This window comes from Canis lupus, chromosome 22 (genome assembly GCF_011100685.1).
Source record: "Canis lupus familiaris isolate Mischka breed German Shepherd chromosome 22, alternate assembly UU_Cfam_GSD_1.0, whole genome shotgun sequence".
In the NCBI taxonomy this organism is placed as follows: Eukaryota; Metazoa; Chordata; class Mammalia; order Carnivora; family Canidae; genus Canis; species Canis lupus.
In genome coordinates this window covers 38,194,991-38,267,079 of record NC_049243.1, presented here as the reverse complement: position 1 = coordinate 38,267,079, position 72,089 = coordinate 38,194,991, and the positions used below count along the sequence as shown (strand labels likewise).

The 72,089-nt window shown below is 33.9% G+C and overlaps 1 pseudogene; it reads right to left on the bottom strand.

The window, feature by feature from the left end:
• Window positions 1–28,374: 28,374 nt before the first annotated feature.
• LOC119865106 lies at window positions 28,375–32,242 on the bottom strand (annotated as a pseudogene).
• Between the last annotated feature and the right edge of the window lie 39,847 nt (window positions 32,243–72,089).

Here is a 72,089-nt window from a genome sequence, read left to right as displayed (position 1 = left end):
CAACTAATAAATGAGCTTACCAACATTTTGATCAGATTCAGTCAATGATATGAACTGATTCCACTGCATAGTGGCTGATGATTTGAGACACACACACACACACACATATATACACACACACGGACACATTTAAAAATTAGAACTAACAATTTCAAAAAATAATTATAAAACCACTAAATTTAAATGCATAAGGCAAAGTTATAAGTATTTTTAAAGTTTATTTTATTTCTGCACCATTTATAAATGGTATTCTTTTAGAAAGAAACTGGATAATTTAACAAAAAATTATAGGGAACTGCTATTATTATAAAAACCTACACTTGCAAATTGTTTCTGGAAAGAAGTACTGCTTACCAATGTATCTGAAAATAAATTTTTTTGCTCTTTAATCTTTGTTTAACCAAGCATGTCATGATAACATTATTCTTCTCAGATTTTACTTTTTTTTGTTTTATTTATTTTTTAAAGATTATTTATTTATATATTCATAGAGACACAGAGAGAGAGAGAGAGAGAGAGGGGCAGAGACACAGGCAGAGGGAGAAGCAGGCACCATGCAGGGAGCCTGACGTGGGACTCAATCCAGGGTCTCCAGGATCATGCCCTAGGCTGCAGGCGGCGCTAAACCGCTGCGCCACCGGGGCTGCCCACTTTTTTTTTGGTTTTAAATGTGTGGGAGCTTATGAATTTTATTCCATAATATTTGACACACAACTTTCTAGTTAAGTATCATTCATTCTCAGAATTCTGCAGTACAAAGCTTCACCATGCATTAGTATTTAAATGATTTTAATTATGCACAGATGACAAATAAATGTAGCATCTGTCCATCTTTATGGTAGCCATTCAGTGACAGTTTAATTGTTGGCTAGTTTCCTTTTTCATTAAGGATAATTTCTGGAAGATTTTTATAACCAAGATCTTCTCTCCCCATAATAAATAAATAATTTCAGTGTTTTCAAAACCTAAGCATTAATTTATGTATTTCTGAGCTTGAAAAAATTAGCACTTTTCTATCTATCTACCTATCTAGACATAAACATATCAGGAAATATATCTGTAATTTTACACAGACAGAATTATACCGACATTAATATTCTGATTTGTGAAGAGATATTTGTCTTTGCCTTTTCAGACAGCTACAAGAAAATACCACAGACTGGGAGATTTATAAACAACAGAAATTTATTTCTCATAATGTCTGGGAAGTCCAAAATGACTTGTATGATTATCAGATTCTGGTAAAGGCCTTCTTCCCAGTTCATAGCCTACGTCTTCTTCCTGTATCCTCATGCAATGGAAAAGCCAGGGATCTCTGTGGGGCCTCTCTTTTAAGAAAACTAATCTCATTCAGAAGAGCCTGATATTCATGACCAAAATACCTCCTAAGGCTCCACCTCTTAATAGTAACACATTAGGTATTAGAATGTCAACATACTGAGTTAGTAGAAGTGGAGAGGAGAAAGTGGTGAGTGGATAGAAATATTCAAAACATAGCAGATATAAAAACAAGGATTTAGGGGCATCTGGGTACCTCAGTTAAGCATCCAGCTTTGATTTCTGCTTAAATCATGATCTAGGGCCTTGGGATTGAGCCCTGCATCAGGCTCTTGCTCAGGGCAGAATCATCTGAGATTCTCTCTCTCCCGCCTTTCCTCTTCCTACTCATGCTTTCTATCTCTTTAAAATAAATATTTGTTTAAAAAATAGGGATTTAAAGATAAAAAGAAAAATAGACTAGAGAATCAATGTGAAACTTAAGGAAATAATAAAATTTTGTTTGAAAATATAGATTTCATATTCATAAAATCTATGTTATTGTTCACCTGGGAATTCTTCTTGACTTACAATTAATGTGCTTCACTTTTTTGTTTCTTTGCTTCAAAAAAATCTATCAGAATGGAGCAGCCCCGGTGGCTTAGCGGTTTAGTGCCGCCTTCATCCCAGGGCGTGATCCTGGAGCCCAGGAACGAGTCCCACCTCAGCTCTCTGCATGGAGCCTGCTTCTCCCTCTGCCTGTGTCTCTGCCTCTCTCTCTGTGTGTATGTGTCTCCATGAATAAATAAGTAAAATCTTTAAAAGAAATCTATCAGAGGGATCCCTGGGTGGCGCAGCGGTTTGGCGCCCGCCTTTGGCCCAGGGCGCGATCCTGGAGACCCGGGATCGAATCCCACATTGGGCTCCCGGTGCATGGAGCCTGCTTCTCCCTCGGCCTGTGTCTCTGCCTCTCTCTCTCTCTCTCTCTGTGACGATCATAAATAAATAAAAATTGAAAAAAAATATTAAAAAAAAAGAAATCTATCAGAATAAAGTATAAGTATTTCCTAAAAATAATTGCTATAACATTGGTGCAATATCACATAAAAATATGTATGCTGAAAAATGAATATGAATTATGAGAACAGTTGCACCCAAAGAGAAAAAGACAAGAATAATAACTTAGTTTGGTAAATAAAAAAGTATCACCCAGTTATTAAAAGTATTTTATTCTACAAATAAAGTATTTTATTTTAAAAGAAGTATTTTATTTGACAAATAATAAAATAAAATGTAACGTAGATATCTGAATGTCCTTTAGAAACTATCCTGGATACATAGTGTTATCCCACACTGTAAAACAAAACCAAGACAAAAAGAGGGAGAAAAAGAGAATCAGACTAACATGAATAAGGAGGAGGAGGAGAGGAGGAAAAGGAGGAGGAGGAAAAGGAGAAATTGCTCTGTTTAGGAGTAAAGAGAGCTGCATGCCTCAAACTAAAATACATTAGTTATTTATATTTGTGTTCAATATAGATAATAACATTATATTGTGATCAGGAAGCAATTAAAATAAAAACAAATAAAGGGACAAATTCCTAATGTGAAAGAAAATATGAATATTACATGTTAAACCACTGTTGGTTTAAGGCAATAAATGAATAACTCCATTAATTAAATATGGTTTATGATATGGAACAAACAACATAGTAATTTATTTAGAAGCTATGAAGAATAACAAACATAAAGCTTTTAAAATCCAAAGCTAACTAAGTATAAGATAAATTTTCAAGTATAAGAAATAAATACCTCAATGCAAAATACATGAGAAATAACAACAGTTTAAGATATAACTGTTGCTTTTGTAGCCTGACATACTCACTCAAATAGCCTTCAGGAGAGATTCTAAACATTAAAAAATAACAAATCAAATGTATCATCGAGCATCAAGAGAGATCACAGAAAAGCAAAAATAGGCTGAATCTGTGAAACAGGGAAATCCAGTATCATGAAATCAATTAATTAGGCACCAAAACTTTTCAGAAATTGGAAGAATACTAGACAATTATAGTAGGATAAAGGAGAATATCTTGGAAAGGATGATAAAATACTTGAAGTTTCATTATATACCAATGGTTCAGAATCATCATACTTTTGATAGTGAAGCTATACAATAAACAAGACTGAATTAACTTTGTTCTAGACCAAAAGCAGTGAAATGTGAAATAAACAAGATTTCTTTATTAAAAGATATATTGTGGAGTTAAAATCTAATATGTATTTTACTATGACATATTACTATTTTTGTATTATATATACACATATATGTATATATGTTATACACATGTATATATTGTTATGATATCTTTCTATTCAATATATACACATGTATGTGTAGATCTATATGTGTATGTACATATATATAAGTATACATAGGTGTGTATATATATATAGTTATGAATGAAAAATAGAAAAGACACATAAAATGATTTTTCAACTGTAGATCAAGCAATGAAAGATTCTCTCAATGTATTTTATATGAGAAGAGGAACCTAGGTAGTTTCATTGATTGGAAATTTCATGGTTCTTTGATCCAACTTCAGTCAAGGATCTACCTCCACCTGATTGGTCACAGAACAGTTGATAATATTGTTCAGGTTTTTAGGCTATGGAAAGATGCAGATTTCAAGGGAACAGAGATAGATTACAAGTTAAGATACATGGTGACATTGCCCTAAGCATGTGGATAATCACAGGGTAGCAAATCCACATGAACATCATGTTATTTAGTTTTGAGCTGTAGGACCATGTAGCTAGTAGACATTCCATAGATGATGTATTAAGTCTTCCTCATTTGGTTTAAAATGGTGGGTCTAGAATAGTGTATTTACAGCATTCTGAACAACTTTCTATCTCTCTCTCTACAGTACTTTACCTCTGAATGAATTGTTAAACTTGAGTGTGATTACCAAATTTGGAAAAAAAAAATGATGCTGTAATTTTGACAAGTCTACTGTGGATTGTCCAAAATTGTCAAATAGAACTTTCTGTGGTGATGGCTGTATTCTATACCCACACCATCTGATAAGAACACACTTGCCACAGGTGTCTAGTGCAACTGAGGAATCAAATCTGTACTTTAATTTAATTTTCGTTAATTCAGCTTTAAATTTAAATCCACACATTGGCTAATAGCCACCATATCACATAGTGCAGAACTAGAAACTTACATTCAAATTAAGTTGGTAGGTATGCTTTGTAACTTCAATCCAATATACATGATGTTAAAATGTATTTCAAGTCTTCAACTAGATTATATATCATATCAGACAAATCTTTACACTAAGAGAAACCACAAAGGTATAAAAAATACCTGAAACAACTTTTAGAAGTCATTGAAGAATAACTAGCATAGGCAGTTTGAAGATCCAAAATACCTAAGAATGGTACACAAATGGGAGCTGAATATTTATTTCTTCTTCTTCTTCTTTTTCTTTTTTTTCTTTTGTTGCTTTATGGGTAAAGGAAATGTAGAAGGATCCAAATGTAGAAAGAACAACAGGAAGTCAACAATATTCTCTATGAGCTGAGGATACAGAGTAAGGGGTTCCTGGTTTCCATGGAGAATGGGATTTGAAAAGGAGAAAGTGTTTTAGGAAGGGTACCCTAAAAAACTGAATGTTATTTTCTGTAAAGTCTTTTTCCAAATCTTAACCCTAAAAAACTGAATGTTATTTTCTATAAAGTCTTAATCCAAATCTTAAAATATAAAGAGTATAGATCTCCTAGAAATCAATAGATCAATGTCAAACAAAACAAAAGCAAAAAGAAAACTCCTAAGACTCGACATGAAAATGTTCATATATAGTTTATCACTGAAAAAACGATACATATAGCAAGGATATGCAAAACAGCCAAAGTCAGCATTCAACTAAAAAGGTAAGAAAACACCAGATGCAAATTTCAATCTCCCTTTGTACAAACCACGCTGAAAGTTTTCTCTCTTGGATGGAGAACTGATACTGATGGAACAACTTAGAACCAGAGAGTCCAAAATAGAGTCTCATCCAGAATTCCTAATATCCTACTTGTCTAGAAGGCATATTCTTGCTATGTAATGAGCCTTCAATGGCAGAGCCCTATGGAGTTCTCACTGAGGACAGGTGCAAATCATCAATCTCACTGTTGTCCATAAAAATACTGACAAGCTGGTACAAACAACTCCATATATCTTCAGACCCATGGTTACAAAACACCCATTGTTACAAAACAATCAGTAAATTGTATGTCTTCACCAAGTGTCTGTTGCACAGAGATACATATCACATTTCAATAAAACAGCTCAACTTAATTCTAGACCAACTAGAATTAACCCTTACAACACACTGGAAAAATAAGAAGCTGAGCAAAGATCCCAGCAATCTTGGATTCAGGATATGGAAAAATGGCACAACCCTGAAATGCAAGTGTTTCATTTGTAAATGTATAGACTTCTGCTTCTTGCCAAGATGGAGTAGCAGAACCTATATTTACCCTGCCTCCTATAACGATCAAAAATAAGAGAGATCAGTGATCCTAAAAACACAGGAAGCAAACAAGATAAGACTTATCCTCACTCAAATGTACTGCCTTCAGAGGATTTACTGAATGCAGATCAGGGAAGAAAATTCAAGTAAAGTCCAATGGACACCTTGAGTAGAGAAGATGGAGATGATAATCTGGATATAACAAAGCATCTAGAATTTATAGGACAGAATAATGGAGAATAGAGAAATGTGTGGAAAGAGAAATCCAACAACCTTCAGAGAGTTTTCTTTTGTTATTCATTAGAATACCAATCAAAACATACCTGTGAGAAAATTATTTGAGTCTAGAGAAGAACCACACAAAGCAATTAGAAATAACATTTCCAAGCATCCACATAGGTCTGCGTATGCTGCCTGCTTCTACTAGCCAGGCATCAAAATCTCATGACCAATAAATAGATCCAAAAGCCTCAGGAACCCCAAGTACAAGAAATATGAATATAAGTAACACAAAGTCACATTATAATCAAATTACTCAAAACCAGTGATAAAGAGAAAAATCTTAAAAGCAGCCTAGTGAAAACACTCTTTACACACAGAACAAATATAAAGATGATGAACTGGCACTTAGCATCCTTTGGGCTAATTCAGTGTTCCATTATTTCTTCTACTTTAGAATATGTAGTAATTGATGTGCTCTATAGTGGTTATTCTTCATCCCATAGGTGCTAGAGCAATTATATTCATTGGAAAGTGGTGCATATAGAGAAATACCTCTCTCCTGACTTCTGTGATTTTCAAATCTGAGACTGATGATTTTCTTGATTGCAACTACTGGCAGAGAGAGCTAGCCTCCTCCCAGGCATCCTTTGGGATTTGGGCTCCTGGTCTTGATATGACTCAGCTATTAGCTTGCAAATGGAGTCCTTTAAAAATTGGAATGCCAAGCCCTGAGGGGACCTTATGATTCTCTGGCCTAGTATTTAAATTTTTGTGTGAGAAGGCAATGGTTTGCAACAGTTTGTCTTTTTAGCATAGAAATAGGGTATTATCCTAATCATGTTCATTTTGAAAGTAAAGGGTCTGTCCAGCACAAACTGATTAGGTACTGGCATCCTACTTAGAAGTGATGCCTCAGCATGACCAAGACAGTGGACTTGGTCATTGTCCATGAAAATGGACATATGAAAATGTGAGTATGAACATGTGAGTATGTTGAAATTTCTCTGAATATTCATGAAATTTATTTTTACTTCCTGACTTAAATTTATCTTTGTAGATTATCTAAGATATCTGATAGGCATCTGGTAACCAATGAACCTTTTTTTTTAATAAATCCTTTTCAACAGAACAAATTATCAATGTAGAGGTCCAGTATGTTGCTATGTGGTATGTCTAGACAATCAAAATTGCTGTGAAATGTAATATGACAGATAGCAGAATAGTTAAAATAATCTAGAGACTAGACAATGATATGCTACTATCTTTTTTATCCCACTGAAAGATAAACTGCCTTTGATTCTCCCTGCTGAGTATTTAAAAGAATGCATTCATAGGATCAATAGCTGCATATCATGTTCATTGATTTGTTCCAGTGAAGACAACACATCCTGCAGAGTAGAGCAGTAAGGACAAGACCTTGTTGTGTTTACAATAAACACCATCATCTGCCTTGACCCATCTGGCTTTCACAAAGGACAGGTGAAGACATAGGAATGCACTTGTGGGAGAAGAACCAAAGTCAATAAATAGCTCAGTGGTAGCTATCTTTTGTAGAGGAGGGCTGATGAGAAGAGATGCTGTTACAGAATCGGGTTCCCTGACAGTAATAGGCATGGTAAGATCCAAAAAATAATAAAGGCCAGGTTGTGGTACTTAATCAAATGAAACCAGGTGAATCCAATTATTGTAATAAGCTGAGTTCTAAAACTGGCAGTTAGGAGGGCTTGGCCCACAGAGAGCTATGAGGATATTTTATAGCACATGGACCTCTCAGGGGTAAGAGTCATAGGCAGTCAAAAAAGATATTGCTCTATATAAAACACAAAACAAATACAGAATGGATAATCAGGAGGCAGCAGGTAGCATCACTGATAAATTGGCATAACCCCTCAACCTGTTTTCAAACTTGAACCAGCGCTTAGCCAAGAAATGTTTTGACTGAAGGGAAGGCTGACTCTATATAGAGAGATGCTGGAACACTATAGTAAGCATATATAATAATAATTTCTCCATTCTTCCCACAAAGTGGCCTATAGCCATTTATTTAGGTAAACATATACCAGGAAAAAGGAAATACTAAACATAAATACTAAAACATATTTTAAAAATGGTTGAACACAGTTTTCTACTGGACCTTAATACCTAAGGACTCAACATTTACCTTTGCAACATTTTCCTCAATATGTCTCCCAAAGTAAGAGAAACAAAAGCAAGAACAAACTATTTGGACTACTCCAAAATGAAAAGCTTTTGCACAATGAAGAGGACCATTAACAAGATGAAAAGGAAACCTACTGAATAGAGGATATTTGCAAATGACATATCCAAGAAGGAGTTAATATCCAAAATATGTAAAGAACTTATAAAACTCAAAACCAAAAAAAAAAAAAAGATTTAATATGGGCAGAGGACTTGAATAGATATTTTTTCCAAGAAGACATCCAGATGGCCAACATATTCATGAAAAGATACTCAACATCACTCACCATCAAGGAAATACAAATCAATACCATAATCAGATATCACCTCACACCTGTCAGAATGGCTAAAATAAAAAACAGGAAGTAATAAGTGTTGGTAAGAATGTGGAGAAAACAGGACACTTGGGTGCCATTGGTGGGAATGTAAATTGATATAGCCACTGTGGAAAATAGTATGAAAGTTCCCCCCAAAATTGAAAATAGAAATGTCATATGATCCAATAATTCCACTGTTTGGTATTTACACAGAGAAAATGAAAACATTCATTTGAAAAGATACATGAGCCCCTATGTTTACTGCAGCATTATTTATAATAGACAAGATATAGAAGCAATCAGTAGACAGATGGATAAGGACAATGTACATATACACATAAATATGCAATAGAATATTGTGCCACCATAAAAAGGATGAGATCATGACATTTAAGGGTATTATGTCAAATTAAAGAAGTCAGACTGAGACAGACAAATACCAGATAATCCACTCATAAATGGAATCTAAAAAAACCCAAATTAATAAACAAATAAAAGGCAGAATCGGGCCTATAAATACAGAGAACAAATTGGTTGTTTCTAGAAGGGAGGAGTGTGAATGATTGGGTAAAATGAATGATGGGGAGAGGGACATACAGGTTCCCAGTTATGGAATGTGTAAGTCCTGGGAATCAAAGGCACAATTTAAGGAATCCAATCAGTGATATTGTAATGTCTATATAACTGGACAGATGATAACTACACTTCTAGTAAACATAGCATAATGTGTAAACTTATCACTGGGTTGTATACCTGAAATTAATGTAATTTTTTTTGTGTCAACTATACTCAAAAAAAGTCTATATATAAAACCAAAAAAACTGAACTTTTTATTTTTTTAAAGATTTTATTTGTTTATTCATGAGAGACACATAGAGAGGCAGAGACATAGGCAGAGAGAGAAGCATGCTCCCTGGGGGGGACCCTAATGTGGAACTCGATTCCAGGATCCCAGGATCACGACTTGAGCCAAAGGCAGATGCTCAACACTGAGCCACCCAGGTGCCCCCAAACTGAACTTTTTAAAGCTAGAAAAAGGAAGAGTATACTTGAATTGATTAAAAGTTAATTTATACTTGCAAAAAGAGTTTAAGTCTATTAAAATAAAAGGTCCCGCAAAATATTTGAGTCATAGGAGATGCTGAATAAGTCTTTCTTATACAAAACTATCATTATGTTACAGAGCATCTAATATGTCTGGCTTTTGCTCAATAAATGCCAACACACAATTTTTATGTCAACTAAACCACCCCCAAATGCCCTCTTGTTGGGTGTACTACCCATTTGAAAACCTCTTATTTCTCATTTTGTTCTAGGATTGTCCATCTTTTGCCTGGCTCATCCAAAACCTGAAACAGTGTTGAAAGTGTCTTGCTATCACTCTGGTTGTATATCCCCATTACCCTGCATGACACCTAAACCGCGGATGAATCTCAATAAATGTGTATTAAATGATAATAATTTAAGAAAAGCAGTTGTACAACTGCCAGCCAAGATTATCTAAAAGATCAGATACTATTCTGATCTCAGGATTCTTCAGTCCACATTAACTAGATTTGATTCAGAGTCTGTGGGAGTTGGCACCTTTCTCTTTTCTGAGAAGACACCACCTGGTTTTCATGTTGTTTCCTGACTTTTAAGTTAAGGAAATAAACTTATAGCAAAGCCCATTTGCTTTATTAAATATTCTTTAATGAATTTTTTAAGACAATGTCACCAGTAGTACCAGAAAAATGCTTAAGTTGATTGTTCTTTCATTTTCTCCTTCATCACCAAAGACTTCAGAAAAAAAATCACATTTATAATTATCACATTTAATATGAGTTGCATATGGTATACAATTTAAAATTTCTAGTTAAAGATCTTATATACAGAAGAAAATCTTATCATTATAATTCCTTAATTTAATTTTATTTTTTTAATTAATTAATTAATTTATTTATGATAGTCACAGAGAGAGAGAGAGGCAGAGACACAGGCAGAGGGAGAGGGAGAAGCAGGCTCCATGCACCGGGAGCCCAACGTGGGATTCGATCCTGGGTCTCCAGGATCGTGCCCTGGGCCAAAGGCAGGCGCTAAACCGCTGTGCCACCCAGGGACCCCCTATAATTTCTTAATCGTAGTTACAAAAACTTATCTAGCTATGAAAATATTTCAAGGGCACCTAAATCTAATACAGGAAGCAATTACACTTAAGAAAACTATTTTTGTAAAATCTATAATGTGCCAAATGATCGATGGAAAAAATATGGACATTCCACTTCAAATATGTCAAGTGAAATTCACTAGAATTACTAATTCAAATTATACTTTGAAACTTTCTAGAATGAGATCTCTGCTTTATTTCTTTCTGTATTAACAGTGAGCACAATGATACTCTATTCACTTTCCATGATCAATAAGTTGCCGAATAAAATATATTATGATAGATGTGAAGCAAAATGGCCCTAATGTCACAATGAATTTTCTTCTGACAGCTGATAATGGCATAACGAATCCAGCTCAGGAACATTTTGCCACATGTTTTCAAACTATAATGCATATGCTAAAAATTGAAATGAGGTTGTTGTGAAGGTTAATAAAATGTCTTTTAAAGGCAGTTCATCGAACTCTCCCATCTCTGTAACCCAGGTTATTAAAGTTGTAAGTAAACAAAGGTTTCACAGAGGCAATGTCTGCAGCTATACATCATCCTGGAAATTAGGATCAGTTAAGCCTTCACTGTGACAATTCCTGAATGCCAGAGCTGGGTATCGGTGGCAGTATGGGACTGCAAAGCCCTCCCCAGTGCAGCCAGCTCCAGTTGATTCTGGTAGATGTAGATACAGCATATCTCTTTTACGCTGTCTTTGCCTGTCATTGCTACTCTCTTATCTGCTTAATTTCCTATTTTTTATATTTGTGTGTCACAGTGATTGTATCTCCTAGAGAAAAAAAAAGTTTAAAATATAATAAGGGTATGTTCACTGTCTAGGTGAGGTTATACTGGCTACTCTGATGCAAATTTGAACCATTTCAATCTTTGCCAGTGTATTGCCAGTTTGATTACAATTTGTATTATTCACAATAATCAGAAATATATTTTTTACCCATGGGGCAAATGTAGGTAAATGTGGATTTAGTTTAATGTGTAAGATATTTATGTAACAATGTTTATAATATAAATGATTTCTAAAACACTTAAAATGTTTTACAGCATGAAATTTTTCAAAGGCACATATGCCTTTATCTCCTTAATACAGTTTTGAACTATTTGGGCTGATGTAGATTATTTTCTAAAGTATAATGTTTTCTAAAGTATAATATTTTAAATTATCTTTATTCCTCCCCACCCCACCATGAATTCCTTAGTGAAATAATGTGATTCTCCAAAATCAACTTTCAGCCATCAAAGCAAAAACAAATGACATCATTATGGTTTTAGGATGGATGAATCATTAGCATTAAATAGAATATATTAAATATACCATATTTAAAATATTAGGACAATTACATTTTGGTAAAACCATATTTACAAAGTATATTTTGAAACAATGATATTACTTAATATTTAAAGAGTTATTATAATTTTTAGGTGAATAACACTAGGAAATATGAAAAGAATTTGAGAAATACTTCACATTAAGTGACATTATAATTAACAATTTAACATATATCTCACTTGCTTATAATTAAAGAAACATGAATAAAAACAATAATATAAGATGAATTTTTAACCTATCATTTTGACAATGATAAAGTTTTTAAATAAAATAGTTTCACAGAAGTAGAGACTAGACACTTTGAAAGACTCATTGTGAATAGTTGCTATGTCTTTGTCACAGGCCGATACTCTAAATTTATCTAAATTAAAAATGCACATGCACTTGACCAAAAGTTCCATTTTGTATTTTTAATCCTATTGATACACCTCTAGCTATGCTCCCCAGCTCCCTTCAAAAGAAATATTAATATGTGTATTGCAAGATTGCAAGATTGTTCTTACTTTCCAAGTTCAGGCAATAAACTAAAAGTCCATCAATAAGATCTGACTAAAAATTATATTTTATTTAATCTAAGACACTATTGTAAATTGCACTATTATTTTATAATACTATACTAATAATACTATATTATTTTATACTAGTTTAAAATATACTACTATTTTATACTATTTTTACTACTTAAAAATAAAAAAAACACAACTTACCAATTACATATTATATATTCAGAAAGAATATCATTATATTTTTATAAGACACAACTTAGATACAGATGTAGTAAAACAAAGGTTCACCTGCATCCCAATGTTCGTAGCAGCAATGTACAAAATAGTCAAACTGTGGAAGGAGCCAAAATGTCCTTTGACAGATGAATGAATAAAGAAAATGTTGTATATATATATTCAGCCATCAGAAAGGACAAATACCTACCATTTGTTTCAACATGATTGAAACTGGAGGGTATTATGCTGAGTGAAATGAGTCAATTGGAGAAAGACAATCATATGGTTTCACTTATATGTGGAATATAAGAAATAGTGAAAGGACTATAAGGGGAAAGAGGGAAAATGGGTGGGGAAAAATTAGAGAGGAATACAAACCATGAGAGACTCCTAATTGTGGGAAAGAAACAAATGGTTGCAGAAGGAGAAGTGGGTAAGGAAATGGGATAACTGGGTGATGGGCACTGAGGAGGCCATTTGACAGGATGAGCACTGGGTGTTATACTATATGTTGGCAAATCGAATTTAAATTAAATAAAATAAAAAATAATCAATTTTATATTTTAGCTCCATGCCCAGCACGTACTTGTGTATATAAAGCCATACATGAAAGTATGGCAAGTGTGTCAGACTCTAGGTTAACTTGGCTTGCAAAGTTTTATGTTCTTTGAATGATTATCATTTAAAATACAAGTTCTCTTTTGTTATAAACTTCCTCTTATCCTTGTACCAGGTAGTTCTTTTTATCAGCCTTATTCTGTTAATTACTGGTATATTAAAAAGTCAAAAAGTCAAGGGTGCCTAGGTAGCTCAGTAGGTTAAGCATCCAACTCTTATTTCAGCTAAATCATGATCTCAGGGTCATGGGATGGTGACCTGTATTGGGCTCTGTGCTTAAGAGGGAAGTCTACTTGTGATTTTTTCCTTCTGTCCCTACCCCCACTGTTCTCTCTCTCTCTCCCTTTCTCTTTAAAACAAATTAATAAATCTTTGAAAAAAATCAGAAAGTCCGACCATGCCTTAGGCATTTAATTGCGATATGGGAAATATTTGAAATAAAGAAAACTATCAACAAAAGACACAACTTAGCTTCAGAGATGTTTAAAATAAAAGAAGGTATTCTTAAAATCAGTGTAATATGATATACAGTAAAAGGACAAAGGGTAATATAAAAATATTAAAATAGCATAAACCCCACAAAGTGAAAGGATCTTAAAAATGTTTAAATAAAAGAAAAGTGAGTGGAGAATGATGTAGATGATTGTTCTCATATACAAATACATAATTTTTGAAGTAAATGGAAAATCTAATCAGAGCTTACATTTGGAAAAGTCATTCTACTTTTCAGTTGGTGAAAGAATGAAGGAAAATTTATTTTATTAAAACCAAATGCTGCATTGCATATTTTGTTATATCTTCTTTAACATAAAATTGTTTCAAATGACTCATAGAATAAAACAAGTTTTCCCACCTTGTTGAAGATCTCTAATTCTTAACTCTTTTTTTTTCTAATTCTTAACTCTTATACAGATAACCACTTTCGATTACTTTGATAAATTCTTTTGTTTTTTAAATAAACTTCAATGTTTTGAACATATGTGTTGGGAATGTTTGTGGCCCCCAAAATTCTTATATTGAAAACTAATGACCAATGTGATGGTATTAGGAAGCAATGGGGACTTTGGGAAGCAATTAGGTCATGAGGGTGGAGCCTTCTTGAATGAGAAATTCACAACATTAGTGTCAGTGCCTATTAGGGGTTTATTAATATTTAGTCCTTTTATTTTCTAGCTTTGTAAACCTACCAACTCTAATATAAACGTTCCTGAAAGTAAATCCTCACTCTTCTGCTGGAATGGTGTGGGTATTTTTGTGCCTGCCTCTCAAGATGGAAGAAAAATGTGAGAGTTCTAAGTGCTTCTTATGTATAATTTAACCAATAATTTGATTTTATGTATTACTTCTATTTTCTTTGTCAGGGATATCTGACACTGCAATTTTTTTGAGAATTTTGGTATTTGGATAATATAATTTTTCCTTAACAGGGGCACAGTTCTGTTTCTTCTATCAAACTTAATTGGCATTGCTCCCTTTGCTCCCAAGGTTGTGCTTTTGGTGTGAGCTGTCTCTTTTTGCATTTATTTGTATTTTTGCTGTTTATATTATTTCATCATTCCATGCATTTCTGTATTTTCATTTTACTATTTCTTAAAGCTATCAGAGGTAAAGTGTACTTTGATTCTTTCATATTTGACTGAAAACTACACATATCATTTAAATATATATATAATGATATTATATTTATTTATATATTTAAATATATTGATGCAAAGTAAAGTAGATGAAATGGGAAAATTACTGAATTATGAAACATAGATTAACAAAAATAGCAATTTGTATATAACTTGTTATATACAAACTACATTTGAAAAATATATTGAAGAATGAAAATAAAATAGAACTTAAATAAGCATAATTTGTGAACAGCATGTTTTACAATTTTCAATACTTAGCAATGTCTCTTCTCAATATATTCTCATGTTGGTCACTTTAGATTCATAAAATACACACAATTAATCTATTTTAATAATGAAGAAGTTAAGACAGAAAAATCTTTATTTTTCAGCCTAAATATATTTATTGAGTTCTTACCAGGCATTCAATTATTGACTAGGCTCTCAAAGAATAAAATTTATAAAGATTGTCCTTTCTCCTGAGGAGATCATTCAGTGGGCAGTCAAACAAATACAAAACATTAAGCAATAAGATAAATATATAAACAGAGGAGATGAAAAGCAGATATTACAAAAGTTCTCATAGTACTTTTTAAATATTTAATGCATATTCCACAACTTAGTAAAATATCTCATTTTCTAACAAATTAAAAAATTTTTGAATGCTTTCACCTAATAACAATTCAAGGATTGTGTGCTAATAGGCTGGATATTCTCTGTATACACCTGAAAACCCATTCTGTTCTTTCCATCAAGCTCTGATTCCCTGAAAGAATTGATCTCTAATGATTGCTTGAACCTCAGGACAATTGGGTTCCTCTGCCCTTTAGTTGCAAAAAAATTCCCTTCATTAAATATAATGATCCATTTTGTGTATGTCACTTTTGGGGGGAGGGAGAAGGCTGTCAATTTGACTTAAATGAAATTTATTTGACACATTTTCCTGTAAAATACAGACCCCAAATTCAATTGTAGAACTGCATAGCTCACAATTTCTATAGAAACATTACAAATATTCTTTCTGTGTAAAAATAAATGAGACATTAGTAGTCATTGGAGTAACAATTACCCAGTTCTAGCAGCAATAAAGGGCAAATAGAGTACAAATTGGTGAGATATTCATAAATACTAAACTTTGTTACCAGAACAAACTTGTGATAATAAACATTATGACATAGGCTGGCTCCCTCTTTTGATACTAGAGTGAATCAAAAGAATGAGTTTATGGCTTTAAATAGCCAAATGAAGGCTATTTCTTCCTGTCAGAGAAGGATGTTACCAATAAACAAGAAAGGTAGGCTATAATGAATCACATGGTACCATAATAGAGCTGGACACTGCTTAAATTCATGTGTAACTTTGCATCTATCCATGTTATATATACTAAGTTACACATACTGAGTCTGTATAACAGATACTATTATACATGTATTTATGTATGGGTAGTATGCACACATATTTCCTATACCTGTTGACTGAGAGTGCCTAGAAGTATTAAAGCTCTAAGAGAAATGAGAACATAGGGCATGGAGATCTCAGTTTCCAAATACTATTCTCTAATAAAAGAAACCAAATTTCCTTGGTAAAAATGGTTGATTCTTTGCCTAGGAGAGGAAGAAGTACAAGATAGGTTGAGGATAAGATAGGTTGAGGATATACTGAAGTACCATAAAGTGATGAAATGTACAAAAAAAAAAATATATATATATATATGGTAGCATGCCAAAGGCACATAGAAATCAACTGAAAGAGTCCCAATGGCCAAAACTGAAGCAATTTGAGCAAGAATATAGATAACATAGTCCACTACAATGAAAATTATAAAATATGTATAGTTGAGCCCATAGTAATATAAATAAGTTATAGAATAAATCAAATAAGTCAGAAGATAAGACAAATCTTTTGTACAGAAGAAATCCAAACAATGGTTGTAGATACTTTCCCCTCCAGGAGGTGGAGTTTAATTCCCAGCCCTCATACCCTTGGCAGTGAGCTAGTTTTAGAAGAATAGAATTCTAAGAACAGAATAAGAAAGAAAAAAAAAAAGTAAATCTACAATTGATAAAACTGGCAAACACTACCTGAACAGACCAATATGACCAATAATGTCATATGTGACAAGAAGAACATTTCACTTCTTTCGTATAATTGCAGTCTGATCATGAGGAAAACAGTCATTCTGCAGAATATCTGACCACTGCTTTCAAGATTGCCAAGAAAATGAAAAAGAAAGACTGTGAAACTGTTAGAGACCAGATAGGACAGGAAAAAATATGGTGACTAAAGCAATGTGGTAGTTTCAATTGGATGTTGGAATAGGAAGAAGATATTAATGGAAAAACTGTTGAAACCCACGTAAATCCTCGGTTTTATTTGATAATATTATGCTAATAACATCAGTTTAAACACATTACAAAAGCATCATCATAATGTAAAAATTTAATAATAAGTATAACTGATTGAAGGGTATTTGGGAGCTCCCTGTACTATATTTTTAACTTTACTGTACATTGAAATAGTCTTAGAATTAAACAAAAAAAAAAAATCAAACATTCCAATTATATTAGATTCTGAAAAAAAATTGAAAAGAAGCTAAAATGACAGTAGATATGAATTATTGGCAGCACCAGACAATAGAATACTATCTTGTTACAAATTGTAAAGACACATCTACCTGTTTTGGGCTTTTGCTTCGAGGAGGAGATATTATTATTATTATTTTTTTTAATTTTTATTTATTTATGATAGTCACAGAGAGAGAGAGAGAGGCAGAGACACAGGCAGAGGGAGAAGCAGGCTCCATGCACCGGGAGCCCGATGTAGGATTCGATCCTGGGTCTCCAGGATCGCGCCCTGGGCCAAAGGCAGGCGCTAAACCGCTGCGCCACCCAGGGATCCCTATTATTATTATTATTATTATTATTATTATTATTATATTAATTTTATCAATCCCTTATAACAAATCTGCTCTCATATAGGTTTGGGGGCAGAAAAAGATCTGCCTGTGGTTTTTTGGGGTTTGTTTGTCAGTCTTTTGGACAAAAGCAAATTAAAAATTGAAATCACTGCTGGAGAAATAATCTTCAAATTCAGACAACAAAGAATACAATGCTAGTTTTAGACAAATATCAAAGCAAATTAAGTCAAATGCTGAATGAATGTATATAACTTCTTTCTTTTTATAAAATTATATGAACCCACACAAGAAAAAAATATATATTCATGGATCTAATCTTGAAGCTTTTGCTTAGAAACATTTTTTTGAAAGATTTTCTTTATTTATTCATGAGAGACACCGAGAGAGAGACAGAGACACAGGCAGAAGGAGAAGCAGGCTCCATGCAGGGAGCCCAATGTGGGACTCAATCCTGGGACTCCAGGATCACCCAATCGACTGAGCCACCTAGATGTTCCCATTGTCTCATTCTTAACCTAAATATTTATGTCCTATATGCCTACACTCAAAAAGATTCAAAATATTTAGGTTTGGTAAGTTAAGAGGTATAGAAATTATTTAAATATATGTTTAAAATCTATCATTTAAACATATTTATTATATTTCACAATTGATTTTTCAATATACATCAAATGAGGTAAAACAATTTAAAATGTAAGAATTATGGTTTAATAGTAAGTCATTGAGTTCTCATGTTTTGATTTTTTCCAATCTGCCAATAGTGACTTTCCTATAAATCATTAGAAAGAAGAAATAGGAGCCTTTTATTGTTTTCAACTGATGTTTGTTAACAGTATAGGAAAACATGCATATCACAATAATTTTAAAAAGTGAAAATATATGTCAATTTTAAAATGTTGAAAGGCATATACAATGTTAAATATTGACAGGTAAAATTTCTCCCTAACCATAAAGGCTAAATAATATTAAAATAAAAAGATAATTTTGTTAGAAGAAATGGTCTAACTGGGGAATTAAAAAAAAAGAGTGTATAAATCTCTGGTTAAATATATTTCATGTTTCAGAATTCACCATATTCATGATAAAAATAATCTTAAACATTTTTATTTCTAAGCAATCTGTTACTAAAGAGAGCTATTTTAAAAAAAAATATTTTACTTATTTATTTATTTAGAGAGAGCATGTGTGCATGGGAGAAGGGGGAGCGCCAGAGGGAGAGGGAGAGATGGAGTCTCAAGCAGGTCCATGCCCAACAAGGAGACAAACTTGGAGCTGGATGTGATAACACCAAATCTTTTTTTTTTTTTTTTTTGATAACCCCAAATCTTGATGTGATCTAAAATTGAGGTTGAAACTCAACTAACTGAGCCAACCAGGTGCCCCAGAGAGCTATTTTTAAGGATTAACTAAAAGCAGTAACTTTTTTGTATGTTGAAAGGGAACATCTCATTAGGAATATTAGACTGTCAATCTCATTTTCACTAACATTGTATTAATATCACTATGTTGCAGGCCTCTGATAGAAGTAACAGTTCTACACTTAAAATCAAGGTTACAGGAGAGCCAGGGTGGCTCAGCAGTTTAGTGCCAACTTTAGCCCAGGGTGTGATCCTGGAGACCGGATGGAGTCTCACATTGGGCTCCCTGCATGAAGCCTGCTTATCCTTCTGCCTGTGACTCTGCCTCTCATGATTAAATAAAGAAATCTTTAAAAATAAATAAATAAATAAATAAATAAATAAATAAATAAATAAATAAATAAATAAAAAATTCCTAAAAAAAATCAAGGTTACAGAAATCTATAAAATATTTTACCTTTGCAGTACACATAAAGAATACAAGATTAATACAGTGGGGATTGGCATCTGGCATCAGAATCCTTTGTGAATTATTCTCCTGTCAGTGGAGGATAAAAGCACTATTTTATATATATTGAATTTTTATAGCCTACAAAAATAATTATTTTTGAGTCTTATGTATCATAAAATTTTAATTTATATATCCAGTTGATTATAGATCTTGCTAATTTTCAAAATTAAATAAATAGTTAATTTTACATTAAAGATGAGTTTTTTTAAACGTATGATATATGTGGTGCCTGGGTTGCTCAGTCAGTGAGTGTCCAACTCTTCATTTCTGCTCGGGGCATGATCCCAGGGTCATGGGATCAAGCCCCATGTCAGGCTTGCTGCTCAGGGAGGAGTCTGCTCTCTCTCTCTCTCTCTCAAATAAATAAATAAATAAATAAATAAATAAATAAATAAATCTTTAAAAAAATAAACCTATGATTTTTTTAAAAAATCAGTAAAAACACTTTTAAATTTTAAGCTCAAATTTACATTTTATTGTAATTGTAAAGCCATGAGCAGATTATTCATGCCATGCCATTAGTGAATTGCCCTATAATTTGCAGCTGGTATTTTATTTTATTTATTTTATTTTATTTTATTTTATTTTATTTTATTTTATTTTATTTTATTTTATTATTATTTTATTTAATTTTATTATTATTTTATTTTATTTATTTGACTGAGAGAAAGAGAGAGAACAAGAGGGGAAGAGGGACAGAGGGAGAGGGAGAAGCAGACTCCCCACTGAGTGGGGAGCCTGATGCTGCACTGGGTCTTCAGGACCTTGGAATCATGACCTGAGCCGAAGGCAGACACTTAACTGACTGAGCCACCTAGGCATCCCTGTAGCTGGTATTTTAAATAAACATTTTTTTGGCCAATAGGTAATTATAACAATTTTTTTTGGCCATGTGGTAAAACAAAAAATAAGAATGTGGTAATAATGAAGTTCTTAAAAGCCTGCAACTTTTTGTTACTTAAGGGGACTGACTCCATTTATCATAGACTATCAAATAAGTCTATGGATTAGGTAACTCTCACCTATTAATAAATGTCAGGCAATTGACAAGAAAACACCAATCTTCGAGAATTATATATGTATTTTAAAATAGATGATAGATGCCACAAATGTAGAAATTTATGCTTATTTTTCTATAAGTATATTAAGAAAAATTAAATATAATCCTGTTTTAAAATATAAATAATACAAACATTAAGTGTTAATACATTAGGTGATTTTTCTTATTTTCATTTCCACCCTGGAGAGAACATTTGCCCTTTGGTATCTCATTCTTGTTATCTCCTATTTTTTAATTTAAACTCCGTTCTAGGGCGGCCCGGGTGGCTCAGTGGCTTAGCGCCACCTTCTGTCCAGGGTTGGTCCTGGACACCCGGGATGGAGTCCCACGTCAGGCTCCCTGCATGGAATGGAGCCTGCTTCTCCCTCTGCCTGTGTCTGTGCCTCTCTCTCTCTCTCTCTCTCTCTCTCTCTCTGTCTCTCATGAATAAATAAATAAAATTTTAAAGAAAAAGGCTTTCTCTTAAAAAAATAAACTCCATTCTAAATAATAAGTCTTCTTGAATTAGTAGTCGAATATGGATGTCTATTTTCAGTAGACATTGAAATGTAAATATGCTCATCACTGCATCATTGCATAATAGAGAGCGATTTATTGCCAAGGTATGGAAGTTCATTTCTGTCTTCTTACCCCCAGTTCAATTGTGTGTGGAAAGGTATGCACATAAATATTAGCTTCTTTCATGAGAATTTAACCAAAATTCCATGCAAACTCCTTTTCTTTTGTTATTCTACTAGATACAATTTTGTGACTCCATAATATGTAGTTGGTGATCTGAATCTGAGAGTGCAATACAGTAGGTGCCATCACTTTGAGAATTACTTTCTGGAATGCTCTTCATACAGCTCTCTCAAACTCTAGTTGGAGAATTTTGCATATTAAATTCAATTACTCAATGCAATTTATAGATATTTCTTGAATTATTTCACAATGGTTCCCAAAGCTATCAGTCTTTTCTTCCACTTTCCCAATCCTAGTGACACTTTCTCTTCATTGAGGTCTCATAATAAATATCTGGATACTGTTATGATTAAGTGTATATATGGCCCTGATATGGGCTTTTGTATTTAAAGCCAAACCAAAATAGACAAAAACAAAACAAGAAAGAAATATAGCCCAGCATTTCAGTTTCACAAAGGTAGGAGCAATACATGACAGCATAGTACAGTTTTTAAAATAATTCCACAATATCTTATTTTCTGTCCACTTTTATCAAAAGGCATCCCCATGGTATCACTTCACAAAATATGAGTTTCTGCTCAACTTTTCCAAATCAGTATCCTTTGTTTGTATACACAAGGGAAACTCCTGGCATTCCTGGTTTCCAATTTGAAAACTCAGTATATAATTTGCATTTTTATTGTGGGTATCCTATAGTTTACATTTAACTGAAAAAACCCTCTGGGTTATTTTCTGCTGCTAGAAGGACTGCTGTGACTTGCATTAACTGGCAATGATTTTCCACATGCAAACACCTGTGCAGAAAACACCTGGCGTTACCTGCCTTTGGGAAGTAACACTTTTAAGCAGAAACTCTAGGGGTAAGCATGAGCATTTCCAAACTGCCTATGAGTAATCGAAGGGGAAAGGAACTTTAAAAAATATAACATCTGCTATATTTTTTAAAAGATTTATTATTTATTCATGAGAAGCAGAGAGAGAGAGAGAGGCAGAGACACAGGCAGAGGGAGAAGGAGGCTCCATGCAGGGAGACTGACGTGGGACTCGATCCAGGGTCTCCAGGATCATGCCCTGGGCTGAAGGTGACACTAAACCGCTGAGCCACCCGGGATGCCCAACATCTGCTATATTTTCATTTTGTTACCCAGATGTAGACAGTGAAGGATTTGGCTTAATGCTAGTAATAAATGTGCAAAAGAGCAAACATAATAACATACACTTCAGATAATAATTTTGAAAATATTTAGAAAATATTGATATAAATTAAGTCTTTGAAAAATACATCTTATGGACAAGTTTTTTTTTTTTTTGTCTTTCAATCATATGTAGATTTCTGTGCTTTTTATATATTCACAATTTTTATTTATTTTTATATAAATTTGAAACTAGAGAAAACACTACATATTATAAACTGATAATTTTATAAGACCATTAGCATAGCTTGAGGTAACATTTTTCAAATCTAGTACATACATTATAACAAATAAATCCACTATCTTAAAATTATTTTAAGATAAAAAAAGGAATTTTGTAGATTTCAAAACACAGATGAAAAATTACCTTTATTATATCCTGATTAAATGCCTTACTAATTTTGAGATAATGGAAGAACACCACTAAATAAACATATGGAGTTCATTTGTCACAAGAATAAAAATGTTGCTAACTTTAATATATATGCTGTAAACTTTATATGAAGTAAACTTAGCTCTTTTCTCTAAATACAATAGAGTTGAACAAACATCATATAAACTCTGTGAAGTTAAAAAAAAATGTATGTCAGACCTTTAATATTGGCAAAATAATCCTCCAAACAAAATTTACTCCAGGGAAACCTTCTGAAGTAGGGAAGTTGAAGTGACTATTTTAGAAAGGTTCAGTCTCTGCCCTTTTTCTGCTAGGTCCCATTTACTTTTGTTCCTCCATATTTTGCCTCTTTAATAAGCCAAAGGAGCTATGTTCCCACTTCAAGGGGGGAAAGCAGACAGTTAATCATTCTCTGAATTTTGTCCTAATCCCCAAACACCTGATAACGCCTAAGGCAAGCCAGATCCCAAACACATCTGGACATCAGCTTCAAACAAATCTCAGCTGATGCTGGCATCAATAGCCCTATCTTTGGTGAGCTATGGAATAATATCTATTGTTCATCTAACTCTTGACTTTGATTGGACCCTATGTTGGGTTCCTGGAGGAACACATATCCTGGACCCTTTCCTAACATAAACTCCTATCCCAAAGCAATGATGAGACTCATTTTCCTTTCCCTGAGTCTCCCAGACACTCCATCTACTATTCTGTCACTCACACTCTTGAATAAACTCTGTTTTCACTTCCAGGCCACTTTTAATTTCTATCCTACATGAAGTCAAGGACCCTCTTACCTGGTCCTATGGGACCCATCCCTATGTTCTCAGACCCAGCTAGCCTGCATCACTTCTTTCTGTAGTTTGATTATCCTGGTATCTAATTTGTGACTTTGAAATATGATTTATAATATTAATTTATTAATAAGAACTGCTTCAAAATTCCAAGTATTTTATACAGAAACATTTTTTAAAAAATAATGTCTTCTTTTAATATAGAAAATACAGAAAACCAAAAACTGAAGTCCTACTTTGAACATATGATTAAAATTCTAATAATTAACATATGAATTAACTAAAAAATTTTTAGAATAAAATATAATGTGGGCCACCGTCATGCTTCTGTACTATAATATGTAGTATACATATAGCATATGGTTTATAGCATATCGTAATAAACATACAGATAGAACGGTACATATAACATGCTTTTATATATTATATAACTTTGTTTTATGGTCCAGTAACATAAGCATCATGTAGGAGCCTTTAGAGATGCAGAATCTTAGCCCAACCTCAGACCTATGCATTTTAACAGAATACGTATTTTAACAAGGTCCTCTGGTAATGAATGTGCCTAATAAAATTTGAGAAGCAAAGGTATAGACTTTGCAAGAAAATATTGAACCTACAAAGTATATATTATTCCTCAAACCAAAGATAGATTACTCTTTCACTGTATTGATTTGGATAAGAGTAGATGACATCAAAAGATTGGAAAGGGCATTTTTAATATGTATGCAATCCTTGCAATATACTTATTGAAATGATGAGCTTCTGGGTTCTTTTGGACAAAGAGGAAAGAGTAAGTTTTTATATTCCTATTACAATTATGACTGGAGTATGAGAGAGGCAAAACATGACAAAATTTTAGTTGATAGAAAAAAAAAGGTTGAGACTCCCAGTTCAGAAGACATTTAATGTTTTTTCTTTACTCAAGAGAGAACAAAATTATATGAAACGATGAATATAACTAGAGAAGACAAACTCTGTCACTTAGACTCCATGCAAAAGACCAGACACAATTACTTTTTTCTTGGACACAATTACTTTGATATTTTGTGCAACTCTATGTTTCGTTAGTCACTCAAATAATTATATTCAAGTTAGTTTGATACACTTGAATAAATCTCCATTAATTATATCAGAAACGGCAAACGATGGCCCATGGGCCAATAAATAGTTTTATTCTAACAAAGAAATGCTAATTTTAATGTATCTTTCTATGGCTGCTTTAGAACTACAAAAACAAATTTGAGTAGTTGAAAAAGAGACTATATAATCTGCATAGTCTAAAATATGTACCATCTGTTCCTTTACAAAAAAAAGTTGCTGACCTATATGATGAAGGCTAACTACTTTGGTTTGTTTTAAGATTTCTTTTTCACTATGTTTTTGGTATTTGTATACCTTTCTATGCAAATTAATGAAAGGAAACTTCACTAAAGTGGACTTAAGATGTTAGAAGGGGAGGCTGAACACGGGAGCTATATTACTCAGTGTCAAATATAGGAAGAATTATCAACTACGGATCCCAACAGAAGAATCATCAACAGGGAAGAATCATCTACTGCAAGTCCCAACAAAATAAAATGTATATTGCATCTCCTACAAAGAAGTGACTATCCAGAAAATATGAGTTGTCAATTCAACCAATAAGTAACCATCATCATTCTGAATTCTCACTTTTCATTTATTAACTTTTGTTCAAAACAATCCCTCCCAACTTACCCCTCTTCTCTGTAAAATAACATTCCTCTCCCTTGTTGGACTTACCTATGGTTTTGCCATAGTTTGTTTGCCCCAAATTGCAATCCTCTGTTATTTTAGAATAAATCTATTTTTACTGGTAGAATAACTGACTTATTTTTAAGTTTAACACCAGCATCTGGAGTATGGCTTAAGAATACAGGATCTTGGAATTACATCATTTGTATCTCTAAAACTATCCAACTGCAGATATGTGGCTTTTAGAGGATTACAGGCAAAAATCAATTTAAATATATAAAAGTTGAAATGTAAATTATGTCTTTAAAATTTATCACTCTATGAGCAGATAGAAGTAACATCGTGCCAGCTAGAATTTTCTTTCAGTTACTATAGGTAAAAAGAAACAAGTTCAAGTATTGTTTTCTAATTTCATGTGAATATGTACTAAAATATATACATAATATAGCTTCTGTGTGCAGCGTTCTAAAACATAAATTATATTCATATATATAAGTTATAAAAATATGTATAGATATGTATAGATACTAATGTGTGTAACTATTTCAGAATTATTGTTTTGCCCTATTAGCTCATGTGATTACCTTGGTTCCTGTAATGCACTCAAGTCATAACAGTTATTTTCCGGACTGGGGGGTCACTGCTAGAGCCCAGCTATAACAGGATTGAGAAAGATATTTTCTGTATTCTAGAAATTCACAGACAGAAACAACTGTATACTGTATGAATCCATTTGTATAAAAAGCCATATAGAGAATCAAAGAGGCAAATTGGTAATTATGTGGAATGTGTCCTACACAGAGGAACAGATTTTAAAGAGAAGTGGGAAATCTTCTGCAGATGATGGAAATACTCTGTATCTTTGTTGAGGTGGTATTTTCACTGGTGAAAAAAGCTCTCAAAAAGTTCACATAATAGTCCAAGTTAAAGGATGTAGTTTATTTTATGTAATTCTTTTCTTCATAAAGTTAATGAGAAAAAATGAATTTCACTATATGTTTCATATGCATTTCAAAGTAATGTATATTATTCTATAGTTTCTGGGTGCTGAGTTCCAACATATAAATTACATTTATTTTCTTTCAAAAGATTTTATTGTATTTATTTATTCATGAAAGACACAGAGAAAGAGGCAGAGACACAGGTAGAGGGAGAAGCAGGCTCCATGCAGGGAGCCTGATGTGAGACTCGATCCCAGGACTCTGGGATCACACCTGAGCAGAAAGCAGACACTCACCACTGAGCCACACAGGTATGCCAAAATTACATTATTTCTTAGGTAGTTTTGGTGCTACATAATATGTCTTTTTTGATTTTGCTGTGTTTAAATTCATGTTTGTAATTGGGATGTGATGACCTATACTTTTATTTCTATTACAAACACACATATTATTAGTATTTAATAGTAGCAGATATTTCTAGTATATTATCTTTACATCATTATTAATTATACCCATTGTTGCCTGAATTGAATATTATTTCTTTAATTCTGTAGTGCCAGGTGTTAGCATAGTATCATGCAAGACTTAATACTCTCATTACGCCATTTGTGTGCTTTCCTAAATCATTATATTTTAGCGGTATCTATTTTAAGATGTGTATAATAAGTTTTTTAACATACCAAATGAAAAATTTTGTCTTTTAAGATGAATATTTGATTTTTTAAGTGAGAACTTTTGTTTTTAATGAATTACAAACTGAATTACAAATAATGTTGATAGCAAGAACACCAGAAGACAAGAGGTGGGAGAAGAAAGAATCATAAGAAGAAAAAAAAATACCATGTTTTTTAAACATTCGCATTATGAAACTCCGAGGTGTGCATGGCAACAAGCCCACTCATTCTCACCTAAAAAAACTACTATAACCTGAAATATGAATATAATTGTTCATTTTTCCCTTAAAGAAAAAAGTTCTCCCAATGCCCTCATTCACACCCTAAAAAAGTGTCAGCATTCTCAAAATGATGTCTGAACCCTAATTTCCAATGCTATGGGGTGCCCTTCAGAAGAAGATGGGACCTGGCATCTGAAGAACTAAGATCCTTAAAACAAAACAAAAAAAGAATTCACACAACTTTTATTTGCCTCGCTCATAAGGCCATGATGAAGCACAATCTCTGTCCTAGAGCCCCCCAGACACCCCCTACCCATAGAAGGGATGGAAAGGGGGGCTAAAAAAATTATTCCTACTGCAGTCCCATCAGGGCTGCAGAGACTGGGAGTCGATTCTCCTAGACTGCTGGGTGAGGTGGAACACGAAAACTAGGGTATAAACTGGTTGCATCTAATTTTCAACCTAATTCTTTAAAACAAGCCCCTCTCTATGTTTCTGTTTTGCTTGGTTTTCAAAAGTTCCAAGGTAGGTCCTTTACTGCCAGTTGACCTTACAAACACAGTGGTCTGGGAGGCTTGGGGTGTCTGTCATCCAAAACAGGAAATAATAATTTCAGAGCTTTCAGAGATTTGGATGGCAAACCTTATGTGGGAGAAAGAGAAAGAGTTCTCCTCCTCCTCCTCTTCTTCCTTTCTTTCTTCTTTGCTTTCTTTTTTAAAAAAAATACCAACCCTTCTCAGCAATGGTGGTGGAGGGACTTATGTGCATCTAATACTGAAACTTCTTTTCATTTTCACCCATTTCTCCCCTCTATTCCTTATAGCCCCAGAGTTGGCTGGCTAAGAGGAATGTTAAGGCAGGTAGACGAGATCAGAAGGCAAATGACCCAGGGCCAAGCCACATCATGTCCCCAGTGAAGGAGAGGATGAGATTAGGGGTAAGGGCCGGGGGAAGGACATCAGAGTCGAAGGTGGGCTACTGGCTTGGTCACATTCTGGAAGAAAGGGTAGTCCAGAGCTGCCTTGCCAAAATCTGCTTGTTGGGTTTGTAGTGCAGCGTTTCTGATAGCAAGCTCCATCCATCTTCCCTCCAAGGGAGCAACAATTTTGTTAAAATTTTGCTGGGCCCCTTTGGGAAAACTCAGCTTATAATAAGGCATAGAAAGAACTCCTGTCCAAACCACTTCACTGGGATCCCCAGAATAGGAAAGATCCAGAAGAGTTGATCGATTTCAGAATCTCCAGGGAATATAGGGCCGGATGGATCACCATCTCAGCAAAGATGCATGCAGCCCAGGATCTGGTTATCTATATCTATGGAGTAATAATTGCAGCCTAGAATAATTTCAGATGCTCGGCACCACGGGGTCACCATTTCATGAGTGTAAGTATAAACAGAGACTCCAAAGGCTCTGGCTAGTCCAAGGTCCGCTAGCTTCCTGGCCACCTCTGCGTTCATAAGCAGATCCTGAGGTTTGAGGGGTCCTGGTGCAGAACCTGATGAGAACGGCAGAAAGCTAAACCCGGGAGCAGCTGGAACAGATAGCTCTTCAGGAGGGGAACAGGAATAGCAATCAGAGCAGAGGCATCCCTGAATTTCTTTAGATCCTGGTGCAGAAACTCAGAAGAGTTAGAGTCTGTTTTCTATGTGCACGACATCCAACAGGGTGACAATTTAGAGAGGTTAAGCTCCTTAAATAGAAAATCTCTCATATAGCAGTATTGGTACACCCTCTATCTCAGTGTCCACGTGGATTTTTTTTAAGCATCACCACGTCTCCCATCATCTTGTTTTTGGCTTTGTATACAACACTGTGTGTGCCCTCTCCGATCTTTTCCACTTTTTTGTAAGTTCTGCAGGAGGCACTAGTGAATCAGGTCAATTTGGCCCCGGGACAGCGAGCCTGGGAACCCTGCAAAAGGCACCTGGCTCTTTGGTGGGGTGGGGGGTGGAGGTGGGGTGGGAGAAGATGGGGGAGTAGTGGTAGGGTGTGTATATGGGGGGTGGAGGTAGGGGCAGGTGGGGGGTGGAGGTGGTGGTGGAGAGGGAAACAGGGCCCAGTCGGCCCCACATCGGGATTATTAGGGTTTTTTATAACATTCTAATTACTTACATAATTTATGTAATTCTATTTTTTTATTATTTTATTCTCTTTGTTTCAGGATCACTTATTCCTTTCTCCATTCTTAATTCTTTTGGAATATTTTAAAAACATATTATTTATTTTATGGATTAGCTTGTTATGAATACATAGTTTTGTGAGAATTTCAGTGGAAATTTAACCCATATTTTTGCTTTATTATAGATAGATGTAAATTGGTAGTTTTACCATTTCCTGGAAGAAACCACTGAACATCGTCACACTAATTACACATCTATAGATTTTGTGTTTCTATTTTTGATATATATTTTTATGCTAACAATGTATTTTTTCAAGTAATTATTTACTTATAATTTCCTGTGTATTTACCATTGCTCTTTATTTCTCCCTTCATCTCCAAGCCTCACAGGGCTTATTTTTCCTTCTAATTGAAGGATTACCTCTGTTATCTCCTGGATTGCACTTGCTCCTACCTAATTGTCTCAAGGTTTTGTAACGTTTTTATGTTACTTTTTGCTGTTGTTTATTTTATTATCATTTAACTTTTATTTTTAAAATAGATTTTACTTAGTATAATATTCTAGGTTGGTTGTTTCAGAAACATTTTTTGAAGAGATGACATCAGTATCTTCTGGGTTTCATTTCACTCTATTGAACAATAAAGTGAACTGACAGTCTCAATGGTTAAATTAACTGAAAGCAATATATAGATTTTTAACTTGTGGTTACCACTTAGAGCCCATGTTGTCTTTAGGTTTTCACATATTTTCTAGTTTGTGCTTAGTCCAGTTTTCCTTCCTTCCTTCTTTCTTTCCTTCCTTCCTTCCTTCCTTCCTTCCTTCCTTCCTTCCTTCCTTCCTTCTTTTTTTCTTTCTTCTTTCTTTCTTTCTTTCTTTCTTTCTTTCTTTCTTTCTTTCTTTCTTTCTTTCTTTTTCTTTTCAGTTTTGTAGTAGTTCTTGAAACTATAACTTATTTTGTTTTCTCATTTTAAAATATTAACTGCTACTAACTCTGCGGGGGTGTTTTCTGCCTTATTATTTCTACCTTGCGTCTGGGATTTAAATCACATGTGTGCTGGATGTTTCACCATGTTTTGCATGCTTTATAAAAAATTTCTTAATTTTATATATTTTGCCTCTTTTGTGCTCATAGCTGGATTCTTTAATGCTTAGTACACTTAAAATGTGGTACATATACACAATGGAATATTATTCAGCCATAAAAAGGAAAGAAATCTTACCATTTGTGACAACATGGGCTTATAGAGAGTATTCTGATAAGTAAAAAAAAAATCAGAAGAAGAAAAATACCATATGATATCAAGGATATGTGGAATCCACAAGACAAAACAAATGAACAAAAAAATGAAAAAAAGACCCATAAATGCAGTGAACAAATGTGATTGCCAAGGGGAAGGGGAGGAATGGAGAGCCAAAATAGGTGAAAGAGGTTAAGAGGTACAAATTCCAAGTTATAAAAAGTGTCTTGGGGATGTAAAGTATAGCATAGGGAATATTGTCAATAATATTGTAATAATTTTGTATGATGAAAGATGGTAACTAATTGTGTTGAGCTCATTGTGGTGAGCATTTCATAATGTAAATAAATGTTGAATAACTGTTGTATACCTGAAACTAATATAATATTGTATGTCCATTATACTTCAATTTAAAAAAAAATAAAAATTAAGAGCTTTTAAATAAAAAGCAATTTGTTTCACAATTTCATGATAATTAAAACCCTTAATTGAGACATATTCCAATTCACTAGGTCTCTTAAAGAAGGGATTTTCCAGTTATATTATTCCAATTCCTATTTACCTCACAGGATCATTGTAATGATCAATTGAGATGTATGCTTACCACAAAACTTGAAACATAAACTCAAAATATGGCCACTATAATTATATAATATTAGTATCACACCATAGTGTCTTTACATATGATGAGAAACATTTATCAAGGGCAGACATTTGCAAATTTCATTAATTGCCTTGTTAGACTATAGTTATAAAGAATGGAAATAAATGCACCTTTATTTCACTTGTGAATCATGATTATCTAAGACACTCTTGGTAGATTACTATCTTTCTTTGAAAAAAGGAGAAATCCCAATAAAAATGAGAAGGGAACGCTATTAACTATTACACAGTTCTTCTTACATCCTCTGATTAGGTCTATAACATTGAAAGAGCTTTGGCCTCCACAGATAGTATACAGGATGTAACATTTGTCAGATTTCATTATGGAAGCTAGTGAATTTGTTATCAAATAAAAATGTTGAACAATGATATATTTATATCCTACTTGATGTGATAATAAAAATTCCTAATGTTCTAGGAAAAAAAATGATTTTTTCCTAGCCAAGATAAAACATAACCACTAGAACTAGTTTATATTCATTTCATAAATCAATGACAATTCACTTCACTGAATGCTTCTGGAAGTCAGCCAGTAAGTAACGGCAACAATCCATTAAATATACTTCTACAGATAAAGGTCAACCATTCCTAAACACTTCCATTTCTGAAAGTCTGCCAATTCCTGAACTTCATTCATAGTTCTTTAAACCCTACATAAGATCAGTACCTTTGCCTATGCTTAAAGAAGCTGTAACTTACAAGGGAACCTGGTGAACTAGCCATGTGTTTTACTTTTGTTTCAGGTGCCATAGCATTGACATTTGAAGGCTTCAATGATACTTTGTTTTTTGTTTCGAAGACCATCTTTTTGTGGTTTTCCTCTCAGGGAAAAAAAGTGCCCATCAGTGTCTTTGTGTCCTGATAATCATTCAGATTTGCTGCAGCTGAGTCCTTTTGAGCTCTTATTAGGATTTTTAAAAAGATTTTATTTATTTATTAATGAGAGACACACACAGAGAGACAGAGACATAGGCAGAGTGAACTCAATCCCAGGACCCTGAGATCACAACCTGAGCCAAACACAGATGCTCAATTACTGAGCCACCCAGGTGCCCCTCTGATCAAGATTTTGCTTCTTATTTTACTTAGCTATCCTAGAATTTGTAAGCAAATAAGTCTTTGTATAAATAAAATTAGACCTTTGACTTGGAAGAACATTTTTTTAAGTATTCTTGATATTAATCTGCTTATTCTTTTATTGATTTCTTCTTGATTTTAAAATAAATTTTTATAATAGTTTTAGAGTCACAGAAAAATGCAAAGATAGTATGGAGAGTTTCCATATACTACACATTCAATTTTCTCATCTCACATTAGTATCACACATTAATTACCTATATTGATATTTTGTTATTAACTGAGATCATAATTTACTCAAATGTCCTTAGTTTTTACCTAATATTTATATTCTGTCTTAGGATCTCACCTGAAATACTGTATTATATTTAGTCCCCATGCATTTTTAGGCTTTTCTTGGCTGTGACAGTTAATGCTGGTTTTTGTTTGTCAAGTTGTACAAAACCTCATCTCTTTTGATTGTTTTCTCTGTGTTGAATTTGAGAGGGAGTACTCCATAAGGAATCGATGAAGCTGTAATTCTAATAAGTCTCAAATCTAAGCTGGTACAAAAGACTAAGATTTTAACTGTATTCCTCTAATAACTAATTTATACAAAGACAATTCCTCAGGGGCACCTGGGTGGCTCAGTCTGTTAAGAGTCAGACTATTGGTTTTGGCTCAGGTCATGATCTCAGAGTCATGAGACCAAGCTCCATGTCAGGCTCTGTGCTCAGCATGCATTCTGCTTGTCTCTCTCCTTCCCCCTCTACTCCTCCTGTATGTGCATTCTCCTTTTCTCCCAAATAAATAAATAAATAAATAAAATCTTAAGGAAAAAAAGACATTGCTCAAGCTTTGCCTTGGATCTATCATTAGAAACTTCAGAACATTCTCTGACACGAAAAAGCACAAAACAGGGTCATTTTGCTTAGTTTTTATTCTAGATAAATTGTAGTTGAAATGTAAATTCTAGTATCAGTTTTTTCCCTCTGCTTAGTTGGGAAATAAAGACTTTATTTATAAGCATACATGTTAGGATTGTACTAGCTTCTTCCTTATATGCCCTGATTTCATCTACAAGAAAGTTGCAGTCTCTGCCTAGGGAAAATTTTTTTCCTAAATATGCTTTCAATAGAAGTCTAACCTTTTTACTTTTCTTGACATAAATTTCACTAAAGATTCATAGAATATTATTCAGCCATAAAAAGAATTAAATCTTAACTATTTGCAATGACATGGAGGAGCTAAAGAGTATAATGCTAATGAAATAAGTCAAAGAAAGACAAATACCATATGATTTCACTCAGATATGGAATTTAAGAAACCATCCCCACAATAAACAAGCAAAGGAAAATGAGAGAATTTAAGCCCAAGAAACAGACTCTTAACTACAGAGAACAAACTGAGGGTTACCAGGGGGAAAGTAGGTGAGAGGATGGGGATTCAGGAGTACAGTAGTCATGATGAGCAGTGGATGATGTATGGAAGTGTTGAATCACTATATCATACACCTGAAACTAATACAATACTTTATATTAACTATACTGGAATAAAAATTTTAAAATCCCTTCTAAAATATATATACATATAGAATAACAAGTTTGGCAGATTTTACCATGTTAAAAAAATAAATAAAAAAATCCCTCTAGATAAGTGAGCAAATTAGATCAATCAATGGTTAACTTTCTTTGATTTGTATCCTGAGGCCTCAAAATTAAAAGATATCACTTTTCAGAACTCTCTAGTGATATCCTATTTTAAAAACTAACAAAAGTCAAGGAAAATGATTAACATTCAAACCATTTTAAACCAAAAATTTTTAAAACTTGCCTCTGTCTATATTTTTTTATTCTACCATCCACTAAATGTCTTATTTTTCCTGCCCCTTCTTCTGTTTCTGTAAATGAGCTATTATTTCATAATTTTTTGTTATAAGGGGAAGAACAATCTTATTGCACATATTCCATTAATGTTTGTGGACCAAATGCTAGATCTATACAAGTTGCATTTAAACCCTGATCTACAGCCAAGACCAGGTCAATAAATAAAGATTTTCTTAAATCTGGAAGACAGGCAGAATTTTCTTCTGAATTAAGCATTTTGCTAATACTTGTTTAATCCAATAGTTCACTTAATTGTTAACACCTTAGAGGGAAATGTTAAAAGCATCAGAGTACAAAAAGCTGGTACAACATTTAAATAGCATAGCTATTCATAATTCAAATAAATGAACTTGAAAAGTATGATATGTACAACATAAAGCTAATTCAGAAAACTTTCCATTAAGAATAGACTGAGTAGAGAATCCAAATTGCAAATAAAATAAATATGAATCAATAAATTATTTTAAAAACTGATTTTAGAAAAATTTCAAAATATTCTGAGAAAATAGAAGCTAAAAGAAAGGGAAGCTTCTCCCCAATTTACCAAGTATCTCAATCTGAAATAGCTCTTAGCAAGGAAAAAGAAAGGAATAGTAAATTAATATTTAAAACATATAACTTAACAATTTTAAAGAACAGTAGAAATTAAACAATATGGGAATCATAACTGTAGTTCACCAGATAAAACAACTGGTCTGCAATTAATAGAATACAGAGAAGTTCTCTCTTATCAATGAATGGTGAGCTTATTAATAGGGATCCTTTATAGTATTCAAGCAAAATATCCATTAGAAGAACCACTTTCTCGTATTGGCTAAGAAACAAGAGGACAACTATTAAAAATAAGTCAAATTACACTGCTGTAAGAAGAACTAATAATTCTCCTTTATTTCTTTCCACTTGCCAAGCATCATTATCTTTAGATTTAAATGAACAACAAGAAACTATTGAACTCAAAGAGCCCCCTCCTAATTTTGAATTCATCTCGGAGCCCCCCTTTCATCTCAGTCTTTGAGCTGGACATGGTGAAAATGACATCTCAATTTGTGGCCAAGAATGACCCCCAGTTTCTGACCCAGCCAATGCAGAAAGAGCACCAGTCTGACTTGTCCTTGGATATCTGTCTCTCTCTTCTGTCTTTCCAGCATATAACCCAAGACACCTAGGAGTACTAAAAGACCTAGTAGTGGAAATTTCTAAGAATAGTTAAATCCTTTCCCATCTCCCAAACTCTTAACTGTTGCATTGGCACCATTATCATTAAAATATGTCTTTGTTCTTTGTAGCACATTTTCAAAAAAATAAAGTAGGAAGAAATCATATTTTCAAATGGAAATACCAGATTAAATAAACTCTATGTTCACATATGTCAGAAAAATCATTCTATATGCATGATCAAATTAAGCTGACCTATACATTAATATCCTCACATGCAAAATCATTTAATAAATAATAAAAATTAGCTGTCATCCTTGAATCTACCTATGATTAAAAGATAATTAGAAAAGTTGGTGCACAAATCTAGATTGTTGTATCTAAACTGTTTATCAAAGTTCCTCCATATTTTCTTAAAACCGATCTTAGGCCATCCATTATAGCCATTTGAGAGAAAAAATGAATTAACAGTTATTTTCCTAGGCCCTATAATTTATCTGCTTTACTTTCTTAAAACTTAATAATGAAGGATATAAATTTGTTCAAATCTGTAAGGAATTAATAATTACTCCACAGTAATGTCTAACAAAATCAGCTTGAATAAATCTGAAGACATTTTTGGTATAATAGCTTTACATTGAGCTTTCTTTAGTATCCCAATTGTTAAACATAGTCAAAATTAATTGCTTTTACTTGAATAGTTATGCACTAAAAATTTACTCTAGCTCCATTCTTCATTCAAATCTAAAACCAAACTTGATAAAATTCATGAATAACTGCAGTAAAATGAGTTCCTCTATCACTGGGTCAATATGTTGGAATACCTCAGGTAGTGTTTTTAATTTAAGGATAAATAGAAGCACTCCTCTATTGAAAAACCATAGTTCACATAGTGACCAAGAAAAACAATTCCTATTTGAAGTGTTCTAATTTCTCTATCCAGTGACAGAAGAGCTCATTTTACTATATAACTAATCATTCATTAATTGTACAAGGTTTTGTCACCTATCACTCCATCTTCTCTGAAAATAACTTGAATAATTTGCAGATAACATATGAGTCTGAGGTTTTGATAAGTAAATGGATAGAAGTGGATGTCACCATTTCTAGGACTAGGTATACACTCCACTATGTGATCAATCATGACCTTTCTTCCTCTTTCATGGGAAATAATGTGTTCCGTTGTTGGATGGTAACTTCTGTGAATGTCAATTAGGTCACATTTTTGAAAGTATAGTTCAAATATTCCACATCCTTACTGATTTTCTTTTTCTTTTTGTTAATTAATGAAAAAAGTACTGAAATCTCCATATAATTGCTCATCTGTCTCTGTTCTCCCAATTGTTCTACTTGTTTTTGCTTCATGTGCTTTGAAAAACTCTTAGATATATAAATGGTTAGACTTTTTTTGTGTTTTTTTGATGAGTTGTTCTCTTTATCATTATAAAATGACCTTTTTTTACCCTTGGTAATACTCTTTGTTCTATGATCGTCTTTCTCTAATTTAAATACAGCCTAACTTTCTTCTTACTTTTACTGTAATAAAATATATCCATTTTTTAAATTTTAACTACCTGCATTTTTGTATGTAAACTACATAATTTGAAGCATATAGTTTCACCTCATTTTTAATTAAAATCTGGGAACCCCCACCTCTATATGGGTCAATTATATTTTGTGATTATTGATATAATTGACTTTAAAATCACCATTATTTATTTTTTGTTCATGCTGTATCTTTCTTAATTAGTATACTTCTGAATTAATTTAATATTTTAAATTATTTAAAATAATTCTATTTTATGTCTTTTGTTGACTTATTAAATATTACTCTTTAGTACTAGTTGATTTAGGCCTGTGGTTGTTTAGGTTGGAAAATTTTTCTCCCTAGAGGTCTTTTGACAATGCATCATATCGTAGTGAGGGGTGTGACTAGCAGATAGAGGCAAGGGATACTACTAAACTTTCTACAATGCAGAAGATAGGGTTCCACAACATAGAATCATCCATCCAAAATGTCCATCCAAAATCCATCCAAAATCATCCATCCAAAAATGTCAATAGTGCTAACTTAGAGAAACTCTGCTTTAGCCTTCATATTATATATATATTTAACGTGTTACAGTCTATTTTTAAGTGATTTTATACTATTTTGCATGAAGCATAAGAACCTTAACGCAGTATGCTTTCATTTCTCCCTGATCAGGCTTTGCATTACTTTTGTCATATATTTTAGTACTAAAAAATTATAACCACACAAAAAATTGTTATTACTTTTGTTTTTAACAATTTTTTAAAAAATATTGAAATAAGAGAAAATATATTTATATTTACCTATGTAGTTATTTTTATTTATTTATTTTTTTATCTAATAGGTCCTATTTTCCTGCTTCTTCACATGACCAGTTATTTTTTTTTCTGATTCCAAACACTGTAAATTTTGCTTTGTTGTATGATGTATATTTTCATATTTCTACAAATAATCTTGAGATTTCTTCTGTTTTAATGTTATGTTTCTTAAAAATAGTTGGTCTTTCTGTTCTTGGTTTTAAGTTTTGCGTTGTTTAGTGACAGCAATGTTTACTATAGACCTCAATCCAAGACCAAGACAAATCCTATGGCCTATTATATCCTATGTCCTATGACTGTGGCTGATGAGGGCAGAAATATTGCCTTCTCATATGTGCTCCTGGGATTATTCTAATTCTTTTGTGTGGTTCCTTTCTCAGCATATTTTCTTCTACGTACCCTTGTTAGAAATCAGTTTAAGACTCTCATGTGGTCATCTGCATATCTCCAGAGATCTGTGTCTCTGTGTAGCTTTCTCCTCTCTGTTGTTCTGCCCATGGACTCTGAATAGAATCCTTGCTGATCCCTCTAGCTCTCCATCCCCATGCATCTCCAATTCAGAGAAACTGCTAAGCTCTGCCTCCTTCTTTTTCTCTATGCAACTGTCTGGAAAATTTACTAAAACAATCTGCTGGGATAATTATAAAGATCAACTCATTAATAAGATTTTCCAGTAGACTCTAGTCAGATTTCTCTTCAGTTGTCTTAAGGATCCCCTCTGTTACTTTGATTTATGACAAATGCACTAATATCCATAGAGAAGAAAAAACAAAGGCACTTTTTAGTTTGGACTTAAATCCTTCCATCTGTATACAATTTTTATTTTATTTTATTTTATTAGATTTTATTTATTTATTCAGGAGAAACAGAGAAAAAGAGAGAGAGAGAGAGGCAGAGACACAGGCAGAGGGAGAAAGAAGCAGGCTCCATGCAGGGAGCCTAATGTAAGACTCGATCCCAGGATTCCAGGATCTTTGGCTTTGCCCTGAGCCAAAGGCAGATGCTTAATCGCTGAGCCACCCAGACGTCTGTGGTATACAATTTTTAGGTTAAAAAGGAGAGTGGCTTTCTTGCCCTTGTGGCACCAATAACTGATTTTTTTTTTTTTTTTTACTTGAGGTCTGACTGGGGGTTAGCTATGTTACTATTGAAAAACTTTAACTTCTTAAGATGAAATTAGTTCTTATTTTAAATTTTTACTTAGCATTTGTACTCAGGAAAGAAACTATAAACTTTAGGTTCTTGTGTTTGTTTTTGGCAAAAGTAAATCAACTTCCTTTGAATTTATCTCTTTTGTAAACATGGATTCTTCCCCCACACACACACACCCCCATCTCTTAGGGACGGATTTGTTTTACTAAATCTATTTTAACGTTCTCCTGTGTTTTCTTATTACTGCTGTAACAAATTACAAAAACAAAACAAAACAAAATGATGACAGTTGCATTCTGAAGGCTCTAGTAGAATAAATTTCAATATTTTTTTTAGTTTCTAAGGTATATCTGGATTCCTTGGCCAATGGCCTCTTTCCATCTTCAAAGCCAGGCATAATAGTCAAGTCTTTTCTCATGTTGCATCACTCTGATACTGTCTCTTCTATCTTTTAAGAATGCTTGCTAAGTAGTGAGCTTGTTCTAGTAATTCAGAACAACTTAAGGTCAGCTGATTTGTAATTTTAATTCTCCTTTCCCAGATAATCAACAGGTATTTTTAGGTTCCAGAGATAAGGCCTTAGTTTTCTTCAAGTGGTTATTATTCTGGCTACTACATCTCAAACATGCCCTGAATGCCTACTGCAGTTTGACTGGGTCTGTGTTAAACACAAAAGGATGCAAAATACTTGCTGTCTAGTTTGAGGTTAGCCCTTTTCTGTTTTCTTTCCTTCCAGTTCCCATACAGGGACAATCCTATATTTAGCTTTTCTCCCAGATTCCAAGTTTCAGAAATATGTGTCCTCTGTTAGTTCTGTTAGTCTAATAATATACCTTTCCCACTTTTAAATATATTTCATATACCCTCTATGTATATTCATAAAGAAAAAGAGTAGGCCTCAGAAATCTAATTTTTGTTTTTTCAGTTCAGACAACATAGAATCATGGTCACAACCAAAATTCCAAATGTATCTATACCATCTATTATGGGCTGAATTATGGTTCCTGTAACATTCATATATTGAATCTTAAACTTCAGCACTTCAAAATGTGACTGTGCCTGAAGTTAGTGTCTTTAAAGAAACAAATAGTTTAAATGAGATCATTGTGATAACCCCAAATCCTATATAGTGAGTGTCCTTATGAGACGAGGAAAGTAGGACACAGATAGAAAAAAAGGAAAGGTCATGTGAAGGCACAGCAGACAGTTGTCCATGTCCAAGCAACATAGAGAGACTGAGAAGAACCCAACCCTCCTAACAACTTAATGTTAGACTACTAGCTTTCAGAATTGTGACAAAATAAATTTCTGTTTTTCAAGCCACACAGCCTGTGGTATTTTATTCTGTCAACCATAGCAAACTAGTCCATCATCTCTGTATTTTTCCCCCCAAATCAATACCTAGACAAAAATCTGGACTTCCTGCCATTTTCCTCTATCTCAGTTAATGGATGACATGTTTAACTAAATAAAATGATACTTGAGTCAATAATGTCTTTTTATTCTTTTAAAAAATATATTTTCATTTGGAAGGTACCTATTCATGTTGGAGAATAATTCTGAGTCCTTGACTCTAGGAAAGAACTTTATCAGCCTAATTATTTTGTTCAAACAAAAGTTTGTAGGAGTTACATAAAACAAAACATATTTATTACTTGCAGTTTAAAAATTTGATAGAAAATCATAGCATATCAACTAATGTAAGTACTAGACATTATTTTTTCCTTTCTATTCAGCAATTTTTTGTCATTTGAATAGATATATCATATATTGGTTTCTTAACATTTTAATATGATACATTTCATAGTTTTATCATAATATTATCACTATTAAGGAAAATTGTACTGTTAAAACATAAGATATGTCATAACTTTTATTAGTGTGTCATTAGCTTAAGACTACAAATCACAGCTTTTACTCTAATGCATTTTGTGCTGAGGAATTAGCTCTATCATTCACAAGCTGTTCCATCTTAGGCAAACCATCCCACATCTCTCTTTTTAAAATTTTTCATCTAAAAATTATAATAAAAATATTACTCAACTTTGACCTCAAACAATTCAACAGGGGCAAAGGACTACAAAGAGCATCTGATGTCTATAATCAATCAATACATCAATCATATTAATCACTAGCATTATAATCATCACCTTCAACATCATTATAAGTATAAACATTCACAGATTTTATTTCATTTATATTAAAAAATTACATAGGCTATTTCTAAATCTTAAAATGAACTAATTTTCAATCTTATAATTTATTTTTCTTCTATTCTTAACTAATTTCTTTTGTAATAAATTTATTAAGATTCACCACAGCTTACTTTATAAATATACACATATAAACATACACACACATGCATATTCAAGTTACTGTTTTTAAAGATGATTGATGAATTTAAAAATATGGCTTAAGAAGTTTCTTATTTGATTATTTGAGTAATGACTTACCTATTATAAAAATAAATACAGGGCAGCCCGAGTGCCTCAGCGGTTTAGCGACTGCCTTTGGCCAGGGCGTGATCCTGGAGACCTGGGATCGAGTGTCACGTCAGGCTTCTGCATGGAGCCTGCTTCTCTCTCTGCCTGTGTCTCTGCCTCTTTCTGTGTGTGTGTGTGTGTGTGTGTGTGTGTGTGTGTGTGTGTCATGGATAAATAAATAAAATCTTTCAAAATAAATAAATGAGTAAATATAAATAAACTTAGGATTATTAAAAATACATTTTCATCCTTGTGGCGGAGGGAGTTTTGTGTAATATATTAATAAATTATTGTAAAGAACTGAAAGATGTAATTTGAATAATGGAATCACAGTATCACCCAGACTCTGGAACAGATTTATCTCTGTAGGGGGATGAAATATGAATCCTAAAGCCAGAGCAGGGGTCAGTACTCACTTGAAAAGATGACAATTATCTTACATAATGCAATGCATGCCAACATTTGAGACAGAGTAAAAATGAAAGGGAGGTATTCTTAACCTTACAGCTAGTCTAAACTCACTGTAAGTATAAAAGTTTTAAAGAAAAAAATAAAACAATGAATAGTGTTAACACTCTGTATTCATCAAATCCCTGTCATTGATAAGGAGTCTATTATTTTTATTATTTCTGTTTCAAAGTTGGAATGAAAAAAAAAACAAAACAAAAAAAAAAAAAAACAAAGTTGGAATGAGGTGTATATTTTTTGCTCTTTTATGTTGTAAGCAATATGGATAGATAGAAAATGAAATAAAGATCATGCTTCCAGTAACTCACAGAGATAAATTATTTTATCTAGGTCAAATCACATTGTAATAATAATTATAATTAGAAAAGTCCCCTGTAAGAAAAAGTCAATTATCAAGTAATTTCAACTATGAGTATTTTGATGTCTCATCCTCAGCATTTCTATTCCCATTTATTATTTTTATGTTTTTTCTTCACTGCTTTTTAAATCTAAACCCAGATCTGTCAAGAATTTTATACATTATTTCATAGGTTATGCCTAGAAGCATTTTTTGGTATAAGCAGTATTACAGAATGAAATCTCTCTTGGTCCTGAGGGTGGGATGGCAGCCTCTGTTTTGCAGAAGTTTCTGTTTGTTACCTGCCTGAGTTTCTGTCCCTGGAGAAATCAGGACTTAGCCATCATGAGTGAAGGTAAGTCTCAAACTTGTCTCAAGTGAGTTCAATCTTTAAATCTTTTTATTAGGTCTCAAAATGAGACTGTCTAATTAAACCAGGATAAACTATTATCAGGATTCAAACGGATTACCTCTGCATATCAAATACTCAGAAGTTACTAAAGATTCCAAACCTTTTTGTAGAACAAAGATGACTCCATTAATTCAAATTGGTGACTTCTAGAAAATATCTGTGGCTGAGAAAAAAAATGGAAATAGTTGAAATAGATTCTTTTACTTTGAGACTGGTGTAGATATGAGGAGGTTCTTTCCTTTAAAAAAAAATGATTTTATTTATTTATTCATGAGAGACACAGAGAGCGAGGCAGAGACACAGGCAGACGAAGAAGCAGGCTCCACCCAATGCAGGAAGCCCGATGTGAGACTCCATCCCAGGACTCTGGGATCCCGCCCTGAGCCAAAAGGCAGACACTCAACCGCTGAGCCACCCAGACATCCCAGGTTCTTTCCTTTTAATGGCAAAGTCAGAGGATATTAGATGTCATGGTCACATGGCAGCAGATATAGCTATAAATACAATGTGCCCTGATTTACAGATAGGTTATATTATTTTCTTTTAAAAGTGTTGGGACATTACTTTTCTTTTTGAGCAGATTCAAAATAACTCCCACTGAGCTTTGTTTTTAAAATTAAATAAACTCTGGAATGTGTCACAAAAGTTCAGATCTATAGGAATGACTGAATGGCTTAGTAGGTTAAGTGTCTGACTTCAGATCAAGTTATGATGTCAGGGTCCTGGGATGGGCCACAAGTCAGACTATCCACTTAATGGGGTGTCTGCCTTTCCCTCTCCCTTGGGTCCTCCCTCTCTCCTGGCTCAAGTTCTCTCTCTCTCTCTCTCAAATAAATACAATCTTTAAAAAATGTTCAGATCTAAAAGCTATATATATATAATCTTTTAGGGGTTAATCATTTATAGAAAGCCATCCAGATATGAGTGTCAAGTCTTCTGACTATTCAACAGACCTACTCTCACATGGCAGATATGGAGACTCAATAACATCCTATAAGTGTAGTGCATAATTGGCTTTATCTGCAGATAACTGCAGTACAAATCAGTTGGAAAATACCACTTAGCTGTCACTGGAATTTAACTTGTAGATTAGTAATCTGTACCTCCATCTGACCTGGGGATACTTTATATTGATTTCACTACTAAATAACCCGAGAGCACTACTTTACTTTGGCATTATCCCATTAGGTCAACCTTTATTTACCTTGATAAATGTGTCTTTATATTTTCCTTCAAAGTATTCAAGACTCTAATTTATATTTGTAAATATAAAGGTCACATATTCAGTCTTTTCTGTATAGAACACTGGGGTGTAGAATCTATAAAAAATTACCTTTTGATTATCTATCATTCTGCTGCTATTATACTACCTTTCATTTTAGTACAAATAACAAATTTAGGGTTTTTATAATGTTAATATGTTTTTATCTCATTAATGAAGATGTTAAATAACTTTGAAGTTCACTGTTTTCTTCTAATTAGGTAACTTAATGACAGGCTAGTACTGGACACATAATTGGACCCCGGTAGTATTATTTGTAAAAAGATACCCTGCTTTACAAAAGATTGAGGAATTATTAATGTTTCTAATCACAATTGCTACTAATTTTACTACATAATAAAATACACTTTCCAAAATCAGTTTTAGGTTGGTAAAATTTAAAATTTTGTCACATTAGAGATGTGTTTCATCTTGAAGATTTATGGATTTTTGGTTTAAATATTATATTTATTTTTGTAATTTTTCAGATATATGTGTTTTCTTATTGAATTTCATAATTCAGAGAAGAAAACATAATTTCTGCATCAATAGTCCTCAACATGGCTTTAATGTTAGCAGGCTTTCCCTTAAAATATTTTCACATTTTCTGAGTAGAAAATTATTGCAAATTTGACTTAATTATTTGGGGTATTTGTGTGGCTCAGTTAGTTAAGTGACCAGCTTGGTTTCAGCCTAGGTTGTGATCTTAACATTCTAAAATCAATCACTGTGCGGAACTCTGTGCTTAGCAGGGAGTCTGCTTGAGATTCTCTCTCTCTCCCTCTGTCGCACCCCTCCTAAAAATTAAAAAAAAAAGTCTCAAAAGAAATTTTGTTCTAATAATATAAAATATTTTAATATCCATCAACAAGTTATCTTGAAAATAATGATGTCCTTTAAAACAGATTCTCATATAGTCTACACATGTATTCTAATGCCATTGTTTATTTTCTTAAAGTATTTTTAAATTTTTAAGAGATAATTGCTGGTTTTAAGGACAAATTTAAGGGCATATCTATTACAAATTTAATTTTGAGTAATATAATTATGCCAAAGAAATAATAGAATTATGTCAAAAGAAATTAAAAATACAGTGCATTTGAATTTAGTGAGTGTATGTGCAAAGGACACTAAAATCTATCTATACCTGTGCTTTTAAGAAGCATTTGGATCCATTTTAGTTTGCTCTCTTGATTCCTTAAGTTGAGGGAATATTGGACAATGAAAGACTAATATAGTGATTTCAAATGTCAAAAATGACTTATTAACTAATCAAATCAATTTTGCACAGAAAATGCTAAGATTTCTTGAATGTATATTCCTACAATATTGTCCTCTAGGATATCAGTGGACTACGAGTCATATTCAAGTGCTTTAACTCATAAGTATATTTTATTGTAAATATACTCATATTTTTGGAAGAAAATACATACAATATTCTAAGCTTACTTTCTTATGTTCTTTTTCTTTATGAACTCAAAATTTAACGATGTTAGAAATATCATTAATGTGTGTTAATTTTTACTTTTATTTTTTATGTGTGTTATTTACTATATAATAAATCCATCAAAATAATAACTTTGTTTTTTTTCTTTCCTATCTAGAGCAGAACCTATCATATTATATTTTGAATATGTATTGAAATTAATTAATGAAAACAACTTTCATAGTGGCTTAAATATAAAATATTATAAAATGCATTTAAATATATATAGATATATATAGCACTTTTAATGGTTACATGAGTAATTAATTAGAATTTTAATTCCGGGGATGCCTGGTTGGCTCAGCAGTGGAGCATCTGCCTTTGGCGCAGGGCATGTTCCTGGTTCTGGGATTGAGTCCCACATCGGGCTCCATGTGGGGAGCCTGCTTCTCCCTCTCCTTCTGCCTATGTCTCTGCCTCTCTCTCTCTCATTAATAAAAAAATAAATCTTTTTTAAAAATAATTTTAATTCCATGCAACTACATGTAGTTAGATGCTTTACCTAATATTCCATAAATATGTTCTTTTAGTCAAGTAAGTCAAATAAAATGTGTAAAGATATTTGATCAATCTGATAGTGAATTTAAAAAATAATCTATGATTTATTTTTCATACATTGTATGCCACGGATCATTTGGACCCTGAGTATGAAATATAAAGATTCTATTTTCTATATCAATTGGAGGTAGTTAAATCAGATATGTCCCTGATAGCAGTGACTTTATGTCTTCTAGTGTTAGTTTACTTTACCAGAAGCTCTGCATATGAGTCATTGGTTCAAGGGATCATATGGTAACAAAAAACTACTATTAATTTGCATTAATGTGTATAAATTTCATTAATGAAACTACACATTTTGATCAACTACAATATTGAATTGTGGGATTATTTATCTATTTAGTTCCTTTAAATATATTCCTTGGCCATAGTAGAAGGATCGAGTTAGTTATAGTTACATAGTGAAACATAGTTAATATATTGTACTCAAACAAAGAAATGTAGAAAAAATGTTACTTTAATAACCTGTGTAATGGTCTTAAAAGACTATTACATTTTAACATATAAACAAAATATAAACAAAGTCAATATTAGAGTAAGAACCCATAAAACAGTGAATCAATCAGGCAAATTATACTTATTTATTGCATATCAGAAATTTCAAATATGTGAGGTAACTAACTGGGAATCATGGAAAGATATATTTTTATTTGATATATTGTTTACATGAAGTGAAGTATATGAATCTTAAGTATATACTCAGTAAACTATTATGCTTATGTAGACACAAAACCACTCAAAGTATAGAATATTTCTACCACCATACTCAGATTCTCTTCACTCAAGCCCTTCCCAAATATGTAAGCAAAATTAAAATCTCTATTAATTTATATCACTTTTTGAATTTCATATAAATTCCAGTTAGTTAGCATACAGTGTGATATATTAGTTTCAGGTGTAAAATTTAGTGTTCAACAAACACTTCCATATAACACTGAATGCTCATCACGAGTGCCCTCCTTAATCTCTATCACCTATTTAACCCATCCCTGCATCCACCTTTCCTCTGAGATAATAGAGTTTTTATAAACTTGGTCTTGATAACTATGGAATAATAGGAGGAAATACTGTTTCTATACTTTTGGAGGGAAATGTATTATACTTCACTAACAAATCCCAGATGAGGCAAAATTTATTTTCCTCCCCTCCCATCCTCTTTTCTCCTCTATAAGTATCCTGTGTCACTTGGCCTTTCTTTCTTTCTTTCTTTCTTTCTTTCTTTCTTTCTTTCTTTCTTTCTTTCTTTCTTGTCTGGCTGCGGTTTTTTTGTATCGTTCTTTCGGTTTCGTGCTCTTGGTCTGTTCTTTCTTCTTTATGTCTGTCTTTTCGTTTCTTCTCATCTTCCTCTTCCTCTCTCTTTCTTTTCTTCTTCTTTTTCTTTCTTTCCTCTCTCTTTTCTTTTATGTTTCCTTCTACACCACTTTTTTATTAAAAGTGAAACTATCCCTCTTGTTTGGATCAAGATTTATATCCTGTTTCCCTCCTGACAACTTCAAACCTGTCTCAACACTGACCAGTTCCAGGGCAGCTGTTGTTTCAGTTCAAGATTACCTTGCTAGATTCTATCATCTTCCTGTTCATTTGCCTATACTCATTTCTACAGGAATATTAGAGAATGTTTGTTATGTTTAATTGAACATTTTAGGTGTTTTGATTGGGGAAAAGTTTTCATTTTAGTGAGTAAAAGAAAATTTCCGTATTTGTAAAGAAAATACATTTCTAATGTTATAATTTCAGGCATTCAAATTGTCATTGAGGGAGATATTTTCATGCAAAATCACATTGAATGTGAAGATCTTCTATAAAGCTGAAGACTACCAGTGTAAACTTTTTCATAGTTTCTGTGATAAGGAAAGAAAAATTATTTCTAACCTATTTTTTTGCTCTGATTGGCATTACATTGCATTATTAATGCTCTGTGGAAGCCAGCTAATGTTGGTGAAACATTATTCATATGTAAAACAGCATTTCTTCCTTGTTGGAAAAGAAGAATTAGATATATCACCACTTTAAATTCTCTAGCACTTGCTTTCACTATTGTATAGACTGAGAAGTCTGGCTAGGTTAAGTAGCTTCCATAGAATTTAAACACAAGCATTTTAAAACAGCTGACAAGATTTCCATCACATTGCACCCTCTGTCCCTTAGTTTCTTCTTCATTGGAAATTTAAAATTTATTCCACCAGTTCTGCATAATAGTGGCACCTGCACCTTATAAATTAAGAAATAGAGTCAAAAAGAAGTTAATTGCCTTGCTCAGGGACACACAGTAAATCAATGGTAGAATCAGTAATAAATGGATTCCTTGGTCACAAATAACCACTCTTTCCTACAGGAACATAAAGCTAATGTAAATTAAACTTTAGACAGCCTAAATAATAAAAAAGCTCTCAAATCCAAAGTGTTTTAAAACAGCTGAGCCAAGTAGAAAACGCTATTGCAACAAAAATATATTCTCTCCATGAATATCTACAGCATTATTTCTCTTGAAAGCACTCCATTTCATTGTAGAAAATAGAAGACAAGAAGTATACCCATTTCACCTACTTACTAAAAACTTAACTGATTTTAATAAACTCTGTGTAGTTTTAAAATACTTGAATTTTTTTAAAAGATTTTATTTATTCATGAGAGACACACAGTGAGAGGCAGAGACATAGGCAGATGGAGAAGGGCTCCCTGCTGGGAGCCTGATGTGGGACTTGATCTCGGGACTCCAGGATCATGACCTGAGTCAAAGGCAGATGCTCAACCACTGAGGCACCCAGGTGCCCCCTCTGTGTAGTTTTAAAAAGATATCTTAATTTAAAAAGTCCTCACTGATTTGTCAAGAATTTTTTAAATTCTACACTGTGATATTTAAAATAAATATTATCTAATTATTTTAAGTATTTGTTTACCTTAGAATTATTTATAATTATGTTATTTTGTTTCAAATAGACATGGATGCAGAAAGTACAACTCTAAATTGGGAGCAGAAATCCTGGATAGCTATATCAAGTTTATCAACTAATTACTTAGTAATGCTGCATTTAAAAAAGTCTATGTGAAGGAGATATGCCAGGGAATACTATTTCTCTTTTACTACATATTTGGTTTTAAACCTCCAAGGAAACAGCCTTTGTGATTGCATGAGTTAAGTCTTACTGGAATTACAATGACCCTATTTACGTCATTGATAAGAACTTCATTAGGGGTTTGTCAATTGCTTATATTGTAAAGGGTGTATGTAGTAAGAATGCTTCTCTCTGAAGCCAGAGGTGAGGCCCAATTTAGCAGTGAGTTGTTACCTACAATGATCTACAAAAGATAAGAGGGATCTTCTTTCTACTTTAAACTTCTTCAAGTCAAACGCCATAAATTGTCTTCTATGCTACATTCTTTTAAATTTATTATCAGTACCAATCAAGGTATTTTAAAATTTTGAGGGGGATCCCTGGGTGGCTCAGCGGTTTGGCGCCTGCCTTTGGCCCAGGGCGCGATCCTGGAGTCCGGGTATTTAATCCCACGTCAGGCTCCTGGTATGGAGCCTGCTTCTCCCTCCTCCTGTGTCTCTGCCTCTTTCTCTCTCTCTCTCTATCACAAATAAAAATAAATAAATAAATCTTTAAAATTTTGAACTCTAATATTTTACTTATCTGAAGCATAATTATCTCTGTATTTTTCTATTTTTCAGAATTATTAAAAAGAACAAGAATTATTTTTCCAAAGTAGTATTTTTATTCTGTCAAGATATTCACTTCTCTGAACTCTCTCATGGTCTTTCACTGTTTTTATGTGACATCACAACTTTTAATCAAAGACAAAAAATGGCTCTTGTCTCATTATTTGCTAAAATATTTGTACTCCTGTTTGTTGCTGTCCATATCTGTAATTCCATCTCAATAAATATTTCATTACTTAAGCATATTTTGTCTTTCCTACTAGATATGTAAATATCTATGTCCAACTCTATTGAACATTTTCAAAATGTTATTTAATTTCTCTTTATTCAAGAAATTTAAAATCTCACACAATTTTCCTGAAAGTATGTCTCTGTTCCAATAATGTCCTACTTGTCTTTCATCAGCAAGACTAATTTATTTGGAATTGTATTTTTTCTTACTTCAGATACATAACATCTAGTTAATATTTTATTTTATGTAGCACTTTTTTTTTATTTTTTTTATTTTTTTATTTATTTTTTTTTATTGGTGTTCAATTTACTAACATACAGAATAACACCCAGTGCCCGTCACCCATTCACTCCCACCCCCCGCCCTCCTCCCCTTCTACCACCCCTAGTTCGTTTCCCAGAGTTAGCAGTCTTTACGTTCTGTCTCCCTTTCTGATATTTCCCACACATTTCTTCTCCCTTCCCTTATTTTCCCTTTCACTATTATTTATATTCCCCAAATGAATGAGAACATATAATGTTTGTCCTTCTCCGACTGACTTACTTCACTCAGCATAATACCCTCCAGTTCCATCCACGTTGAAGCAAATGGTGGGTATTTGTCCTTTCTAATAGCTGAGTAATATTCCATTGTATACATAAACCACATCTTCTTTATCCATTCATCTTTCGTTGGACACCGAGGCTCCTTCCACAGTTTGGCTATAGTGGCCATTGCTGCTAGAAACATCGGGGTGCAGGTGTCCCGGAGTTTCATTGCATTTGTATCTTTGGGGTAAATCCCCAACAGTGCAATTGCTGGGTCGTAGGGCAGGTCTATTTTTAACTCTTTGAGGAACCTCCACACAGTTTTCCAGAGTGGCTGCACCAGTTCACATTCCCACCAACAGTGTAGGAGGGTTCCCTTTTCTCCGCATCCTCTCCAACATTTGTTGTTTCCTGCCTTGTTAATTGTCCCCATTCTCACTGGTGTGAGGTGGTATCTCATTGTAGTTTTGATTTGTATTTCCCTGATGGCAAGTGATGCAGAGCATTTTCTCATATGCATGTTGGCCATGTCTATGTCTTCCTCTGTGAGATTTCTGTTCATGTCTTTTGCCCATTTCATGATTGGATTGTTTGTTTCTTTGCTGTTGAGTTTAATAAGTTCTTTATAGATCTTGGAAACTAGCCCTTTATCTGATATGTCATTTGCAAATATCTTCTCCCATTCTGTAGGTTGTCTTTGAGTTTTGTTGACTGTATCCTTTGCTGTGCAAAAGCTTCTTATCTTGATGAAGTCCCAATAGTTCATTTTTGCTTTTGTTTCTTTTGTCTTTGTGGATGTATCTTGCAAGAAGTTACTATGGCCGAGTTCAAAAAGGGTGTTGCCTGTGTTCTTCTCTAGGATTTTGATGGAATCTTGTCTCACATTTAGATCTTTCATCCATTTTGAGTTTATCTTTGTGTATGGTGAAAGAGAGTGGTCTAGTTTCATTCTTCTGCATGTGGATGTCCAATTTTCCCAGCACCATTTATTGAAGAGACTGTCTTTCTTCCAATGGATAGTCTTTCCTCCTTTATCGAATATTAGTTGCCCATAAAGTTCAGGGTCCACTTCTGGGTTCTCTATTCTGTTCCACTGATCTATGTGTCTGTTTTTGTGCCAGTACCACACTGTCTTGATGACCACAGCTTTGTAGTACAACCTGAAATCTGGCATTGTGATGCCCCCAGCTATGGTTTTCTTTTTTAAAATTCCCCTGGCTATTCGGGGTCTTTTCTGATTCCACACAAATCTTAAAATAATTTGTTCTAACTCTCTGAAGAAAGTCCATGGTATTTTGATAGGGATTGCATTAAACGTGTATATTGCCCTGGGAAACATTGACATTTTCACAATATAAATTCTGCCAATCCATGAGCATGGAATATTTTTCCATCTCTTTGTGTCTTCCTCAATTTCTTTCAGAAGTGTTCTATAGTTTTGAGGGTATAGATCCTTTACATCTTTGGTGAGGTTTATTCCTAGGTATCTTATGCTTTTGGGTGCAATTGTAAATGGGATTGACTCCTTAATTTCTCTTTCTTCAGTCTCATTGTTAGTGTATAGAAATGCCACTGACTTCTGGGCATTGATTTTGTATCCTGCCACGCTACCGAATTGCTGTATGAGTTCTAGCAATCTTGGGGTGGAGACTTTTGGGTTTTCTATGTAGAGTATCATGTCATCGGCGAAGAGAGAGAGTTTGACTTCTTCTTTGCCAATTTGAATGCCTTTAATGTCTTTTTGTTGTCTGATTGCTGAGGCTAGGACTTCCAGTACTATGTTGAATAGCAGTGGTGAGAGTGGACATCCCTGTCTTGTTCCTGATCTTAGGGGAAAGGCTCCCAGTGCTTCCCCATTGAGAATGATATTTGCTGTGGGCTTTTCATAGATGGCTTTTAAGATGTCGAGGAATGTTCCCTCTATCCCTACACTCTGAAGAGTTTTAATCAGGAATGGATGCTGTATTTTGTCAAATGCTTTCTCTGCATCCAATGAGAGGATCATATGGTTCTTGGTTTTTCTCTTGCTGATATGATGAATCACATTGATTGTTTTACGGGTGTTGAACCAGCCTTGTGTCCCAGGGATAAATCCTACTTGGTCATGGTGAATAATTTTCTTAATGTACTGTTGGATCCTATTGGCCAGTATCTTGTTGAGAATTTTTGCATCCATGTTCATCAGGGATATTGGTCTGTAATTCTCCTTTTTGGCGGGGTCTTTGTCTGGCTTTGGAATTAAGGTGATGCTGGCTTCATAGAACGAATTTGGAAGTACTCCATCTCTTTCTATCTTTCCAAACAGCTTTAGGAGAATAGGTATGATTTCTTCTTTAAACGTTTGATAAAATTCCCCTGGGAAGCCATCTCGCCCTGGACTCTTGTGTCTTGGGAGGTTTTTGATGACTGCTTCAATTTCCTCCCTGGTTATTGGCCTGTTCAGGTTTTCTATTTCTTCCTGTTCCAGTTTTGGTAGTTTGTGGCTTTCCAGGAATGCGTCCATTTCTTCTAGATTGCCTAATTTATTGGCGTATAGCTGTTCATAATATGTTTTTAAAATCGTTTGTATTTCCTTGGTGTTGGTAGTGATCTCTCCTTTCTCATTCATGATTTTATTAATTTGAGTCTTCTCTCTCTTCTTTTTAATAAGGCTGGCTAATGGTTTATCTATCTTATTAATTCTTTCAAAGAACCAACTCCTGGTTCTGTTGATCTGTTCCACAGTTCTTCTGGTCTCGATTTCATTGAGTTCTGCTCGAATCTTTATTAACTCCCTTCTTCTCTTGGGTGTAGGATCTATTTGCTGTTTTTTCTCTAGCTCCTTTATGTGTAAGGTTAGCTTTTGTATTTGAGTTCTTTCCAGTTTTTGAATGGATGCTTGTATTGCGATGTATTTCCCCCTTAGGACTGCTTTTGCTGCATCCCAAAGATTTTGAACGGTTGTATCTTCATTCTCATTAGTTTCCATGAATCTTTTTAATTCTTCCTTAATTTCCTGGTTGACCCTTTTATCATTTAGCAGGATAGTCCTTAACCTCCATGTGTTTGAGGTCCTTCCAAACTTCTTGTTGTGATTTAGTTCTAATTTCAAGGCATTATGGTCCGAGAATATGCAGGGGACAATCCCAATCTTTTGGTATCGGTTCAGACCCGATTTGTGACCCAATATGTGGTCTATTCTGGAGAAAGTTCCATGTGCGCTTGAGAAGAATGTGTATTCAGTTGAGTTTGGATGTAAAGTTCTGTAGATATCTGTGAAATCCATCTGGTCCAGTGTATCATTTAAAGCTCTCGTTTCTTTGGAGATGTTTTGCTTAGAAGACCTATCGAGTATAGAAAGAGCTAGATTGAAGTCACCAAGTATAAGTGTATTATTATCTAAGTATTTCTTCACTTTGGTTAATAATTGATTTATATATTTGGCAGCTCCCACATTTGGAGCATATATATTGAGGATTGTTAAGTCCTCTTGTTGAATAGATCCTTTAAGTATGATATAGTGTCCCTCTTCATCTCTCACTACAGTCTTTGGGGTAAATTTTAGTTTATCTGATATAAGGATGGCTACCCCTGCTTTCTTTTGAGGACCATTCGAATGGTAAATGGTTCTCCAACCTTTTATTTTCAGGCTGTAGGTGTCCTTCTGTCTAAAATGAGTCTCTTGTAGACAGCAAATAGATGGGTCCTGCTTTTTTATCCAGTCTGAAACCCTGCGCCTTTTGATGGGGTCATTAAGCCCGTTCACATTCAGAGTTACTATTGAGAGATATGAGTTTAGTGTCATCATGATATCTATTCAGTCTTTGTTTTTGTGGACTGTTCCACTGAACTTCTTCTTAAAGGGGAATTTTAAGAGGCCCCCTTAAAATTTCTTGCAGAGCTGGTTTGGAGGTCACATATTCTTTTAGTTGCTGCCTGTCTTGGAAGCTCTTTATCTCTCCTTCCATTTTGAATGAGAGCCTTGCTGGATAAAGTATTCTTGGTTGCATGTTCTTCTCATTTAGGACCCTGAATATATCCTGCCAGCCCTTTCTGGCCTGCCAGGTCTCTGTGGAGAGGTCTGCTGTTACCCTAATACTCCTCCCCATAAAAGTCAGGGATTTCTTGTCTCTTGCTGCTTTAAGGATCTTCTCCTTATCTTTGGAATTTGCAAGCTTCACAATTAAATGTCGAGGTGTTGAACGGTTTTTATTGATTTTAGGGGGGGATCTCTCTATTTCCTGGATCTGAATGCCTGTTTCCCTTCCCAGATTAGGAAAGTTTTCAGCTAGAATTTGTTCAAATACATATTCTGGCCCTCTGTCCCTTTCGGCGCCCTTGGGAACCCCAATTAAACGTAGGTTTTTCTTCCTCAGGCTGTCGTTTATTTCCCTTAATCTATCTTCATGGTCTTTTAATTGTTTGTCTCTTTTTTCCTCAGTTTCCCTCTTTGCTATCAACTTGTCTTCTAGGTCACTCACTCGTTCTTCCACCTCGTTAACCCTCGTCGTTAGGACTTCTAGTTTGGATTGCATCTCATTCAATTGATTTTTAATTTCTGCCTGATTAGCTCTAAATTCTGCAGTCATGAAGTCTCTTGAGTCCTTTATACTTTTTTCTAGAGCCACCAGTAGCTGTATAATAGTGCTTCTGAATTGGCTTTCTGACATTGAATTGTAATCCAGATTTTGTAACTCTGTGGGAGAGAGGACTGTTTCTGATTCTTTCTTTTGAGGTGAGGTTTTCCTTCTAGTCATTTTGCTCAGTGCAGAGTGGCCAAAAGCAAGTTGTATTGGGAAAAAGAGAAAGAGAGAGGAGAGAAAGAAGGAAAGAAAAGAGAAAGAGAAAAAAAAAGGGAAGAAAAAGAAAAAGAAAAAAAAAACGAAAAAAAAAAAAAAAGAAGAAAAAGAGAAAGAAAAAGAAAGGAGAAAAAAAGGGGGTGGGGGAAGGAAACAAATCAAAAAGCAAAACAAAATAAAAACAAAAACAAAAACAAACAAACAAAAAAAGAACCACCGGGGAGTATCTTCTGATTCTGTGTACTTTAAGTCCCTTGGCTTCTCCTGGAAGTTGTCAGTGTAGCTGGTGTTCTGGGGGAGGGGCCTGTTGTGCCGATTTTCAGGTGTTAGCAGTTGGGGGAGCTGCTGTGCCCCTGCCTGGTGCAGGGCTCGGTGGGGGTTGTTTACCCCGTGAGGCCGCAGGAGGAACAGCCCCAGTGGCGGGGCAGCTCTGGAAACCTGGATTCAGCTCCGGCAGTAACCCCGGAGCTCTCGGTCTGCAGGGCCTGGAGGCTCCGGGGCGGGGCCGCTGATCTGCTCAGCTGGGGCAGGAGCGTCCTCGCTGTCCTGGGCCCTCCCGGCCTCTGCCTGTCCCGGGGGAGGCGGGATCCTGGGCTGTGTCCCGGCGCCCTGTGCTCCGGTGCCTGCGCTGGTGGATTCGCGCTCCCGGGCCGCGCAGCCCCCTCCGCGGAGCCGCCACCCGAGCCCCTCCGAGCTGCTCCTGGAACCGCGCAGCCCCCTCCGCACGGAGCCTCTTCCTCTGCCCGAGCCCCTCCGAGCTGCTCCCGGGGCCGCGCAGCCCCCTCCGCGGAGCCGCCCCCGAGCCCCCCGAGCTGCTCCGGGTCCCGCCGTGCGCGCTGCAGCCCTTAGGGAGCTCGGCCCGGGGTGTGGGGCTCTCCCGGGGCGCAGGTGTCTGTTAGTGTCCCCGGGAGCCCGAGGGCATCCCCGCCCTTCTGCTTCCTGCTCCCACTCCCCACGAGCCCCTTTCCGCCCGGGAAGGTCGGTGCAGCTCCTGCTCCTCCGGGACGGGGCTCTCCTGTCCTGGGGACACTCGCCCCGGCCTCAGCCCGGCTCCTCGCGGGGCCCCTCCCCCTCGGAGGCCTTTGTTTCTTTATTTCTTTTTCCCCGTCTTCCTACCTTGATAGAAGCGCGAACTCTTCTCACTGTTGCATTCCAGCTGGTCTCTCTTTAAATCTAAGGCCGAATTCATAGATTTTCAGGATAATTTGAAGGTTTTCTAGGTAGTTTGGTGGAGACAGGTGATTTGGAGACCCTGCTCTTCCGCCATCTTGCTCAAAGGGGCAAATAAAATCTTTTAAAATATATATATATATATTTCATTCTGCCCTTTGGTGGAGACAAAAGGTTCATGAGCCTGCCGCGTGGCCAGGGGTATGCACGTTCGCACTTTTTTTTTTTAATTCTCAAGTTCTCAATGTGCCGTCTCAAGAGACAATGTGCTCAATTAGGGAACTCAAAGCTCTCTTACTAGTGACATTCTAGAATGAGTAAACAAAGTTATTTGTTCCTGGAAACCCTATCCTTTTTTATCTTTACCTTGTAATTTCAGTGTTCTGTAGTATAAATATACTTTGAAAATGTGCCAATTTTTCTATATATTGTTGGCTATATATCATAATCAAACTGGCAATTCATGTTATCTATGTGTCATTCCTTCCTTGCCTTTAGTTTATTCCACTTTTTATTTATCTAAAATACAATTTATGCCTAATCTTCGATTTCATCGTGAGAATTTATTAAATGTTGCAAAGTAGAACTTTTTTTATCCCTGAATATTTGTGATGACAGTGGTTAGAGGTGAACTTGGAGTCGTTGATTGAAGTGGGAGAGAAAATTATAGTGTTCTTTTACTACTCAAATCCTCAGAAATTGATGGAGAATAGAGAATGTGAAGAGAGGTGATTACCAGAACAGAAATGCAAACCCCATGTGAGACCTCAAGTTGTAATCACAGTATATTGATCTATTCTCTAATTGTATCTGAGTCAGTGGGTTTAGAAAGAACTGATATTTTATATGGTACTTTATTTCCACCAACTAACTAAAATTTGCTGATATGTAGTATGGCCCCATTTAGAGTATACTAAACAAGAAAATACCCCATATCCTTTCAGCTAACATATGTCACAGAGAAGTAAGTTGCATACTTTGTTTTTGAAAGAAGAAAATCATTGAGTAAATTGAAATTTCATTTAACTACATATATTAATACTTAAGAAATGGATCATGTTAGCTATATTGCCTTACACAGTAGGGAGAGGATAGTCTATTCAATAAAAGATGTTGGGAACACTGGACAGCCACAGGCAAAAAAAAAAAAAAAAAAAAAAGAAACTAGACCCTTTACTTACAGTCTACATATAAATCCTGAAAATGGATTAAATAATTAAATGTAAGACTGGGAACCATAAAACTCCTTGAAGAAAACATAGAGAAAAATCTTGACATTCACTCTGACAATGATTTCTTGGATATGACACTTATAACAAGACAGTAAAAGAAAAAAATAGACAAATGGAACTAAATCAAACTAAAAACCTTCTGAACAGCAAAGAAAGCAATCAAGAAAATGAAAAGACAACTTATAAAAGATATTTAGAGACTGTATATCTGATAAAGAACTACTTGAGAAACTCTTTCAACTCAATGGCAAAAAAATCAAATAACTTGATCTAAAATGAACAAAAGAAAAGAAAAAAATAATAAAATGATCAAAAGAGTTAAATAGGTATTTTCCCAAAAAAAGACATAGAAATAGACAGCAGAAACATGAAAAGGTGCTCAATGTCACTAATCATAAGGGAAATAATATTCAAAACCATAATGAGATACCACTTCACACCTGTTATAATGGCTATTATCAAAAAATAAAGAAAAAAAAAACAAGTGTTGTTCAGAATATGGAAGAAAAAGGACTCTTGTGCACTGCTGGGAATGTACATTGGCATAGCCACTATGAAAAACATGGAAGTTCCTCAAAAAATTAAAAAAGGAAAAGACACTCATATCATTCAGCATCCCATTTTTGAGTATACAACCAAAGAAACTGAAATCAAGATCTTTTGTTATTGTGTTTCTGCACTCCTATATTCATTGCAGCATTATTGACAATAGCCAAGACATGGAAGCAACCTAATGCCCATTGATGGATGACAAATGAATTTATAAACAAATATAAAATACACACACACTCACCCAACATAATTTGAAATGTCACCTTTTGTGACAACTTGGGTGATGCTAGGGGATATCAGACTAAGATAAATATGCCAGCCACAGAAGGACAAATTTACATACTTCTTATATGAGTATTTTAAAATAGTCAAATTCTTTTTTTTTAAAGATTTTATTTATCCATTCATGAGACACACACACACACACACACACACACACACACACACACACAGAGGCAGAGACACAGGCAGAGATACAGGCAGAGACACAGGCAGAGGGAGAAGCAGGCTCCATGCAGGGAGCCCGACGTGGGACTCAATCCTGGATCCCCAAGATCACACCCTGGACTGAAGGCAGCACTAAACTTCTGAGCCACTCGGGCTGCCCTAAAATAGTCAAATTCAAAGAAGCTCCTGGTTGCTAGGGGATGGGTAAAGGGGGAGATGGGAAATAATAGTCAGAGGGTATAAAGTTTCATTTATATGAGGTGAAAAAGTCCTAGAGCTGTACTATACAGCATAGTTCCTATAGTTTCTAATTTATTGTAATTATACAAATTGCATATATTTTTGTATTTATTTCTTGCATATTTAAAAATTTACACACAGTGCAAATCTTATGTTTCTTTTCACAAAAAAATGATAAAAAATAAGATGGTGGGAGGAAACTTTTGGAGGTTTACAGCATAGATTAAGGTGATAGTTTCATGGCTCTATAGTTAATCTCCAAACTCATCAACTTGTATATATTAAATATCTACAGCTTTTTGGTATTTCAATTATACCTAAGTAAAATGACTTCTAAAAAAGACTAGCTGTGAGTTTCCTGGCTACCACTAGCTGTGGGTTTCCTGGTCAACTGGCTCAGTCAGTTAAGCATCCGACTCTTGATCTCAGCTCAGGTCTTGATCTCAGGGTTGTGGTTCAAGTCCCACACTGGGCTCCATGCTGGGCATGGAGCTTACCTAGTCTATTTGTTTAGTAACACTTCTGAGATCAATTTCTTCATTTTTAATATCAGAACAATAATGCCTATTTAAAATCTCCAGCAACAAACTTCACTCTCTTAACCACAATTGTTTAATCCGTATGTGGATAGTATCATTCAGCTCTTTTTTTGTAGTAAGTCATATTTATTTCTAAATTTTATATGTGACTCCTCTCCAACTCATTTTATGCTTCCTATAATCTCAACCAACATCTGAATTATTTGGTGTTTTGAAAATACAGTAGTCTCCCTTTTTCCACAAGGAATAATTTCCAAGACCCCCAGTGGATGCCTGAAACTGGAGATAGTACTGGACTCTAATATCTACTGTCTTTTCCTATACATATACAGCTATTATAGGGTCTAATTTATAAATTAGCCACAGTAAGAAACTAATAGTAACTAATAATAAAAGAACAATTATAACAATATACTGTAATAAAATTTATGTAAATATGGTTTCTCTCTCCCTTTCAAAATATCTTATCATACTATACACATTCTTTTTGTAATGACGTGACATGATAAAATACCTACATGATGAGATGAAGTGAGGTGAATGCTATAGGCATTGCGAGCCTGGATACAAAATATATATATTTAAGGAGTATTTGTGATGTTTTGATACATGTATATAATGTGAAATGATTACCACAATCCAATTACATGTCTGTTGCCTCAGGTAGTTACCATTATATGTGTATGTGTGCGTTTGTGCATGCGCATGGTAACACTTGAAATTATGTTCTTAGTAAGTTTCTGTCACACTAAAGCTCAGTTACTTTTGCAAATATAATTGTGCCAAAAGCTGAGAAAATAACCATCTTAAAAAATATATATAAATCTCAGCATCTGTGATATAAACTATAAGCCATTAATTAGTCATTTTAGCAAATTTGGCGGATGTAAATAAGTGTAGAAACTGTAGTTGACAATTATACAAAATATTTATGTTTTGAAAATTTCAATAATATTTATAATTTTTCATGTTACATAAAATTCATTTTATGGTTGTCAAAAGATAAAAACTTCTAGTTATAAAATAATAGTCATGGGAATGCAATATATACTATGGTGATTATAATTAATAATATTGTATATTTGAAAGTTGCTAAGAGTAAATTATAAAAGTTCTTATCACAAAAATATATTTTTGTTACTCTGTATGGTGATAGATGTAAATTAAAATTATTGAGGTGATCATTTCACAATATATACAAATATTAAATCTTGCTGCACACATTAAACAAAGATAATATATGCCAATGTATCTCAATAAAATAACAAAAATATTTTGTTTTGAAGATTTCAATATTTCAAGATTTCAATATCTAGTTGGCTCTAGCATAGTATTTTTCTTTTCTTTTGAGCATAGTACTTTTCAAAAGTACACAAGTATAACATTCTAAAGAAGACCAAAAGATACTTGAAAAATAATGGTCTAGGGACACCTGTATGACTCTGCGGTTGAGCATCTGCCTTTGGCTCAGGGCCTTATCCCTGAGTCCTGGGATTGAGTCCCACATCGGGCTCCCTGCATGGAGCTTGCTTCTCCCTCTGCCCATGTCTCTGCCTCTCTCTATCTCTCATGAATAAATAAATAAAATCTTTTAAATTAAAAAAAAATACTGGTCTAACCAAATCTGAAACGACAGCTCCGTTTAAATAAATGTGTTTATTTTCCAGTTTTTTGGGAAAACTTTCCATAATCAGTGATTACTATTATTTATATAAGAAATAAGCAAATGTTACCTCTAAAGGAACAAATAACAAATAATTTAGGTTTGTGGGGATATATAGTTTCTATCACAACATTCGATCATAATACCATAGTCTGGAAGCAGCCATAGATAATACATAAACAAATAGAGTGACTGTATTCCAATAAGATTTTATTTATAAAAAAAGGTGGTAGACCGGATTTGACTCATAGGCTATAGCTGGTAAACTCCTGATTTGATTATACTATACATTACATTTTTATACAGCCAAAGGTTAGATTGCAGGAATTATGTATAACCCTTCTTTTAGATACATTCAATATTAAGAATGTTTCCATTAAGGGGATCCCTGGGTGGCTCAGCAGTTTAGCACCTGCCTTTGGCCGAGAGCATGATCCTGGAGTCCCGGGATCGAGTCCCACATTGGGCTCCCTGCATAGAGCCTGCTTCTCCCTCTGCCTGTGTCTCTGCCTCTCTCTCTGTGTGTCTCTCATTAATAAATAAATAAAATCAATAAAAAAATGTTTCCATTAAACCTTTTTATAATAATTTAGGAATGGACTACAAGTAATTAAATAAATAAAATTATTTGTGTGATGGGACATTGTCCAAAAGAATAAAATTATATTGAAAATAATGAAGAAGAAATAAACTGAGGAAAGTTATTAAATTAAAAATAAAGGATTTTTATTATTACCTTGAGAGAGAGAGAGAGAGAGAGGGAGAGTGCGCTGGTGGGGAGGGGCAGAGGGAGTGAGAAAAAGAGAATCTTAGGCATACTCCATGTTCAGCGTTGAGCCTGATGCAGGACTTGATCTCACAACCCTGAGATCATGACCTGAGCTGAAATCAAAAGTCAGATGCTAAGCCAACTGAGCCACTCAGGCTCCCCCAAAATAAAGCATTTTTCTATCATGTCATAAACTAATTTAATTTACAAACAATAATTTTAAAATATATATTATGAAACAGGAGAATTTTTTTAATAGAAAACAGTCATATGGGACTTCCAATTTCCATGCTGATAAGTAAAGATCTTAGAAGCCATCACTCCCATCTTCACAAGAAAAGAAGAAAAAAAAAAAAAAAACACAAGAAAAACATTTCACAAAAGTGAAAATCAACAGCTTTCCTTAAAAACATCAGATAATTAAGGTCACAGAGCAAATTGTTGCCCTGAAAAGTGGAGATACAAGCAGATACAGAGAATCCCAGTCTCCCTGGAGCAGAAGCTAGAGCTAGTATTGCAAGAACACTTGAAGCTGTAATCACTGAATTATTGAAAGTTCAGTGTAGACTAGTTTGAAAGTTACAAACTCATCTTTCTGAGTTTTTCTTCCCAGCACCATGCCAGGTTCTCGAGGTGAACATTGGAGACCTAAGCCAAACGGAAGCAAATTACCTTATGGATATCAATAAACTTATTCTAATGCTTATATGAAAGGCAAGAGACCAGCATAGCCATCATAATATTTTTTAAAAAGTCAAAGTTGGGGAACTGACACTACTTCAAGCTACAGTGATGTAGGCAGAGTGATATTAGCAGAAAAACAGACAAATAGATTAATGACACAGAAAAGACAGCCAGAAATAGACATGTGGAAATATAATAAGTTGATATTTGAGAAAGGAGCAAAGTAATCTAATGGAGAAAAAAACAGTCTTTTCATCAAAGTGTGCTGGAACAATTGGGCAAAGACAAAAAAATAAATCTGACACAAATGACATATTTCATAAAATTTGTCACTAATTTTTAAGTAACAAAACTATAAAAATAGTATAGTGCAATATTGGAGTTATTTCCAACAGACAGTGTCCAGAGAATAAAACAACAACAAAAAATAGCCCTGTAGAAAATACTTGAAAAATTCATATCTGATAAAAGACTGGTGCTCAAAATATATAAGGAACGCTTGCAACTTCACAGTAAGAAAGGAGACAACTCAATTTAAAAGTGGGCAAAATATCTGAATGTCACAACAAGAAAGTAAATAGAAAGCATGCAAGCACATGAAAAGATGTTTAATATTATATGTTATTACAGAATTGCAATTTAAAATGTGATACCAGTATGCACCTATCAAAATGGTTGTAGTTCTAAACACTTGCAACACCAAATATTGACGAGTATATGGACAACAGTGACTCTGATAAGATTGCTGGTGGGAATGAAAAAATGGTACAGCTACTTTGGAAGACAGTTTGACAGTTTCTTACAAAGCTGAATATAAGTCACACAATATGATCTAGGAATCATGTTCCTGGGTATTTTACAAATGCATTGAAAACTTATGTGAATGCAGCACCAACTTTTTAGCATCTACATTTATAATTGCCAACTAGAAATCAGTAAGGAAAAAAAAAGCTAACATCCTGATAATCTATTGGTGAAAGAATATGTTTCAGTGAAATCAAACAAGGCATTAAACTCAATGACAGTATATATAAAAATATCAAAGGCAATGCATTATAGCTAAAGTAGTGTTGTGAGGGAAATTTATGTCATTAAATGCTTACGTTAGGAAAAAAAAATAATAAATAATCTAAATTCCCACTGAAGAAATGAGGGGGATAAAGAGAAAAAACAAAAAACAAAAAACAGATGCAAAGCAAGTAGAATGAGGAAAATAATAAAGACAAAAACAGAAATAAATGAAATTGTTAAGAGAATTAAAAAACAAGGAAAGGGGATCTCTGGGTGGCGCCGCGGTATAGCGCCTGCCTTTGTCCCAGGGCGCGATCCTGGAGACCCGGGATCGAATCCCACATCGGGCTCCCGGTGCATGGAGCCTGCTTCTCCCTCCGCCTGTGTCTCTGCTTCCCTCTCTGTCTCTCTCTCTCTCTCTCTCTCTCTGTGTGACTATCATAAATAAATAAAAAATTTAAAAAAAGGAAAGAATGAAACAAAGCTCTCTGAAAAGTCAATAAAGTTGAAAAATGTCTAAGAAAGCTAACAAAGAAAAAAAAAAGCCAAAAATTACTATGAGGAATAAAATAGGGGAAAATATTATTTTCAGAGGCAAAGACTTTTATGGATATTTGAAGAAGTAGCACCAGCTGCAAGTGGTGCAAGGAAAATGAAGCCACTTTTAATAAATCTGATGGTATACAACTGGGTATATATGTTAAAATATAAAAATAAATTAGAGGCATTTAAAAACCAAAATGATACAAAGCCTGCAAAAAAATAAAAAATCCTTGAGCATGCATGTACAATCTTAGGTGAGCAAATACATTCTTAACTGAAAAAATGTAATCGGTATTAATTAAGATGCAGGCTTTTGCTTTTGTTAAAGGATAAAAATCATAACTAACATAAAAAAATTAACAAAAATGTAATTAAAGAAAACCATTTGCAATACAAAGACAAAGTGTGTCACAAGATTAAGATGGAATCCTTAATAGAAATATAAGCAGGAGTATGAAAATACAAGTCACATTACAACAAAGCCAAATGACCAGCCATATGAGAAGATGCTGAAATGTACTGCTAGCAAGACAAATTAAGGTGGAAGTAAGCATGAGATATCACATTATACAATGTGAACAACAATATTAAAATGAGTGAAAATATCTATTCTCAGCTGGAACGAAGGCAAAAAGTAACTCTCCTACGTTGCTGGTAGAAATGAGAATTGTTAAAAGAAACATCTTAGAAAGCCATCTGGCAACCTCTACAAAAATTAAAAATACATTTACACTCTGTTCCAACAATTCCATTTCTATGAATCCATTCCTTAGTGTCAAAAATGCACTTGTGCATAAGAAGTTCAAAAATGTTTATTGCCACATACTTTGCAATAGGAAAGAAAGAAAAAGAAAGAAAGAGAAAGAAAAAGAAAGAAAGAAAGAAAGAAAGAAAGAAAGAAAGAAAGAAAGAAAGAAAGAAAGAAAGAAAGAAAGAAAAAGAATTCATTGGTTATTCTTCTTCTGAAACCATTGAACAGAATGAATTGGACTGATATCAATTTATTAAAAAAAAAACAAGCTTTGAGTGACAAATTCAGAAAAATATGCATCAGCACTGTGCAAGTTTTAATAAGGCTAATGATGACAAATAGTTCCATATATATGACTAGACAAAAGCAAAATGAAGAAAAAGAACAAAAGCCACCTTAGTTAACATGTGTTAAGAGAGTATTGGGTACATTGATGCGTGGATTCTGGAACAAAGAAGGGAACCCCAATTAATAAATAAAGAGGGAAAAATGCGCTAAATATGTATGTCTTCTTAAAAAATAAATAAAACAACAAATTAGATATAGCTTATAGAAGGCACTGTTTTACAGCTGAAAAGAAACTATTTATTTTAGTAGACAAAGTGTCTGCTAACAACAGTCTGGAAGTAAACACATCATAGAATAGCTTTCTTATAGTGCCAGATTTTGGGTTCCCTTGGTGACTATAGCCTTTAAATAGAAAATAACTCTTGAGCAGAAGCTCAAGTCTTTGAACAGAGATTAAGTGGATTTTCACAGAAGCTTCTAAAGCTAAATCTTTCAGTGTGTATCTGCATCATTTTCTTGTTGTTTCTATGATCTTTTCCCTAATCGCTATGTTCTGAGAGATCCATAGGAATTGTAGTTTAAATGAAATGATATAAAGTTCATTAAAAATACATGACTACAAAGGGAGATTTAGAATTACATGTTTTCTTTAGTTGTATATTTAAATAGTATGTGTTTAATATTTTATTTTTTTTTCTATTTGAAATAATTTAAGTCACAACAATTAAAAGAAAATGCCTAAATTTTGTTCAACTACATAGCTTTAATTTCCGGGCTTAAGAAACCAAAAGGCATTGCAACTGTAAAAATGGTACTTCAGAGAAAATAATCTATCTTCAATGGGAACATTAAAACTTGTGTGTGTGTGTTTGGAAGACACAAATGACCCAAGTAATAATCTATTAAAGAATTCTTAGCTGTCCTTTACAAGGAATGCATCTAATGTAATTTGCAAATACATCAAAATCTCATTCTCTGAAGCACACTTTTGCAGCTCCCATAGTACAGCCTAGGAAAGGCAATATGCAATATGTGCTTTAAGAAGGAAGTACTGTTACAAATGAGTTTCCTATTAAAAATATGTAAGAGGCACGCCTGGGTGGCTCAGCGGTTGAGCGTCTGCCTTCAGCTCAGCTTCCGGAGTCCCGGAATCGAGTCCCACATTGGGCTTCCTGCATGGAGGCTGCTTCTCCCTCTGCCTACGTCTTTGCTTCTCTTTCTGTGTCTCTCATGAATAAATAAATAAAATCTTAAAAAAAAAATAACTCAGTATTTCCCTATGAACGTGAAATATATTACTTTAAAAATATGTAAGAAAATTACAACAAACTTATATATATCACAAGCATAATTGAAAGAAACTATGTGATATATGTTTTAAATTATATTTTTAAATAAACCAAATCAAAATTCATCTGCCAACACCTAAAAATTTAGAAGATAAAGACAGTAACACAATATTCTTAAACTTTTGAAATAATGAATTTTATTCAGTAATCTGTTAGTCATAAGAATAAACTGATAATAATATTATAATAATAAAGTTATAAAAATGCCTATGTAAAATGTTGAGTAAGAAGTTTAGCTATAATAGAAGAAAATATAATATGCCCACCCACCTACTACTATAATACCCAACTAAACATGGATGAAGTTTTAACTATCAAGGGAAAGCTCGAACACATTTTTTAAAATTTATCCAAGATATTCCCACTGATATCTTTTTTTATTTTTAATATCCATTCCTGGAACTATACTTTCAAGAGGTATAATCCTCATATGGAGTGGAAGGATGAGGCTGAATGTAAAATCACCAACTAGTAAAGTTCCCATCTTCTCACATTCTGTAAATGAGACAGTCTGAAGTCTGGAATATTCTATGCATTATTTACAATAATACAAGATATCAGCAAAGTCTGTATATTTTATGAACCCTCTACACCAAGGCCTCAAAGTAGTAACCTATAACAATAAGTTAGATGCTAAAAGATATTATGAGACAAGCAGCAGATGGGGAGTGTCTTTTTTTCCTTTTCCTTTCTTTTCTTTTCTTTTTCTTTAGTGGAGGGGAGGGGGTGGCTTGAGGGAGGGTGGGGGTGGGATTTGGGGTCGGGGAGGTGTTTCTTATTTCTGTTTAGGTTGGTGTCTTTCGTTTCTTTTCTGTTATGCTTGTCTGTGTTTCGTTCTGTTGTCTTTCTTTTTTATTTCTTCTTTTTATTTCTTTTGTCTTTCTTTCCTTCTTTTGTTCTTTCTTTCTTCTTTCTTCTGCTCTGGCTTCTTGTCTTTCTTTCACTCCAGATTCCCTTGGTTAAATACCTGATGTCTTCCGTCACTCAAGCTACAGATTTTCCAGTGTAGTCACTGATCCAGTTTTCTTCTTTCCTATCAAATAACTTTTAAATTCTCAGATCACAGTGCATGTCCTCCATTAAAGTTCATCTTTGGACTCAAATTGTGTACTTACGAAGTTTAGAGACTCTTCTATCTATGTTGTGTATCATTATATCACATCGGGGACTTACTGAGTGGTTGGTATATGGGGCTTTGGTAGATATTTGCCAGTTATAGTTCCATTTCTATAATTCTTATAGTCAATTTCTATTTATACACAATTATTATTTCAAACACTTCCAATTATATTCAAAACTAAGATTTTTCTCATGAGCCCAATAATTCTCAAGAGACAGCACTAACTTTTACTTCATGTGGAACTAAATACATACTAGAATTAAATTTCTAATAGTTCCTACAATCAAATATATCTCAATTTCTATGGATACCTACACTTTCCTTAAATTTCTAATGGTTACTACAATCAAGTATATCTCAATTTCTATGGACACCCACACTTTCCTTCCTCCTTCCTACAACAACATATGTGTTTCTTAGTTTCTCTGCTTATTTTCTTCTCCTAGCCTTGGTATCACTTCTCATTGAATCCCCTTAGAACTTGTTCTTTATTTATTTTCTCCTTCTCATTAATATCCTGAGTCAATCTCCCTTTCACTACCATAATTTCATCTGAATGACATAATCTTCTATGCCATGTATACAACATCTTATTTTGACTTTAGTCTCCCAATAGCATCTCTTATTTATGATCTTTCCCTTTCACTTTGAGAAAGAACTCCCTGTAGACAGAAGCCCAAATTTTGTGCCTTTTATTTACTACTCAACCTTCCATATGTGCCCCTCCACTAAAATTTCAATGAGCTTTTGGCAGTAAAATCTAGCAAACATTTTTTAGTCTTTGTATCTGATCTGTGGGAGAGTGTTACACTGATCTCTCTCTCCTGAAATACTTTCTACCAAATTTCTGTGTGAATATATTCATTACATTCATCTGGAAGTTCCAATTAACTTTATTTCATATTTAGTTTCTCCTCTTCTGCCCTCTTAGAAGTCTTGATGTTTTTCCTAGGATTTCTTTTCTTCTCCTTCTAAACATTAACTTTCGATCTTAATTCCCATGGCTTTATTTACAGTCTTTATGCTGACAAGTTGTCAAGTTGACATCTCTACTACAATAGATGCAAAAGGATTATAAAGGCATATACTAATTAGTTCCTGGTCAACTAATTCCCTGAAGTTCATATCAGAATGGTTTATATCAATGTGGTTTATATAAAATTGTTCCACTTACGATGCACAAATCTGGGATCTGGAAATTTCCCTTCCTAACCACAACTCATTGGAATGTTGATGGATTTACTTCCACCCAGCTGCTCAATATTTTTGGGGATGTGACTCTATTTCTCATTATTTGAATTCTATTAGTTATGGCATCTCCTTGGTTTAATTCTAAATGTCCATTCCTCTGCCCATTTCTTTCATCGCTATTATTTATTTACCAGATCTGGAACAATCAGCTTTTAGTTGGACTACCAAAAGAGTCATTTGACATGCCTAACCATGAGCTTCCTCAATAGTCTTCCAAATGTTTTCATTGCATTGATAAAATTCATGCATTTTTCTTACTACTGTAATAAATATCTGATATCCAGCTATTAATATTATATTGCAACATAAGCATACATACAAACTCAAAACATAGGTTCCCACATAATCTATTTTAATCTATTTTTCTTATTATATTCCTCTCACATCAGGAATTTGACAGTGGTGTAATTGATGCATGTTAATCACAATATCCTTTTAAAAAAGCCTTAATAGGAACATATATTAAGATACTTCTTAAAAAATATAAAATCTTTCACAGAATATACAGTCTTAACTTAGAGAAAAAATGTAAAACTTATACCGCAGTTTCATTTTATAAACATGAATTTTGTGTTCTATTTTCATAGCAGTCTAATCTGCATCAAGCACTTGACTCCATGTATATAAAATATAATCATTTGTAGGCAGGACTCTGGAACATTATTTAATATCTGTGTCACTTAGAGTAAATATTATATTCCTGCTTATGATCAGAGAGATTTTGCCCGGGGTGTCCTGTACATGTAACAGTACAAATCCTGATAAAGGGTCATCCTAAGAGATATCCTTTCATCTAAAAGTAGAGATATACCATTTTAAACATTACTGTCAGTTGTTGTATTACTAAATTTCCTACCTAAAGCTCAAAATGTGCATCTTTTAAGTGGAATTTTATATCAGGAAGAGATTTTAATTTTAAACATTATGAATTATAAAACATTCCCGAAACGTGAAACATAAAATGAAATAAAGCTATATTAGGATAACACAATGTTAAAGATTATAGTTTAAAAAAAAAAAAAAACTATGGGGGTATCCCTGGGTGGCGCAGCGGTTTGCCGCCTGTCTTTAGCCCAGGGCACAATCCTGGAGACCCGGGATCGAGTCCCACGTCGGGCTGCCGGTGCATGGAGCCTGCTTCTCCCTCTGCCTGTGTCTCTGCCTCTCTGTGTGTGTGTGTGTGTGTGACTATGATAAATAAAATAAACAAACAAACAAACAAAAAAAAACACAAACTATGTTCATTAATTTGAATGAGGAAGTGGAGGATCAGGAAAATGGTTAATCAAGGGTGAGTTATTGGTATTAAAACAAAGTTTACAAGCATTGTACAATAGAGAGTAAATATGTTATATAAGTTAACACATATAAAACACGTTTTCATTTCCAAGTGGTAGAATTTAGGAGATTATATTCGTCATGAAATATTTTTGCATAAAATTATAATGTGAATTGACAAATATAAGCATATCTACTTTGTAAGCATGCCCATTCTTGTATTATAAAAAATCTCCTCAGAGTTCACCCTGCTTTGACAACCTTCAAAAAATCCATATCCTGAGAGCTGTTCCAGCAATGAAGAAGCCTTCCAGCATGGGGTTGTTATCTCAGCTCACACTGCTGATAACTCTGCTTGCAATGAAAAGCTACTGTTGGGAAAAAACATGTAGTGGTCTTGAAGCTTAAACCCACAGGTAAATGAAGTCTGTTTTGTGAGAAGGCATTGGGAGAAGAGATTCCAGGCAATGGGTAGGAAATGTCTTACTGTCATACAAGTACATTTTGCAGAGAGAACATAAAAGTATAGAAAAAACCCAAAAACTATATTATCATTCAGTTGCATCTCTGGATTGAAAATCTTAACTATCCACATGAAATAATACCTTTAGTAGATCTACAATATTATTGTTTGAATATTCTGACAGTATTTTTTGGCTACTTCTGAGATACATCCACAAACTATTCCAGACTTCTTGCTCCTGATTAATGGCACACATTCTTATTAAGATTTTTGAAGGAAGAAATTAAAAAGAATGTCAAATGATCCATCATCACATTATCAGCCAGCTATCTATCACTTATGCTCAAGGGCACTATTTTTGTTTTCCAACATTTGAAACTTTTAAAAGAGAGCTGAAATTCTGTTCCCAACTGTTTAAAAGCACCAAAAGAAAAAAAAAAAAAAAAAAAAAAAAAAAAAGAAAGAAAAGAAAAGAAAAGAAAAGAAAAGAAAAGAAAAGACTTGCCATGTATTATCTTCTCTTCATTCCCTCTGACCATTTCAATAAACCCATCAATATTTATTGAGCACATATTCCCCAAGCAATCGAAGATAGTATATAAATTCTAAGCATTGGAATGTTTGAAATGACTACATTTGAAAATATAGTAGGGAAGCATTAAGGAAGACTGGAGTTATACCCTGAGGTAGCCAGTGATAAAGGGAAGTATGAACATGCACTTAAAGAATGGATAAATATAAGTAAGAGTGTATCATATGTGTACATATTTTCATTTGGGAGAACTTGAGAGGCAAGAAGTTTAGCATTAATGCAGGTCATAATTACTTATTGGGTGAATACTATATGCAGGTTCTAAGATACAATACAAAGAGGCACAGGCCCTATGTATTGATAACCTAGTGGAAAACATGTCTTACTCTAATACTTTATAGTACTTTGATTATAATAAGTCAAATGCACTGTAAAACACCATATGGGAATTAGCACAGAGAAAGAAAAGGTGTTTAGGACACAGGATATAAGTTTTATATGATGAATAAAGATTCCTTAAGAAAAAAAAAATCCTTGTTGTCAGTCAATTCCAGGCAATAAACACAATGGCAAAGGTAGAGTGACATGCCAGAGTGTGAGACATTTAGCAAGGCAAGACTAGATCTTTGGCTATTATAGGTGTTAGAGTAATGAAGTACTTAGTAAAGACTACAAGCTAAGACCTAGACTAAGAACCAGGTGATAAATTTAATTGCTATTATTCTAAAAGTGTTCAAATTTGAATTTGGATATACTTGAGAGCCCCTCAAGGATTTTTAATGAGAAGAATAATATTTTCACATTGAAGAGAAATGACTCTTTGTTTATATCTCTATTCTGAAAATTATTTTCTCATACTCTAATAACATATTCTCTAATAGATATAGATATCAAATTGGCGTTGTAAAACTATATTGTTATTATATCTGACAATGCTGAGAACAAAGTGAGGAGGATGGAGAGAT